Here is a 72,089-nt window from a genome sequence, read left to right as displayed (position 1 = left end):
CCCTTGCACTTGGATCTGCTGTGAAATCCGAAGTGTTTCCAGCGGGGAGGTTGGGAGAGCTTGACCTCATAAGTCAGGATAAGTATAAATATAAAATATCAATTTTACTTGAAACATTACATATTTTTCATATCCTGACTCATGATCTTTTGCTTATAGAATCCTTCAGATTGGTGGTGGGTCAGGCCACTTCCTGGATTCATCAGCTGTCCTTAGATACGTCCTGTATCCCCCCCATGGGAACTGCGTAACGGCATTTCCGTAATCCTATTCTTCCAACTTCTGTTATAACTCGGGGGGACCACTTTCTTGTCTTACTTCAATCTCAGACAAGTTGAATAATGTTGATTCATGTGGCTTCAGATATACTAGTATCTTCTTATTACTAGATATCTATAACAACCCATAGATTATGATAAGATCTTTATCATAAATGAGTTGCGACCCCTTCATGTACAGGTAAGATCTTTACCCGTACAGGGTCTTTAATCACTCATGCTAGTCTGTCCTAGACTGTGAGCATGGACTTTCAAACTAATACTTTTCCTTAATAAAAGTTATCAACAAGTCAACGTGATAAAGGGTGATATTTTCCAACTCAGCGCCTTTGTGGAACCGTTAGTTGCTGTGCTACAACGAGAGGCCCAAATTGGTGAATGCCTGAGATGTCTTCGGTGGCTATGTCTCGGAGAGTGTAGTGGTTGGCAAATGCAGTATCCGACTTCCAAAAGCAGCCCTCCATAATTGCTGATATAGAGCAATTTCCGTGCAGAGCTAATGTTGACGCTAGTGCTCTGACTTCGTGCGGGTTGGAAGCTCAAGGAGGTTCTAGTCCTGCTGCTTTATAGGCTCTCAATATGACGGCTCTCATCCAGAACGATATTGTCGTTCTTGAGACTTCTGCTGATGTCTCTGTAGATAATGGGATGAACAGGTGCTTGAATTTTCGTCTCCTTGTTTTAGTCTTTGAAGATATATCTTCAGGGCTCTGACCGGACACAAGGATAGGTCCTCCATATCCTCTAGTCCGAGGATTGTGGATAGCGCTGGTACGTGGAACTGTCTATCTGGTTGACCAGGTAGTTGGTTCTTGGCAATAAAGTCCCATCTAAGTCCTAGATGAACTGCAGCATGTTGCCCCACGTCGAATCTAGTTCGACCAAAGTCCAGTGCATGTATCTCTGATATTCAAGCTGCGTGGCTAGCGCAAGCAGGAACAGAGTCTTCTGTGTTAGCAGCTCGAAGGTAGTCTGATCTAGAGGTTCGTAGGCATCACTTTTGAGATGACGTAGAATTACGTTCAGGCCGGAGCTCTGAATTTCTTTTGCTGGTCCTCCAGTTTAAAAGATCGCAGCAGAGCAAGTAATTCTGGTACTTTTGTCAACTTGATGCCTGTATTCATGGTGATCACTGAAGTCTCAAACTTCAGCCACTTGTCATCATACAGGTTCTGAGTGGATCTGCGTAATGCAGCTAAGGTTACTGCCTTGGCTGCCCTGGATGGAACACTGGGTTCCAGTGGACTTGCTTGGTGTCGCGGATGTATGAGTAGGTTCGGCCAATCTGGTAACTTGATTGTTGGACTTCCGTGATCTTCTGTTAGGTCTAGGAACCATACTCGCTGGCAAGTATGTACCAAAGTCAGTTGTAGCGTTTGCGTCCGTTTGATCTTGAACAGTACTTTCGGTAGTAATATCAGTGGTGGAAACGCGTGAGCGTTTAGTCCTTCCCATGATATGTTCAGTGCATCTGTTGCCCAGGCTTGAGGATCTGGAACTGGTGAGACAAGCGTCTGTAGTTGTTTGTTGAACCTTGTAACAAACAAGTCTGTGCATGGGGATCCTATTTCCCTTATGATGAGCGAAATGCTTCTGGATGGAGCATCCATTCCGTAGGTGACGGGTGCAGTGGTCGGAAGAGAGCGTCTGCAAGCACGTTCCTGGCTCCGGGTATGTGACTGGAATGTGAGCTGTAGTAGGCTTGGTGATCTTGTAGATCCTTGCCGATTTATGGAGAATGCCACTGTAGAGTTGTCCATGTGGACCATCAGCATTCTGTTCATCAGCGAGATCGACCATAGTTGTAAGGCGATGATCACAGCTTTCATCTCCAGCAGATTGATGTGAAGATGCTGCTCTGCTTTGGACCACTTCCTTGATGCAACTTGATTGTTGAGATGTGCACCCCCACCTTGTATCGATGCGTCTACGTAGAGATGTGTGTCGAAGGCCGGCTCTTGTAAATAGGTCCCTCCGCAGACGTTCGACCTGTGGGTCCAACAAAGTAGGTACCTCTTGAGATTGTCTGGCAGCAAGATAGGGTCGATGCTGTCCAGATGTTTTGTCAGGAACCGTTGCAGCGGCCTTAGTTGTAACCTTCCTGTGCGAAGTCAAGTCCTGCGCCCGAGGTTAGTAGAGCCGGTAGACATTGCCATGTTAGTAGTGTTAACGGAGAGATGACTGCTTGTGGAATCATGGCTTGTATCTTGATCCAATGATCTTCTGGGACCACAATTCGATTCTGTGTTGTGTTAATTCTTATTCCCAGCAATTGAAAATCTTGTTTTGTTTCTAACTCCAACTTCATCAGGTTCACTAGCCATCCTAGTTGCGTAAGCAACTTAATTGTGAAGTTCAGCTGCTGTCTGAGTTGATTGGCCTTTGAAGAACCTGTATGCCGTCGTCCAGATAACCCGGCACTCGCGTGAGACCTCGATGCTGTAGATAGGTGGCGATAAGCTTGGTTATAATCATAGAGCCGACGATATTCCAAACGGTAGGACGTTCCATTGGAAGTGCTAACCTCTGATTGCAGTGATGATACTTCATTCTTCCCCTTATATACTCAGGCGATCTGTGTTGATCAGCATACATCGAAGCATTGTCTATTTATAGCAAGGCTGGCTCCAATGTAGCATCGCAGGGGACAGGTACTCATACCGACTTTTATCAGTGACAACTTCCAAAATAAACATCGTTTAAAGTGCTGTCAAGGCTAGACATGTATTAGATTCCCATGATGATAACAGGCCGTAGTTGTATTCTGTTTCCAAGGCTGCCGATGAAGTATTACTCCGTACCACAGGTTTGTTTACAAGTCAGTAAACTTGCTGGTGCCTGTTCTGTTAGTGGGAGGCGTTGTCTGACGTGGGCCAATCAGCTTCCAAGCATGACGTCACCGATGTTGTAGCAAGTTGGCCTCCATAAAATCTGATGCAATTAGTTGGTTGAGTAAAAGCGTCGTAATTCTACCCATATAAAACCTCTTGAATAAGGGTTGCTCCAAGTGTAAATTCTTGTTCAGTGATATAAATCACGTTATTCCCATTGTGGATAATATAAGCCAGCATGACGAAGGAGGCTGTCGAGGCGGTATGTCGGTATGGATCTTGAAGAAATACCGATGTTGAATCTAGTTGATAGGATATAAAATCCTGATCCCAACGCTGAGTGACGAGTGTTAATAATATCATCTGTACGTCTGTTCAAGGATTCTTGAAGGCGCTGTTAACCTTAAGCCCTTTACAAAGGTCACCTTGAGGTTATCCAGTACTTGAGATATCGGCTTCATAGGTGATATCATATTGGAGTCAAAGTCATCAGCGTATATGCAGTACGTCTCTGTTGGGTTGGAGTGACTGAGTGAACGACAATATCCGCAGGCCATCTGCTACCCGGTATAAGACCTCAGCATCCGTATAGATGAAGGGATTCCTTTCATCAAGTAGGTTGTCGTCCAAAACTGAACCTATACAGGTATAGGGTTTGTGCAGGTTGTAGAGTTGTGCAGGCTGTAAACTGTAGAGATCGCACATGTTGTAGATGTTTTTGTTGAGTTATAAACTCTGACAAAACCATCCGTTTTATTCAGCCGTATGGTAATAGAGTCGACGTCAACATCCTGCCTGTTGATCTAAGGGTTCGTTAACCCTAGGGTTCGCGAACCCTGTAGATGTCTGCATTACTGATATCTGCCTGTAGATCTGAGAGTTCGCGAACCTTGTAGATGTCTGCGTTACTGATATCTGCTGTTTGATCTGAGGGTTCGGGAATCCTAAGGTTCACAATCCTTGGAGATGTCTACATTACTGGTAGCTGCTCGTTGATCTGAGGGTTCGTGAACCTTGAAGATGTCTGCATTGCTGATATCTGCCCCTCTTCTCTAAACTTCCTTTCGCGAACCTTCTTTTTGCAAACTCTGCCTTCTCAAACCTCTATCTGTAGATTCCTCCCTTTGCAAATGTTTATCTTGAGAGTCCTCTCTTCGTGAACCTCTATCTCTGGATACATCTCTTCGCGAACCTGTGATGTGAGCTTTCTCTTTGCGAACCTCTGTCTCGTGATGAGTGACTTCGCGAATCTCTGTGAGAGATATGAGATCTCGATCTAGAGCGGCTTGGTGTAGGAGATGGATCCTTAGGTGTTCTCGAACGTTGAAGGTTCGTAGATGTTGAAGTGTGAGTAGGCTTCTCATGTCTTCTATCCTCCTCCAAGATGACAGAGTTGTCCGACTGTGGAGACCTTCACAAAGGTATACGTTCACCAACGTAGTCTTGAGACGTAGTTCTAAGAGGGTTAGGTTAAGCCCGCGACATTATCAGCAGGTGAGAGCTTCCGTCGAGCCTTAGCCTCTTCCTCGAACCTACGTTCCATCATGGCCATCATCTGGTTGCTGAATTGCCTCATAAATTAACCCGGATCAAAGTTCTCGTTGATTGAAGCTGCTGCGTTTAAGATGAAGCGTTCGGCACGCTGATGAGTTGTGTGATGCCCTCGACTTCACTCCGTTTAGAAGTTGGTGGTAGTTAGTCAAACAGCTGGCCTGCTGTGGCAGTTGCAGGAGGCGCATTACTAGTAGTCGTGGAAGAAATTTATACAAACCTGTAGAGGTTATGAACTTACTTTGAAGAAAGATGTCCTCCTTGGCGTAGGTACATATAAGCATTAAAATGTCCATTTTAAATCCCAGTATTATGACAGTTGTAACTATATTTTAATAAAATATTTACAAAACAAAATACTCGCTTTTGTCTTGTGTAGAGACCACCCCTTTACAGGGCCCCACCGGACCAACATTACAGCCAAGAGCAGGTAACTATCTTTAATAAAATATTTACCTCGTTTGTCTTGTGAGACCTCACTTTTCATGCTGAACGGTAACTCTCAGACACCTCGAATGAGGAGGAGGGGAATGAGGGGCCCCCCTTCTTAGGAGGACTTTCTTCAAAGAATTCATAACCTCTACAGGTTTGTATAATTTTTTCAGAAGAAGTCCTCCTTGGGGTACATATAAGCATATGACAGACTCCCCAAAGATATTTGAGACGGAGTGGCATTCTGTCTGGCAACAACTAAACCCGTGGTGGAGTGAAATCTACAACCGATACGGAAATAGAAAACACCGAGCCACCTGACCGCTGATGTCAATCAGACGGGGCGGAACTAGAGAGCCCAAGCTTATATGTCAATTGGCTCAATATCAATGACATAAAACCCCGCCCCCAACCATTACAATGGAAGGAATGTATGGGGACATGTCGAAACAACTCCCAACCCTAATATAGCCCCAGCCAGACAATCGTGGCGAGAGGTATAAGGGTAGGGAAAGCGTAAAAAATTTAAACGCTACAAAGCCAATAACCCAGGAGTCGAGCTAATAAGTACTGCAAACTAATGCTCGAATGCAGCCCCTGTTTGAAGAGGGCTTGCCGGACCTCGATAAAACCCAGAGAAATTATTAGCCTCGCTAAAACTTTCTGAGGAAATCGAACGAGTACAAACGCCATGCATTGTAATGAAAGTGAAAACACCCCACCAAACACTCGGCGTGAGGAGGGTAAGTGTAGGCCACCATCCCACAAAGCTGATCAACACAGACTCCCAAATACCGGCGGCTCGGAAGAGGGAAAACTGTAAGCGCACAAAAATCCCCTGAATAGCTTAAAAGCGTAGCCAACATATGTTGGCTCACCATTACACTAACCTGGTCACGTGACATGCGCGCTCCGAAGAGAGGCATACCAAACAGTGCCCCGTGGGGGTTCGCGACCCAATTCGGCCGCAAGACGGGTTAATAGCATATGACTGGTTAAAGCGCTCAAAACGGACCCCCCCTCTTGAAGGGGACGTAAGGGACGATGTACACCCAAACCCGACCCAACCCGAAAGGATGGTAAGGCTAATAATGATGTAGTGATATGAAATATATCGACATTGAACACAGAACCGATACCAATGACCAGTTACTAACTTGGTCAGGGTGGCAGGTCACTCTCCACTGGAGAGAACCGAAAGATCGAACCGAGCACGATCCTTAGAATGCGTGTCAAGTTGGTAATGGCGAATGAAGGCGCTCTGCTGGCTCCAAAGAGCTACAGAACCGATCTCTTCATTGAGCAGTGCCGCTGTGTATTGTCAACAAAGCCGCATCTGCCCTACCCAGTCTGCCTTCAACCCCTCGGGGAGGTAAACCGTATCATTGTAACCATACAATTACGGAAACAAGCCAACGAGATAAAGTGCGCTTTGTTAGCAGACTCCCCAGTCTTCCCGCCACCAAACAGCACACATGGGTACCCGTGACGGATCCCTTTGTTCGCTCGTTCGCGACAGGCACGGGTGAGCAATCGAAAGATTGGTCCCCGGCGCGGAAGGCTGGGTAGTGGAAGTGCGATATGAGCAGTCACGTGGAAAGCAATATCGCGACTGAGAGTGGTAGGTATCCGGAGTCGAATACGGACATGATCAGTATAAAATACTGTCAGTGTCGGGTCAGTGGGAATCGCATGGATGTACCCGACCCTTCTACCAGAGTTCACCACAACAAGTAAAGTCGCCTTCCACGCCAACAAGTGAAGTGAGAGAGACGATATACTTGAAAAATTAGGGCCAGACAGCCAATTGTGAATAAGTGGCAATTTTAAGGTGGGCTGGTCGCCGACGAGGCGGTCGAACCCTGTTCATGCCAGCTACGACGCTGATGTAATGAGAGGATGCTGCCTAGGCAGAGCACCATCGAACGAGGTGTGAAACGTGGAAATAGCCATGGAGTACCCGCAATGGTGGAGGTCATAAGGCTCTCAACCAAAACGAGGTTATAGTAACTCCAATATCCGAACTAAGTCCGCAGAATAGGGATTATGAAATCCCCCTATCTGCACACCAGCCCACTTCACCTATCAACACACTGAACGGGTGTCAATCCCAGGCAGAATTGTGTCTGCAACGGTTGCAGGAATTCCGCAGTGTTATACCTGACAGAGGCCAAGCCACCCAGTGAATCCGGAGGATTCGGGTGTGGCTCCGCAGAGTGAGAATGTCTGGTCAAGAGGTAATTCAAATCCGGCGCGCGGATCGAACACCAACCTGACTGCTGTCAATTCCAGCACATTGATGTGCAGGTTGTGACTTCGCCTCAAGAGGCTGCAGGTCACCCAGAACATCGCCTCTAACCCGGTAGGGATGTATCTGGCTGGACTGAGAGCCGCACGGTGTCTCCAGGGTGGGGACCCTCGGAGAGACGCCTGACGCCTGTCCATCTGACTGCGTGGAGGTTGACAATTCCGCCCAGTTTCAGAATCTGATCGCGGAGGTCCCCAGACTCAACAGTTATCTGAAACCACGATGAGTCAGTCGCCTATGCACGGGTGACAACACCGCACTGCGATCTGGCTATCTGAGCTGTAATAAACCTCAATTTGGTGAACACCCTTGGCACCGTGAATGTAGCCTAAGGAGAGCACACACGAAACTGGTAGCACGTCCGCCAAACAAGAAACCGAAGGTAAATCTTGAAATCAGGGTGCAATGGAACAAGGAGGTACGCGACTCGAGGTCGATTGACGTCGCCAATCCCCTGTCTCGGCAGATGAGATCACCGAAGGCTGCAAGTCTCCATCTTGAAGGACAGTACCTCTATAAACTTGTTCACTCTCAGATGAGAATGGGTCTGAACATTCCGCTCGTAATGGCAACTATGAAATAAGTGGAGTCAAACCCCACATATTCCTGACCATTGGAAACCACCACACTGGTTGCCTAGCCCAGCAAAGACTGGATCTGGGCACGGAGTATTGTCGCTGCCTCCCGGAAGCCGACACAGGAGTGTGTCGCTCCGCGTGTTTGCGCAGAATATAGTAACCCCAGCAGTCGGCAACTTAACGCTTGCCGATGCCTGGGCACCTGAGGAAGTAACGAAGCTCAACAGACTTCCGTATTCCTCGAAACTGTCCCGGCGATATGCCCATAACCGCCCTCATCATTTGACTGGCACAGCTACAATGCAGTCCCTAGCCAGATGAGAGTTGTTCCCCGCCAGATGCCACCCAGAGTCGCCGACGAAAAAAAAATTCCATCGGGCTCTCTCCCCTTTCCACCAGCCCCTCAGCAGCTGAGAGATGCGCCCGAGTGGAGCATACAGCTTGAGCTGTGAAGGGGAAAGAACGGTAGACTTAAGGGAGAGTGTGAGGCCTTGTCCCGATGCCGTGCTGGAAGCAGGCTTCTCCGGGAGGCTTAACTCCAACGGTTCGGGTAGTCGACATGGACAACACCTGAGGCAACACAGCCGCGATTCTATCTCGCACTTGCCCTCAGGGACTAACCTACTTAGTGGTAAGTTCAAAGTAGCTTAAATGAGCGAAGCTCAAATCGACTTGTCCATTGTACGAGCCTGAACCCCCGATTCCGAGGCACACGCTTCTCAACAATCAAGGTTTCACAAGCACTCAGACAGACCCTCGAGCTGCGCGAGGTGACAGTCACACCCGCACACTCGATGGCATCTAGGTCAATACGTCGATAGACATCAGGCCGAGACCTGAACTACCGCCCGAGACCTGAACTACCGGAGTCGGAATCTGCGCCTACCAGTGCCGGCCTGGGTCGGCGCTTACCCACGGGTTCAGAGAATCCGCAGAGCCGAAGCTCAGCTGTTCTAGACCGAACCCCGATCCCGAGACATCGTAGGAGTTGCCTGATAAATCAGGTTTCCCCAAGTACTCTCAAAAGCGCGACTGAGCATTATAGTCAAACATAGCCTATAGCGCTATATAAATACCCATACATACACATGTATGTACGTCAGTGCTCGGGTCAGCGTTTCGAAGTTCAAACCCGATCCCCAACACATGGGAGTGGCCTGACAATGCAGGGCTCCCCTGGTGTAAGTGCACGGGTAGACCTCGGCGCGTCGAGGTGATCGGCAGCTCGTCACACTCAACGGCCTCTTGGCCAGGGCATCGATAGACATCAGGCCGAGACCTGAGCTAACAGCGCCGGGGATCTGCTCCGTACGGGGCGAAGCCCAGGTCGGTGCTAGTCTGATCTGCAGTCCCGAGACACAAGGGAGTAGCCTGGCAATGCAGGTTGCCCCTGGTAGACACAGGTAGACCTAGGGCGCCGAGGTGATCGGCAGCTCAGTGGAACCCAGACCGGGGCGCCGAGAGGAACCTGCCGATATACAGGTTTCCCGGGCAACCCCGACTGACCACGTGGCGCCGAGGTGTCCCCGAGCTGGTCGGCGCCTAGGCGACCGCCAGTCAGGGCACCAGGGCAAAACCTGCAGGGCGAAACCTGCATCGCCGGCGCCAGGCGCCGGGGACGAACCTGAGCCCGAAGCTAGGTCGCCACAAGGTGCCGAAGGCGCCGAGTGTCCCGAGCTGGTCTGCGCCTAAGGCGACCGCCAGTCAGGGCACCAGGCGAAGACAGGGCAAAACCTGCATCGCCCGGCCAGGCGCCGTGGCGAACCTGAGCCCGAAGCTAGGTGCGCCACAAGGTGCCGAAGGCACACCATCACCTGAGCGAAGCCAGGATCAAGCTGCCTGGGAGGGCTGGCGTTCTCCGAGCCAGAGCTCGGGCGCGTAACCCCCCAGATGCGTCCGATCCACCCCGGCGACAGGCGTGCTGAGCTCCCTTGCGAACCCAGACAGCACCGTGGTCAATCGGTAGGGAATTTCACCACAGGCGACACCTGGTGAACTTACCTTCGAGATCAACACTTTATGAGGCCGAAGGCTCCTTACGGGCCCAGACATCGCCGCGCTATCAATCATCGAATTGACATTATGTTGAAGAATATGTTGCTGCAATAGGTCGGTGCTAGTCCGATCTGCAGTCCCGAACACAAGGGAGTAGCCTGGCAATGCAGGTTGCCCCTGGTGGACACAGGTAGACCTAGGAGCCGAGGGTGATCGGCAGCTCAGTGGAACCCAGACCGGGCGCGAGAGGAACCTGCCGATATACAGGTTTCCGGGCAACCCCGACTGACCACGGCGCCGAGGTGTCCCCTCGAGCTGGTCGGCCTAAGGCGACCGCCAGTCAGGGCACCAGGGCAAAACCTGCAGGGCGAAACCTGCATCGCTGGCGCAGGCGCCCGTGAAAGCGAACCTGAGCCGAAGCTAGGTCGCCACAAGGTGCGAAGAGCGCCCGAGGTGTCCCCGAGCTGGTCTGCGCCCTAGGCGACCGCCAGTCAGGGCACCAGGCGAAGACAGGGCAAAACCTGCATCGCCGGGCGCCGAGGCCTCGTGACGAACCTGAGCCCGAAGCTAGGTCGCCACAAGGTGCGAAGGCACACCATCACCTGAGCGGCCAGGATCAAGCTGCCTGGGAGGAGGCGTTCTCCGAGCCAGAGCTCGGGCGCAGCCAACCCCCAGATGCGTCCGATCCACCCTCGACGACAGGCGCTGCTGAGCTCATTTGCGGAACCCAGACAGCACCGTGTCAATCAGGCGGAATTTCACCACAGAAGACACCTGGTGAACTTACCATCGAGATCAACAGGTTGCGAGAGCCGAGCTCCTTCACGGAGCCGGACATCGCAGCTATCAATCATCGAATTGACATTATGTTGAAGAATATGTTGCTGCAATAGTGAAGCAAATTGAGTCATATTTAAGTCAGCAACATTGTTTGCGGGGCAAGCGATAAAGGGATTTCCTTAGAAACCTTTTATCAAATATTATCCTGGTAGATTAGTGAAAACATAAAATCTGCGTGTCGGAAAGAATGCGCATGAGGCGCAGAAACCCAGACAAAAACACAACCTCGGCCTATGAGCCACGTTGTGTGTAAACGTATGAAATATGTATCATAATACAACATAATGTAACAGGAATATTGACGCAAGGGCGTTTATTATGAGCATCCTTGATCGCCGTGGAGCGTCCTCGGCTAAACACCGGAGGCACACTTTATAACCATCCTGTGGCGGTAGTGTGCATGGCACAACGCACAGGGCTTAAACTGCAACAAACAGAACCACGCCAGTGTTACTAGCAGGAACTGTGAAGCAGCAAACACATAAACACAAGTAATAGCAAGAATAATCCACGACGGGCGATATATAAATGCTACAAGCTACAGCCATTTAAATACTAAACATACAATGCAAAGCAGAAAAAGGCTAGCCACCCCTGCGTGTACTAGTGATAGAGTAAAGTTGGTGATACTGAAACGAACACTATCAAATTACTCAACAACGACTTACCACAAATTCGCTGAAAAGAAAGAGAATTTAGGCAAGCCTACCATATAATATGCAAACATAATATATGAACTCCCTACTACAAGCTACCAAGAACATATAGCAAGGAAACCACAATCGCTGGGTCCGCCATTTTGCCTGCCACATGGCTGGAAAACAGAGAACCCACGGCAAAGTTACAACAAAGATGAATGAAAATATCCACATATGGCGCCCATCTAACGCCCGCATGCGTAGAAAGGAACCATACATACAGATTGAGACTCTTTTACACTCATCCTATCGGTAGGAGAGCAAACTTCGAAGCGAACACCACGCACGCGTCTATTCAACAGAGCGACAGCATGAAAAGTGAGGTCATGAGGTAGACGGCGAGAGTTACCTGCTCTTGGCTGTGTTGGTCCGGTGGGGCCCTGTAGGGGTGGTCTCACAAGACAAAGCGAAGTTTTTGTTTTGTAAATATTTTATTAAAAATATAGTTACAACTGTCGTAGGATTTAAAATGGACATTTTAATGCTTATAAGTACCCCAAGGAGGACTTCTTCTGAAAAAGAATGTAGATTTGATAAATCAACATAATAAGTACAGCATAAGCTGGAAGAACATGGTTTGATGCACGAAGGGCATTGGGGGTGAGGATCAGCCACGGATAACCTGTGCCTGCAAACACTGCAAGATTTCATGAAATGTACACAAATACAAAAAATGTTTAAAATTTTACTTTTTTACATATAAAACAAAGTAATTATAGCCAAATCCATACACAGCAGCGTAATTTTTTAAGAATAGGATCTAAATTAAAAGGATATAATGCATTATCACGGGGACTCCAGTGCTTTCGCCCAACCATCCGCTTTGGGCGAAAGGAGCGAGTGACAAGTAAGGCTAGTCACATGACTGTTTCACGCATGAAAGGGGAGGTAACTTCGTGGGTGAGTGTATTTTCCGTCCGCCGGGGAACTTCAAAGGGATTCAAGTGTTCCACTACTATTAGCAAGGGGAAAGGGGAGATAAGCAAAAGATCATGAGTCAGGATAAGAAAAAATTAACTGCATATATAATACTTGTCCTATCTCACATTTGAAAGAGATTGACATTTTAGAGAGGTCACATGACCAGAGAAGGTAAGCTGCACATGCTCCATGGGTAGTTAGAGTGGTGACATTGACAAGGGGAGGTAGTGATAACTGCTGGGTGAAATCTTCTAAAACTTGTAACATTCTATGGGTTCCATGCATGTTTCCTTTCAGGATCCATAGAAGGTGAGGTGAAATTTAACCAAACCTGAAGAGGTTTTCAATTCTTGAAGAGAGTCGTCCTTGGGGTACATATTATGCATTTTCCGGCTGAAAAATGTCCTGTGACAGTTGTATCAATGTTTTTGAATAAAAAGATTGAACAATAAATAAACTCTTTATTTATTATACAGTCCCTGCCCTCAAAGAGTTACCTCCCCCTTAGCATGCGCTTCAACTGGGTAGGCTCCTAGACCCGTATCATCATTCCTTCTGCTGAATATATCAGTGAACAGAATTGCTGCGGGAGGCCCTACCCAGGGCGATTCTCTTGAAGAATTGAAAACCTCTTCAGGTTTGGTTAATTCTTCTTCATAGAGATCGGTCCTTGGGGTACATATTATGCATAAACACAGAATCCCAAAGACCGGAGGCCAGGAGGAGGGAATTCTGTCCAAGCACACACAAATATAGCGATCGTATCATGGAAAAAAAATTGAACAGACGCCATAACACTCACCTGTCACTTGACCCAGTTTCGCTTCTGCGAGAGGCATGCTGGGAGGGAACTGACAGGGAGGAATTGTACTCAAAGACGACCTCCATTTAGCATAATGAGACAACGCATAGTGTGAATGTCAATAAAGCCCCACCCACGAAGTGTCTATTAGTGAGCAAACACCGTGGGGAATGCAATACCGCTCACAATCGACAAATAACTCCTAAGAGAATCGAAGGGGGTACATGTTCTCTGAGTGAGCTCACAGTAGCAGACATGTCAATAATACAAATATTGTACAGTAAGCGTCAAAACAGACCAATAAAACCAAGACTCACTCGGTCAGGGTGGCAGGACACTGTCCACTGGAGAGAACAGTAATGGCTAAAGCTCGCATCGATTACGGGAATGCGTGTCGAGCTGATAATGCCAGATATAACGCGTGCTGGCCGGCTCCAAATAGCGGCAGAGCAGATCTCTTCAATGGGGAGTGCCGATGCAAAAGCTTTGATGCAGCTACTGCCCTGACCGAAAGTGAGCCTTCAACCCCTCAGGGGAGGCTTGCCCTTAGCCTGATAAGCAGCACAAATATACGAAACTAGCCAGCGACAAAGTCTGCTTGCTCGCTGGCACACCAGCCTTCCCGCCACCGTAACAAAGAGAACAGCTGGGTACCCGTGACGGATTCCCTGCGTTCGTTTGATATAGACTTTGAGCGTCTTCACGGACATCCAACGGGTGAGTGCTCAGAGGGAGTGGTCCCCGATGTGGAAGGCTGGGTAAGAGTAGCAAGAGTTCGATAGGAGCTGTCACATGGAAAGCGGATCGACCTTCTCTCGGGTCGGGTAAGTATCTGGGAGGCGAATACTGACACGCGATCCGTGGTGAAACACAGTCAGCGCGGGGTCGGACGACATAGCATGTAAATCGCCCGACCCTACGTCCAGATGTTACCGCCACCAAAAAACACAGCTTTCCAAGCTAACAACTGAATGGAAATAGCCATAGGTGTGAGAAAGTTGGACCGACAGCCAATCGAACACAATTGACAAATCCCAAGGTGGACTGGTTCGCCTGAGCGCAGGTCGAATCCGTTTCCGCCAGCAAGAAAGCTGCTGTATGAGAGGGTGCTGCCCCAGAAGAGCACCATCGACAGGGGTGTGAAAAGTGGAAATAGCGGTGGAGTAGCCACGCGAATGGTCGAAGCCGCCAGGCCTTCTTCCAAAACGAGCTTGCAAAACTCCAATACTGGACTAAATCCGCTAGAAAAGGGATCTGCAATGCCCCTATCTGAACACCAGTGCGCATAGCGGGACCACTCTATCCTCGTGACTGAGCGTTTGTCTAATCCCTTCGAAGCCAGAATTGTGTCTGCAACTGCTGCAGGAATTCCAGCGTGCCTCGAGGTTAGACCTGACAGAGGCCAAGCCACCCACTGAATCCGTGGATTTGGGTGGGGCCTCCGTTCTGAGTGAGAATGTCGGTCGTAAAGGTAATAGAACAGGAGGCTGACCCAGAAACCTGAGAATTACCGAAACCAGCTCTGTGACGCCAAAGCGGTGCCAGTAGCACAAGTAGCGAGCTGGCTGGGTGAACAGCTGTGAAAGGACACGGGGAATGAGTGATAACGGGCGGAACGCCCAGAGCACTTTGCCCGTCCAATCCAGCAGGAAGGCGTCGGCAGCCAACGCCCTGGGTCCGGTATCCGAGAGCAGAACATCGGGTGTCTGATGCGCCCCGCCCGGACGCAAACAGATCCACCTGGAACGACCCGCATACAACTGGGAGATTACTCTGAAAATCTGCCTGTTGAGCATCCACTCGCAAGGGGCCAGGATCCGCCAGAGAGCGCATCTGCTCGCGCCACGTTCTCCAGCCCCGGGAGATAAACAGGGAGTACCTGACAGTCGCGACTGATCGCACCAGAGGAGAAAGTCCCACTCGAGGAGGAGCTGGGGACACCGTGCCTCCCTGCTTCAGGATGTACGACATGGCCGCCTGGTTGTCCAACTGAAGACGGACTACCTGGCCACGGACATGCTCTCTGAAGCGCGAATACCAACCGCGACAGCTCTCAGTTCCAACACGCTGATGTGAAGGTGGGCTTTGGCTTCGACCAGAGTCCGGATGCCGACAGACTGCCCAGAACACCCCCAGCCCGAGGAGGGCGATCGGTCTGAACTGTGAGAGCTGGCGCCGGGATTTCCAAGGGGATCCCCCTGGTGAGATTCCCGACATTTGTCCACCACTGAAGGTGAGGTGTCAACCACTCGACTGTGAGACTGCGCTCCCAGATCCTCCGTGTGAGTCCACAGCCGAGCCAAAGCTTGCTGTATAGGGCCGCATCCTCAGCAGCTGGCGCCGCCACACTACAGAGATCGTCGCCGCCATATGGCCCAGTAGACGGAGCCAAGTCCGTGCTGGTGCCTGGGGCTGGGAGAGGAATGAAGATACCATCTCCCGAACTCTGGTGATCCGGTCGGGCGACAAAGGAAACGAGTTCCTTGTTCGCTTGGAATCGCTCCAAGAAAAACCAAGTCCTGGGTGGGTACCAGGTCGGATTTCTTGAGGTTGATGATCCACCCCAGTCGAGTTAGAATGTCTATCACTGTGTGAGTAGCATCTTGACTTCGCTGGCTGAGTTAGTGCTCCGAGCAACCAGTCGCTCTAGGTAAGGGTAACAACGCCTTCCTTGCGAACGAGCTAGGGTAGCTGGGACTAACATGAGCTTGGTGAACACCCTTGGGGCAGTCGATATGCCGAGGGGAGCACCCTGAATTGGTAACACATCCCGTCATTAAAGAAGAGAACCAAGGTACTGCTTGAACGATGGATGTATTGGTACATGCAGATACGATCCTTTAGGGTCGATTGACGTGAGCCAATCGCCGGGCTGAACAAAGGAGATCACCGAAGCGCAGTGTCTCCATCTTGAAGGATGGTACTTCTAGCATGCGATTCAACCCCCTTGAGGTTGAGAATGGGACGAAACCCGCCCGTCTTTCTTCGGGACAAGGAAGTACGTGGAGTAAAATCCCGCCTGTTCCTCTCCTGGTGGAATGCGCCGATTGCGGACTTGTCCAGCAGAGCCTGAACTGCGTCGTGCAATATGTCCGCCCTGGCTTGACATGACGGCACCGGAGTGCGACGTGATGCCGGTGAAGTCGGGGCGGACCTCGCCTCCCACAGTGGTAATGGCCTATGCTGACCGTGGCCAGCACCTGCGTTGTTGGTAGCCTTCTCCCATTCCGCAGGAATAGAGAGAGGCGGCCTCCCACTAGGGATATGGGGTAGGAGCTGCGTCGCGGACCCTAGTAGCGGAGCTGACTGGGTGTGACACACGGCTTGAGCGGCAGCCTGATGGGTTAACGGGAGGTCGGGCAGACCTCCCTAAAGGCTGGCTGGGAGCTGGTCGACTGCTCCTTGCCCCTACCCTTGGCGGACCTGCTCCTCTGCCTACCCCTACCAAGCGCCGGCCAGCCGGCAGACTCGGCGTAGGCTGCAAGCCCGGCGGAGGAAGGTGGAACGGAGCGCTGGGCGAGACACCCCGCTGGTGCTCCAACAAGGCCTTAGAATTCTTGAAGGAGGTAGCTGCAGCAGCAGCCTCCCGTATGACCTGCTGGGCCCCTGGAAAGAGGGTCGCCCCAGACGGAAAGGGAGGGCCAGCAAGGTCTGCTGCGCCGCTGCCGAAAGTACCTAGACGCCGACAGCCACAGCTTGCGCGATCCCCATGACTGCGCACATCACCGCCGACGCTGCAGACCGCAAAAGAGTCGCGCTACAGGTGTGCCTGAACTTCCGAGCTGACGGAGCAGCACGATTACGCGCTAAACGCCGCCAGCATGCCCCTCCGCCTCCAGGGCCGACCTCTGAATCGAGGGAGAGGTAGGCCTCGTGGACCACCACCGCACCTGCTGCGCCATCGCTGTTCCGGTAGACCTCCTCGTAGGTCCGGGTACGCGTGCCGCAGGGCTTCCGCGCAGGGCAAAAGGTGGAGTGAGGCACCCTTGCCGAGCAGCCGGAGCTGCTCCGAGGAAGCCGAAGCTCCCCCAGGGCGCACGGAAGTGAACACGCACTCGCCAACGATGGGAACTACAAACAGGAGTCCTCCCCAAGTTGAAGCGCCGCATCGAGATCCGCAAGTCCGGAACGGACTTCGGGCACCAGACAAGAGGGGATCAACCACGCCTGAGACCATGGGGGTACGAAGGCAAAATGCGAGCTGCGCGTCTGCGCAGGGTTGCCGAGGGCAAACGCCTGCGCCAGGCAAGCGGAACTCAGCCGAGTCCACGCAACCCCACAGGCACCGCTGGCTTGGGTAGGCCCTCAGCAATTCTTTGCCGGACCTCCCGCAGAGTCGGCAAAACGGAAGCCTCCGCTATGCTCCTCAACCTCCCCTAAGCTCCATTGCCTCGGCGCTCGGTGCCCGAAGTCAGAGGCTGGGTCTCCTCCGAAAGAGGACCCTAACCCCGACCCGGTGGGCTGCCTAACGCTAGGAAGCACAGAAAGGGAAGAGCAGACAGACTGCTCCATCGCCGCAGCCAGCAGGCGTGCATGGACCCTCGTCGAGGCGACGCTGGAGGCAGACCAGGCAGAACTGGTGCCTCCGCTCCCATGGGGGCGGAGGCGCAGGGACCGGAACACCAGGAATACTCAACGGTCCCTGCGCCTAACTCCGAGAGGGGACTGGGAGCACCTCCTCCTCCGGGCAGCCGAAGGTCCGGACCCGAAGCCAGAGGCAACGGGTCAACAGACGCCTCAAGGCTGAGGGATCGAGCCGAGCCCGGCGATCCCACCCTGACTCTCCGCCGTCCGAGTGATGGCGAGGAACTCCTGCCGGAGACCTCCAACTGACTCACAAACGAGGGACTTCACAGAGTCCATATGCTGCTGAAACAAGGTTTCCATTATAGACATGTCAAAGCCACCAGTACTGGCGGAGAGGGGGTTTGGCCACGGATTTTTTTCCCTTTTTTGGACGGGCTTTTTAGCCTTAGACAGGGGACTCTAAGCGCCAGTTCCCCAACCGCCACACGATCTCCCGTAGAAGAGCCGTATCCGCCGCCCTCTCTTTGGGCCTGGGGGAAAACCCAAGACATATTGGACAAGATTCCGCGATCGTGGTCCCGCCTTCTCGAGACAGGCAACGATTGCTCATGCCTGTCGGCCCGTGGAATACTTTTTGTCCGCAGACCTAACAGGATGAAAAGGCCTGAAAGCAAACACGCAAGCATGTAGCTAACGGGCGCCAGCAGCATATAAACACGAGGAAAACATTGAAAAATACGCGGAAGGTTACCACGGAAAGTAATAGTTGGTTTTAATAATGCAATACATTACGACCACATGGCACGCTTAAACTTCCCGCCATGGCAGAGCAACACGCGGCGGAAACCACGGAAAGTTCGCGTATTAGAATTAATACAAAGTCACAATTATGAAACAACCAACTGTAAATCTTTACTGTTCCTTTTCATAAGCAAATAAAGACCATACATACAGGTGGTGTTTGAGACATATTCAATTTCTGGTTCGTCAGAAAGTTCAGCTGCGTCCGGCTCATGAAGTATTCAACATACGTCTGTTCATGGCAGTGACAGCAGAAGGAATGATGATACGGGTCTAGGAGCCTACCCAGTTGGTGCGCATGCGCTAAGGGAGGTAACTCCGTGAGGCAGGGACCGTATAATAAATAAAAGAGTTTATTTATTGTTCAATCTTTTTATTCAAAAAACATTGATACAACTGTCACAGGACATTTTTCAGCCGGAAAATGCATAATATGTACCCCAAGGACGATCTCTATGAAGAAGAATGGGTTTTACGTCAAGAATATTTTCGGCCATATGACAACGCGTGCATGTGTGTGCAAGCACTGAGACTGAAGCTTATAGTGCTAGCCCACTGGATTATACCGCGAGTAAGCATCACTTTATACTGATTTTTCAGTCCTTGTTGTACCCATTAATGCTGAGCCAGGCAGGGACCAACAAGTACCATATTTTAACGCTGTATGACGCGTCGGGGATCGAACTCCACGCGACCTAGGTGGATTTAACCACTACACCATGAGAAGGGATAGATGCAAAGTGTAACAATGGATGAAAAATCTGAAGCACTGAAAATTAATTAAGATTATAACATCATTTGATTTTTGAGCTGTTGAGTTGTGTATATGAGGATGAATATCAAGGGTAATATATAACATATTCACATACCTCTACTTCCTCCTCTGTAAATTGTGACTTCCTGACAAATCCAGAAAACTTGATGGAGATGACCCCTATCCTCCCTGTACTCTCCTGTCGGGCTCCAGGAACTTCACCAGGACGCATTGGGAACCAGATCACAATAATGGACACCAGTTTCAACAAAGCAGCCATAAAGGTCAAATCATTTTCATAAAACACAGGAATCTATATATCCCAATATGCAAGCATTAGTATTAGTTGGCGACCTGTCTCAAGGGTTATACATGACTAAACATATGCACCAAGGGAACAGTTACTGGCATGCCTTTTGATCTGTTTATCTACAATAGAATGGCTGACATCTTAACTGCGAGCATAACAATATTACTGTATTCGCTTTTGTAATTTGTTTGGCATTTCCAAGTGGGGTATATTCTTACTTTGACTGTCAGAAGTGTATATGAGAAAAATATGGCCTGTTCATTTAATTAGCAAGAAGTCTTGTAATGTAATGTAAGTTGATACGTGTATCTGTGAGATACTATAGGGAGGATTGTTTTAAACTGATTTTAGCAATATTCCAGCAACATTACTTGTGGCCAGGGTGGGTGGGGAGAGAGAGGTGCAGGATAACCAGAAATGGTCTCTACACACTGTACCCATATGGGGAATCAAACCCGGTCCTTGGCATGATGAGGGAATGATTTAACCACTAGGCTACACAGTAAGGAAGGAGAAACTATACATACCTGGCCTGTAGGGTACCAGCTGACAGGGACGTCCATTTCATCACTGAAACAACCAGCATACATCTAACACAGTCTGTATCACAGGCTTTACATGCTATCACAGACTGATGGAATGTACACAGTATCACAAAACATACACAGAGTCACTGAACATGGTTGAAAGTAAAGACAATGTCTCACTTCTTTCTGGGCCCTTAATACAATAGTTTAAGACATATAACACCAAAGATGCTGAATTTGCCACCGTTTATTAACAACATTTTTGTGAACTTTATAACTTTGCCAATGTTACTTTGAAAAACCTTACTCTTAAATATAACTTCAAATCCTAGAAATATTAAGGAACACCATACCAGTCATCATCAAACATGAAGAAGGCCACAGGGTTGTCAGGCTTTCCTCCAATACCTACATTTCTGAAACAGCAAACATATCTGACATGATGTCAAGAAGCAGCAGGCAGTATACTCCACTACTACATCAGATGGTGACAATAGTCATATACCGGTTACACCTCTCCACACACACTGACATCAGGATATACTACGGCTGTCTAGCATGCTGGTGACGTCAATAATGACAAACAATCCACCCCCCATCCCCCAACACACACCCATTATGACTTTGTGTCAATTTGCTGTAGATTCCCACTCTCCAGTCTTCTAGCCAAATGACATCAGTGTACAAATACTCTATTCTGGACCAGACAATCCAGTGATTGATATTTGAGCATCAGTTGGGATCCCAGGACATGCAATCAACCAAGGTTACTGAGTCTGGCTAGCAACCAACAAGCATAGGTTGTTGTGATGAATATTCTAACCAGGAAATCCAAACAACTTGCCCAAATCCCAATGATGTATCAAAATCCAATTGACTAGCGTTTCACTGACTGAAGCAACACAGAATCGACCCACCTGACTTGTACACTAAAGTTGTATTCAAGTTCATGCCATGTGTCATACAAGCTGAACCTTTCAATCTGCTCCTCCAGTTTAAACTCCTTGCTGGAAGATACAAACACACGCATGTTCACAGCAGTCCACTGTACATTTTCCACCTTCAATGTAGTTTACCCCTTCACTGTACAGTTTACCCCTTCACTGTACAGCTTACCCCTTCACTGTACAGCTTACACCTTCAATGTACAGTTTACCCCTTTTAATGTACAGCTTACACCTTCAATGTAGTTTACCCCTTCACTGTACAGTTTACCCCTTCAATGTACAGCTTACACATTCAATATACAGCTTACACCTTCAATGTAGTTTACCCCTCCAATGTACAGTTTACCCCTTCACTGTACAGTTTACCCCTTCACTGTACAGCTTACCCCTTCACTGTACAGCTTACACCTTCAATGTACAGTTTACCCCTTTTAATGTACAGCTTACACCTTCAATGTAGTTTACCCCTTCACTGTACAGTTTACCCCTTCAATGTACAGCTTACACATTCAATATACAGCTTACACCTTCAATGTAGTTTACCCCTCCAATGTACAGTTTACCCCTTCACTGTACAGTTTACCCCTTAAATGTACAACTTACCTCTCTCTGAACACAAACACTAAGCCTCTCCTTGGCCCACGACCACCAGGCGTTATCTGACAAGATATAAACAAAGCCATGGAAACATTAGCCACCATCACCTAATGGAAGAGGGACCAAATTTGTATTTCCTAAAATTGACTTTTAAAATCCTCTGTTTTATAACTACAAATATTCGAAACCGCCAAATGCCATCAATAACTTCAACAAGAAGACAACAGCTATACAGGGAAGCCACTACTACATGACCAAGGATTCAACTATATTCATAAAAGTCAGGATTTACAGTTCATAAAGCGTTTCCAGATATTCCAAACAAAAGTTCTATTGTACATTTCTCACACACATTAAACAGCTATGAGCACAGGTTTTCCATCCAGTGTCAATCTCTGGTTACCTTCATTCTGAGCTTGGTGAGTTGAACGTTTTCTGGGGCCTTGAAGAACAAGTTCACTTTTGTCTTGCCATCTGCAGACAGGTAGGCTGTAGAAAGAACAACAGACATAGGGTAACTCAGCGATTTATCAAATGAGATTACATGATTTCACTCAAAGGTAGCTGGGCACCTATTCAACCCTGTAAGACTGATTATAATGAGGACCACAGAAGGTGAATCACAGGGCTACAAAGCATGTCCAGAAAGCCAATCTTACGCTGTGGTGCATTGCCTGATGGCTTCAAGGTGACATTCTCAGCACTAGAGGTGTCGTCCATCTGTCCCCCGTCACTTCCACACACAGTGAACTGTAGGGAGCTCTCTGAAACACACAACCAGCATGGGTTAGCAACTATGAGGGTAAATTGTAGTCAAGAATAACAGTCGGATAAATATCACCAGAGTCTGCAGTGTGTAAACCAGAACACAATATCTGCAATATCTCTTGTCTTGGAGATATCTGTATCATGAGCATTGGCCCACAGAATTTAGATACAGTCTGGATAGCTGCCTCTTACAATAGAACACAATCAAACAAGTCACGGAATCTGAGCTGAAGAAATGTATTCTGCCTGTGTTATCATCATAAAAATTCACAGGCATGCAATTAATTCATTATACAACTTGTTTAAAATCATCTTGTTTGAATAGCCAGAGTTTGGATGGATGACACCTCAGTCCAGCCACACTACCCACCTAATCTCTCCCAGCAGGAATTCCTGGCCTCAATCATTTTTAGCAGCAGCCCTGAACACGGCAGGGTCAGCTCAGGATTTCCTGAAAACAAACAACATGTACATAATGCTTAGGTAAACATGCAGCTGTTACAGGATATGAGCAGGAACAGTGAGTGAGCTGCGTAGCTCTATTTCCATCATTGTGAGAGCTGCATGTGGTTAGAAAGTCCATTGTAAACAGCCAATTCTGAGAATGTATTGACACACCATGTGAAGAATGGAGGCAGAAACAAAATACTGTCTCTAAATTGACAGGATACCTACAGCGTATCAAGAGCAATCATATAGATCTGTTATTTCACCCATCAGTTACGACCACTGACAACATGATCACTGATTCAGCCCAGATTCTGAAGTGATTATCTGAATGTACAAGAGACAACACCATTTCAATAGCTTACAGCACCATCATACAGCATGCAAGGATCCTTAGAACTAAATAATGTGGTTCCATGAACCCTATCCCCGTCAAGTCAAGGCCAAATGCAGCACTCACTATAGAAGTGTTTGAGAGTCTTCAGCAGGCCTGCCACATTGCCCCTGGCCAGGTTGAGCCCCAGCAGGAGGTGCAGTCCCTCGGGTATAATCTCATCTCCTTTACTGAAACAAAACAATGTGAAAACAGATATTCCCCAACACATGTATATATCTCTATATCTAATATCAATCAACATATTCAACAGGTATAAATATATGTAGTCATATCATGGAAAGGCAAAATGAGCCAAGGTCCATATGGCCATAACTTCCACAGAATAATCCTATTCATTTCCATATAGACCCGTGAAGATCTGGGTTAGAATTGATCTTCAGTAACCCATGCTTGTCGTAAGAGGCCACTAACGGGATCTGGTGGTCAGGCTCGCTGACTTGGTTGACACATGTCATCGTATCCCAATTACGTAGATTAATGCTCATGCTGTTGATCACTGGATTGTCTGGTCCAGACTCGATTATTTACAGAACGCTGCCATATAGCTAGAATATTGATGAGTGCGGCGTAAAACTAACCTCACTCACTAACTCATCTCCATATATTTCAGAATTTAATTGACAGTGCCTATAACAGCATAGAGAGAGGTCAGGAGAACATCTGCAGTTAAAGTGAAGACGTCAGCTCCTAAAGTGAAGACGTGGGCTAGTACCTTGCCAGCTCCGTGATGAATGTCTCCATCTCCTGCATCACATGTTTGCTGAGGAACTGGGGGGCGGTCAGTGCTGGCCAAACTGAGGGACAGCGGTGGCATGTGTTCCAGGGCCTTCCTACAAGCAGAGCCACACACGTCACGGCCTCTCTTTCATCATTACCACAAAACACATTCTCCACATGCAACAAAACATTGGATTCTACCATACAAGTCTAACAATTAAGAAGTAAAACTCTGCTGAAAACAACATTTATATGTGAATGAGTCTTGAAGTTACTGTCTGATAAAATCTGACAAAGGCATATTGAAGCTGATAGATCTCTGAATAAGGTAGCATGTGATTACGATAACATCAGTATAGTGCGTAGCAAAAATCTCAACGCTGAACTGTTACCCAGTTTTGAGCATCTCAACATTGACCTCAACATCTCAACTGATATCTCCTCAAATCTTACACACCAAACAGCTCAAAAGCAGAACCAAAGTCTGTCTTTACAAGACCTTGTTACTTAAATAATTTATCATATAGATACAGAAAAGAATAGTGTATAGTCAACTGTTAACTGGCAAGTCAAGGGAGAGACAAAAGTAATGATGTAGTTAGCTACACTTAGTGTAAGACATTCCTACCTTGTATGTTGCAGGACCAGCAGGCGGAGCTGCGGAGACTGAGGGACGGCGGCAGTCACTGTTGATGCCAGGATCTGTAGATACCACATCGCCGTGGCATCCATCACAGTTACACCTGGTTCTCGGACAACTCTGACATTAAACACAGTCTTGTGAGACGGCAATATGTATCACAGCAATACAAGTACAACGAAACCTTGTTTATCCACACAGGTCCCAGCGAAACTATCTGGGTTAACAAATCATTTGAGGATATTCACATAGGTACAGAGTTATGCCCCTTGACACAAATGATGCATAATTCTGGGTTAACAAATCATTTGAGGATATTCACATAGGTACAGAGTTATGCCCCTTGACACAAATGATGCAAAGACAATGGGTTTGCATAATTCTGTGTTGAACAAGTCAGTGTTAATTTTAAGACTTATGGCAGATTATAATCCTGTTATTGAACAATTTATACTCAACAGTAAAACAGGTATCTTTTGGAGAGTATGGTTACCTGTATCCAACTGTCTTGATGCCATGTATTCTTGTATCACAGCCGTCACTGTGGCATCTCTTGATGTTAATCTGAATGACTAGAAACCAAAATGAACATCTCTTACAATGATATTATACAAGCAAATCAACAATTACTATAACTAATTTTGATTAAGTTGGAAGAAAATAGTTTCATGTAACATATACTTACTGGGATAGAAGACCTTGGCATTTTTCAGAAGCACAACATCTCCAGTAAAATGACTGAAACAAATACATGAAGAATCATTACTCCTGAGCAGATATCAGTTTTTCTTTAAAAGAGGTTCAGCTTCACAACAAGAAAAAAATACTGAGGTAAGTGAGGCAGGAGACCGACACATTGACGAATGTCCACCTGTCATTCCCGGGTGGACATCGGTCTGAACAGCACACATGCGATGAGGGTCTAAAACCTGTACGTGCCAGATTCCGAATGAGGATCCTGTCTGCTTGAAAGAGGCTTCAAATGTACGTCAGTGTGTGTGATGGTACAAGGTCCGAAACGTCCCGGTGGACAAGTCAACCCAGCTAATTAGCCCAGCTAGTATAAAGCTTCACACAAGAATATTCTGTAACTGAAAGTATGAACTGCATGATCCGATCTGTCAGGAACACAACATGGTTCAGGAACACGGAACCTGACCACTTGATTCACTCTGTCAGGAACACAACATGGTTCAGGAACACGGAACCTGACCACTTGATTCACTCTGTCAGGAACACAACATGGTTCAGGAACACGGAACCTGACCACTTGATTCACTCTGTCAGGAACACAACATGGTTCAGGAACACGGTTCCGACCACTTGATTCACCCTGTCAGGAACACCACTTGATTCACTCTGTCAGGAACACAACATGGTTCAGGAACACGGAACCTGACCACTTGATTCACTCTGTCAGGAACACAACATGGTTCAGGAACACGGAACCTGACCACTTGATTCACTCAAGCAGCATGTTCCACAAGCATAGGTTCCTCGAGACCAATTGTAACACAGACTCCATATTGGGGGAAAACATCAAAGCAATTAAAGTCAGTTGTAAGGAGAAGTACTTCTGTGTCGAGCCTAAAACAACAGGCTCCTTTGTTACCCTGCCAGTATTATCTTTAACAACAGGTTCCTTTGTTACCCTGCCAGTACTATCTTTAACAACAGGCTCCTTTGTTACCCCATAGTGTTATCTTTAACAATAGGTTCCTTTGTTACCCTGCCAGTACTATCTTTAACAACAGGCTCCTTTGTTACCCTGCCAGTACTATCTTTAACAACAGGCTCCTTTGTTACCCTGCCAGTACTATCTTTAACAACAGGCTCCTTTGTTACCCTGCCAGTATTATCTTTAACAATAGGCTCCTTTAACAACAGTTCCTTTGTTACCCTGTCAGTACTATCTTTAACAACAGCTTCCTTTGTTATCCTGCCAGTACTATCTTTAACAATAGGCTCCTTTGTTACCCTGCCAGTACTATCTTTAACAACAGGCCCCTTTGTTACCCTGCCAGTACTATCTTTAACAATAGGGCTCCTTTGTTACCCTGCCAGTACTATCTTTAACAACAGGTTCCTTTGTTACCCTGCCAGTACTATCTTTAACAACAGGCTCCTTTGTTACCCTGCCAGTATTATCTTTAACAATAGGCTCCTTTGTTACCCTGCCAGTACTATCTTTAACAATAGGCTCCTTTGTTACCCTGCCAGTACTATCTTTAACAACAGGCTCCTTTGTTACCCCATAGTGTTATCTTTAACAACAGGCTCCTTTGTTACCCTGCCAGTACTATCTTTAACAATAGGCTCCTTTGTTACCCTGCCAGTACTATCTTTAACAATAGGCTCCTTTGTTACCCTGCCAGTACTATCTTTAACAACAGGCTCCTTTGTTACCCTGCCAGTACTATCTTTAACAACAGGCTCCTTTGTTACCCTGCCAGTACTATCTTTAACAACAGGTTCCTTTGTTATCCTGCCAGTATTATCTTTAACAACAGGCTCCTTTGTTACCCTGTCAGTACTATCTTTAACAACAGGTACTCCTTTGTTACCCAGCCAGTACTATCTTTAACAATAGGCTCTATGTTACACTGTCAGTACTATCTTTAACAATAGGCTCTATGTTACAGTGTCAGTACTATCTTTAACAATAGGCTCTATGTTACACTGTCAGTACTATCTTTAACAACAGGTTCCTTTGTTACCCTGCCAGTACTATCTTTAACAATAGGCTCTATGTTACACTGTCAGTACTATCTTTAACAATAGGCTCTATGTTACAGTGTCAGTACTATCTTTAACAATAGGCTCTATGTTACACTGTCAGTACTATCTTTAACAACAGGCTCCTTTGTTACCCTGCCAGTACTATCTTTAACAATAGGCTCCTATGTTACCCTGCCAGTACTATCTTTAACAACAGGCTCCTTTGTTATCCTGCCAGTACTATCTTTTAACAACAGGCTCCTTTTGTTACCCTGCCAGTACTATCTTTAACAATAGGCTCCTTTGTTACCCTGCCAGTACTATCTTTAACAACAGGCTCTTTTGTTACCCTGCCAGTACTATCTTTAACAACAGGTTCCTTTGTTACCCTGCCAGTACTATCTTTAACAACAGGCTCCTTTGTTACCCTGCCAGTACTATCTTTAACAATAGGCTCCTTTGTTACCCTGCCAGTACTATCTTTAACAACAGGTTCCTTTGTTATCCTGCCAGTACTATCTTTAACAACAGGCTCCTTTGTTACCCTGCCAGTACTATCTTTAACAATAGGCTCTTTGTTACCCTGCCAGTACTATCTTTAACAACAGGCTCTTTGTTACCCTGCCAGTACTATCTTTAACAACAGGCTCCTTTGTTACCCTGCCAGTACTATCTTTAACAATAGGCTCCTTTGTTACCCTGCCAGTACTATCTTTAACAACAGGCTCCTTTGTTACCCTGCCAGTACTATCTTTAACAACAGGCTCCTTTGTTACCCTGCCAGTACTATCTTTAACAATAGGCTCTATGTTACACTGTCAGTACTATCTTTAACAATAGGCTCTATGTTACACTGTCAGTACTATCTTTAACAATAGGCTCTATGTTACACTGTCAGTACTATCTTTAACAATAGGCTCTATGTTACACTGTCAGTACTATCTTTAAGAACAGGCTCATTTGTTACCCTGCCAGTGTTATCTTTATTACCAGTGTGCACATGACCATTACAAGAATCTTAGTAAAATCTCAATATTTTTTATATTTGTATACTTATCCTGCACTACTTACTTCCTGCACTTAGTGCTTACGACTCGAAGCGTGGTCTTGGCTAAACATCAGCCACGACGACTGATGTTGAAAGCGTAGGCTGTGATCACTTCCTGGTTTAACTAATCCTGCACTACTTACTTCCTGCACATTTATCGGACAGGCAGGATGGAGGGCTTGTCATCTGTGGGGATCACCTCGCCAAAGGTAAACAAAGACAGCTCGGTCAATGTTATCGGTGGTGGCGGAAAACTGTCGTCGCGACCTAGATCGGGACAGTGGCGATCAGGCAGTGTAGTAATCACGCATATAAGACACAGAGTCTTAAATGGAATATACCAGACGATTTTTAAAGCGTTATTAGCTTTAGGGAAATGTAGTAAAAAGCAGTGACTCGGGTTAACCCAAGCGTTACTCCTTAACTGACACACCCAGTTGTTCTCCTGGAGCAACTCTTTTCCCATACGTCGTCGGCATGCTTCATGGGAAGAAAAAGCATGGACCTGAGTCTATCCAAGTGTTACTCCTTAACTGACATACCCAGTTGTTTTGCTCAAAACAACTCATTCCCCACATGACATCCTCATACGACATCGTCCTGCTTCATTGCGATCAACAATGTAGGATGTGACATCCTTCAGGGATTGTTGAGGTGCTTGTCTGGCACCAATGGTCCGAAGCGTTAGACACATATGGTGTGGACACTGATTGGCGAAGACTGTGTCCGACTTCTAGAAACACTCTTACATTATCAATGCGACTGTAGTTACAGTGAAGCGCCATAGTAGACGCGAGTGTGCGAAGTACTGGGGGCTGGCGTAGATGTAGGGGAAACCAGACCATCGGCATTATACGCATGAATGAAGGAAGTCCGTATCCACAAAACACTCAGGGTTTTGCTTACATGCCTCTGACAGCTTGAGTTCGCTTAATGTACAAACTGAGTACACCAGCTGAACACAAAAGGAACACAGGAACGTCTTCATGCAAGACAAGACCGGAGGACACGTATTTTGCGTGTAGCTCCCCCAGGAAAGGCTTAAGCCATCTGCTGCCCAGGCTGACCATCCGGAGACAGATACACATAAACTGGTATCTCTTTGTGTAGCATTCAGTCTGTGAAAGCGACTCTGTCAGATCCCGATATAGCGTCCGCTAAGATGTACCTGCACCAAGAAATATGCTGAGTTCTCAGACAGACATGGGTGTTGGCTATTACTGGAGAACAGACAGGACTTCTGGAAACAGTAACCCGGTCAAACTCTTGTTAAACCACACAACAATTAGGTTGCCCAGGAGACAAAGCCCAGTGGCGGATAGCGAGGAACACTGCCTAGAGCTCCAAACTGTTGATTGATCTCATGACCAAAACCCTGAGATTATCAGATATAGTCGGGCCTCAATTCTGCATGGAGGCTCCGACCTAAACAAAGTAGTTGGAACTTCGCTCAGTCAAGGGGAGCGCAGCTATGACATCTATGGGCGAGTCCACTACAAGAAAAACATACTGAGGTAAGTGAGGCAGGAGACCGACATGTTGACGAATGTCTGCCTGTCATTCCCGGGTGGACATCGGTCTGAACAGCACACATGGGATGAGGGTCTAAAACCATCCGGATTCCGGATTCCGAATGAGGATGCTGTCTGCTTGAAGAGGCTTCAAATGTACGTCAGTGTGTGTGATGGTACAAGGTCCGAAACGTCCCGGTGGACAAGTCAACCCAGCTAATTAGCCCAGCTAGTATAAAGATGTATGGTGAAAATCGGCTGCTTGCCGTATGCAAATTACACCATATGGCAGAGAGCACACGTGAAATCACCAAATTATCACTGTTGCTGCATTATGATATGAGTTAATAACCATGGAGCTGTTGAAGTAAAAGCGCAGGTACTACCGGTCGAAAGTAAACCTCGGAACCAGGCACATCGTTGAGGCAGAGCTATGAGGAGCCGGAACACATGTTTCCAGATGTCGTGACGTATGGACCCCCAAGAAATAACCAATTACGTCAGAAACGCAGTAGTCACCAATGTACGGGTGTTTGGATAATACAAGAGCCTCTGGAAGAGGGAGTGTCCAGTCGTGTGGATCTTGAGCTTCATTTGCCCCTGCTTCCGTCACCCTTGAAGGGGACGCAGCTACGTTCATATCCTCCCTTGTCGATATGAGACTTGTCACCACGTCTCCAACCACGGATCGGAGCCTGATTCCAAGCCTGCCTAACAGTGTGGTGCCGAGGCAAGAGTTGGTACTGGATTCATGTGATGAGGGATGTTGGACTTGCTGGAAGGCCGTCAACGCTATCTCCCTCTGAGGAAAGTCGCACACTGTTCGATAGACGTCCTTGAACTCGTTATTAAATATGGAAGTTAAGGACTGGGGTTGGCCAGATAGATCCCAATGAAACTTTGAATCCCAACCGGAAAAGGGGAGAGAAAGCCTAGACCTCAAATAACACATGCATTGGCAAGATCTGCCCGTAAGTGTTCGCCAAGGACAGTGAGGACCATCCACTACCAAGCCATCATAGAAGAGAGGTGGCGCCATACAGCTGGTAGCCATACATACAGCTAGATCTAGGAGAGGCACCATACAGCTGGTAGCGTCGTACCGGCGCTAGATCTAGTAGAGGCGCTATACAGCTGGTTGTGCCGTACAGGTGCTGCATCTGGTAGAAAAGTGAGTATGGTGGTATAGGCGTTGGATCTCAAAGAGGTGCCGTACATCTGGTAGTGCTGTACAGGTGCTATATCTGGTAGAAAAACTGGACAAGCTGGAGTGAGTAGGCCATTTTATAGGCCCATTACAGGCTTATATCTAATAGACCTATGATCAGGTAGACCATACATTTGCTGTAGGGTATGTCGACGGAGAAGCTGACACCAACTGCTGAACGCCGAGGTTGTAGTCGATGTGGTAGATGCGCCGTACAGGCGCTGCAGTCCCTGCTAACTATGTCAAGTGTGGAATTGATGTCGAAACATGTGTGGAATTGATGTCAAAACATCCAGTGACTGCTGAGCGGCGCGCGCATGGATCTTAGGCCTCCGAGTTATGGCGCCTGCCATGGAAACTCTGAAAACAGCAACATGGAGAGCCACGGGGAAAAACACAGCAAAGTGCAATTCAAACAGTATGAATGAAGGCACTTATGAGATACCCCGCCTTACAAACTATACAGCCTGTGCTGTATAGAAACTGCAACATAGTAGAAACCCCAGCAAACAACAAATCACACGGGGAAACAGCATAATTGAGAACAAACGTGTCACAAATACTGACAAAAACTGGAGACCAGAATTAAGGCTTAATATACGATAATAGTATAACAAATAAGCATGAGCCAAGAACAAGCCACTACAAATACATCGAATGAATGGCGAAGGGCGAAGTGACCGATAATAGTGATGAAAACTATCGTGTTTAACACAAACACCATCACTACAACAGTACTACAACAAAGAAACAGAAGGGTAATACCTACACCCTCTGAAAAACAAAGGAAAAACATCCAAAAGTCAGTTTATTATCAATAAACACAATTCACAGGATACAAATCAGTCGATCTGGCAAACCACACGTCTTGCGAGGCGTGCGAAAAGCAATAATCTGAGGTGGCTGACGTCACCTTCCGGTGATGCGTGCGCAGACAGATGTTTACCCGAGCCCAGGAAGGGTTCACAGCCTATGCTTTCAACATCAATCGTCTGGCACAGCCACGTTTTGAGTTGTAAGCAATAAGTGCAGGAAGTAAGTAGTGCAGGATTAGTTAAAAATTTGGAAAATTTCACATAAACATCAAAAGGAGTGATGTTTATATTTTTTGTGTATGTCTTTTGTAATATCATTATATTGTATTCAGGATAGGTTGATCATGTGTTTGTGAGCATAATGATCAAGGGAGTGCAAGCTGAACTCCTGTACGTTTGCAGACAACCTAGCACAGTTGAGAGCTGTCACTGATGGTAGCAATAACACAGAGACCTCTGTGAATCAACCATCACTGTGTGGAGCGTGCACCATGCAGGAAGTGGAGTGTCCTACCTAGCAATGCGGACCTCCTTGAGTTCCCGCAGAGCTCTGGGACTCCTGCCTGCTGACACCATCACCAGCTCCGGCATGTAGCTTTGATCGGATGAGGCCACAGACACTGACAGCTGCTTGATGACCACATTGTTCCTCATCCGCAACCTGTGAAGTAACAAGGTATATCTCAACACACAACAATCAACCCACGTGATGATGAAGACAGACACCTATACAACAGGCAAATCAAACCAAACTTGCTATAACACCAATACTATTGCTTCTACAGCAGTGAAGCCAGATATCCAAAGAGATGCTTAGCTCTCCACTAATTGATGTCACTATCGGGAAATTATGAAAATGGGTAGAGTGACAGACATTGGCTTTTGGCTGGTCACATGGGAAGCCAGTGCACATGCGCAGTGGTGGGGTGTGTTCAGGTGAGATGTTTTTACTGTTCTTGAGGAACAGAATGTTTCCACTGTATCTCGGGTTAATCAGAATTAAGAAAAAAGTGACAGAAATGCACCTGATCCAGTGGTACCCTTAAGAAAAAGTGACAGAAATGAGTCTCCGTCTGACTGCCAGAAACTGTATGGATCACCATTAGTTAATCTGAAACATGAAGCATAATGCACAATAGTGGTGATAAATGAAGGAAAGGAATCCAAGCATTTTGTGAAGACCTACCTGTAGGCATCAGAGGGCCTTGAAGAAGACATTACTGTAGGCATCAGAGGGCCTTGAAGAAGACATTACTGTAGGGATCAGAGGGCCTTGAAGAATACATTACTGTAGGCATCAGAGGGCCTTGAAGAAGACATTACATTACTGTAGGGATCAGGAGGGGCCTTGAAGAAGACATTACTGTAGGGCATCAGAGGGCCTTGAAGAAGACATTACTGTAGGCATCAGAGGGCCTTGAAGAAGACATTACTGTAGGTATCAGAGGCTTTGTGAAGACCTACCCATAGGCTTTACATCTGTTTGTGGAGACCTATCCGTAGGTATCAGAGTACCTTCAGAGCCTACATGAAGGCATCCGAGAAGTTCATGAAGACCTACCTGTAGGCATCAGAGGCTTTGTGAAGACCTACCTGTAGGCATCAGAGGGCCTTGAAGAAGACATTACTGTAGGCATCACAGGGCCTTGAAGAAGACATTACTGTAGGCATCAGACGGCCTTGAAGAAGACATTACTGTAGGTATCAGAGGCTTTGTGAAGACCTACCCAGAGGCTTTACATCTGTTTGTGGAGACCTATCTGTAGGTATCAGAGTACCTTCAGAGCCTACATGAAGGCATCCGAGAAGTTCATGAAGACCTACCTGTAGGCATCCGAGGAGTTTGTGGAGACCTCCATGGCACTGAAGCACTTGGTGATGGGTTTGAGTTCTTCTCCTTCTGCAAGCTCCTGCTCCTCATTCTCCATCTTGGCTGCAGACAGACAGCAGTAAGGTCATGAAGTATTATCCAGCCTCATGTAAGGATGTCGAGTTTTGATTGGGTCACGTGACTCTGATAAAATACCATGTACACCTGTCACGATCCACGAGCAGGGAGTACAAAAGTCATATTATCCCGCCACGCCTCGGTGACCACGCGAAGTGAGAAAAGCGTGCATCGCCAAGCCTTTAGTAACGTGCACTGCATTGAGGTCACTCGATCAGCTGTTGTCAACATGGCAGCAAGGAAACGTTTTACCACAAAAACTGAGAAAGAAATTGAAGCAAAACGTTATGCGTATTGTTTTTGATTTAGTAAAAACATTCGGCTAGATAAATGCGTTATCACATTGTGTGACACGATGTGATAACTTATAGTAGTAGTAATGTTGTCATACATATGCTCATCAAGTGTAATGCCATACTAATGAAAGCTATCTACATGAAGCGTAAACCATCAGTAACAATACAATCATGGAAAACAGAGAATGATTCTCACCAGCATCCTTCAGTGATGTGAAGGTCGACTTTAGAACTGACATGCGCATGTTGCTGGTGTTGTTGAAGCCGTTGAGATGAGGGAATGGCAGGGAGGATGTTTCTGCACGGTTCCGCAGCAGGTACTGTAATACCACAATCAATTAACTAATTCATCTACAATCAAGGTCAGTCATCTCAACTCTTTATTGATAAACAAATGTCACATTCAGCTACACTTCCAAGAACCAAGAACCATCTGTATCCACCATGGCTTCAATGTGTACATATCGCATATAGGGAGTAAGAGAAAGTTTCCATTAATACTTAAGAATTGTTGACAAACAGTTACCCCAACCATTAGTTTCTGAAACTTCAGAGAGGACTTTATGCTGCTTCTAACACCATTGCAATCCTTGCAACATTACCACATCTTGTCTTCCAAAGGCCAAGCTTCCAAGTTCCAATATGCTGAGTTAACACTATTCCAGCACCCAAATCTCAACTTCCATGAGAGGTTACTGACTCTACTTGTACCAGCATGATGAGCACCCTAAACCAGTGTTTGACACTGTCCACTACTGGACCGTGCTCCAAAGGGCACCTCACATAAAACATTGACTGGCCAAGTTGGACCTCAAGACACAATGGTGCTGACCTAAAAAAGGTTTAAACTGGTATTACTTCATCCTTATTCTAAAAGGTCAATATTTAGCCGAAAATGGCAGTAATAAGAGACAAGTTACAGCTGGTTAACTTCAGCATGTTCAGAGATTGCATTAGTCTGCAATTCAACTTTGTTTGGAGTTTGGTTGTGTTAAACTTTTCAACTATCCAGGACAGAGTGTACACCATGTCCATGTGATCCCTTCTTGTGTTACAGAAACTTGATCATGTAACAAGTAATTAAAGTAGAGTGAAAACCCATTCAAGAATAACCAGTGTACCACACAGGGTTGTTTAGGCTGCTGGGTTTGCTTAGAGTTGAGAGTCATCTACCACTGACAGAAGTTAGATTACAAACTTACATTACTTTGTTGGTCCAAAAATAACAAGATATTAATGAATTTCACTAATCCTTTAACAAAAACTAAATTGGGATAAGTGCTAGTGTCAACCGTTGCCCTAACCATGCCAAATCTTCAACTATTTACAGTTAGTTTTCAAGCCTGTACATATAGTGTGTATGTGCATACCTTGAGGATCTTCTCTCCATGGCGACTCATGGGGTTCTTGTCTCCTGCATACACATCCACAAACCCTGCACACAGACAGATGTCACCATGGTTACAGGGACAGAGAAGGGAAACACTGAAGCCATCACACTCTGCAGGTGATAACTATCACAAGATAGTAGATCAGAGAAATGAACATGTATCTTTCCTTACTTTTAAATATCTGAACATTATTTTCCACAAAAACTTGACAAATATACATACTGGGCTTGCTATGAGTTCAAAATGTCCATCTGAATCAGTTTGATGGGGAGACATGCAGACCATCAAAACAATGTATATGTGCTGAGTTTAATCATGCACCTACACTTTTGTTTATCATTTCAGATTTTCTTCTTCGGATGGTAGTTAGTCTAGTCAAATGAAATAAAATATAATGTACAAGTATAAAACAGAGTCAAGTAGAAAAGAAGCAGTTTGAATCAATCTGTGTATCTACATGTCTAACCTGCTGTGAGAGAGCAGGCTTGGAGCATCCGGATGTTCTTCCCTAACTCTCCCATGACGTTGCCGGAAGAGAAGGTGGACAGGGCATCCATCATGGTTGACACTTCGGCAACACCACTGCCATCCGTGTCAAATTGCTGGAACGCCTGACCAGAAAGAACACTTCATCAGTACCACAACATTACAGTTGGCATCAGCACTTTCTTGGTACAACATCCAGGGGTCAGGAAGGAACACTCTCAATCAGAACAATACTGGGGATTGCAGGCAAACACTCCATCAAATACCATTTGTGTCATGGATCACAAGAACACTTTATCAATACAATAAAGCACCGGTTGGGGACAGGGAGGAACACTTCTTCAACAGTACAACAACAGCTGGGTTGGGAGGTCAGGGAGGAACACTTCATTAGTACAACAGCGGGGTTGGGAGGTCAGGGAGGAACACTTCATTAGTACAACAGCGGGGTTGGGAGGTCAGGGAGGAACACTTCATTAGTACAACAGCAGGGTTGGGAGGTCAGGGAGGAACACTTCATTAGTACAACAGCAGCGGGGTTGAGAGGTCAGGGAGGAACACTTCATCAGTACATTACAGGAGGAACACTTCATTAGGCACAACAGCACAGCACTTCATTAGTACAAGCAGGGGGTCAGGGAGGAACACTTCATTAGGGAGGTCAGGAGGAACACTTCATTGGTATAACAGCAGGGTTGGGAGGGTCAGGAGAACAGGAGGAACACTTGCATTGAGAGGAACACTTCAAAGTTGCAGGGTTGGGAGGTCAGGAGGAACAGCAGGGGGTTGGGAGGTCAGGGAGGAATACTTCATTGGTACAACAGTTACAGGGTTGGGAGGTCAGGGAGGAACACTTCATTAGTACACAACAGCCTGGTCATGGGGAGGTCAGGGAGGAGGAACACTTCATCAGTACAACAGCAGGGTTGGGAGGTCAGGGAGGAACACTTCATCAGTACAACAGCAGGGTTGGGAGGTCAGGGAGGAACACTTCATCAGTACAACAGTAGGAGGGTTGGGAGGTCAGGGAGGAACACTTCATTGGTACAACAGTTGCAGGGTTGGGAGGTCAGGAGAGGAACACTTGATCAGTACAACAGGGTTGGGGGTTGAGAGGTCAGGGGGAGGAACACTTGATCAGTACAACAGCGGGGTTGGGAGGTCAGGGGGTAGGAACACTTCATTGGGAGGTCAGGAGGAACACAACAGGGTTGGGAGGTTAGGGAGGAGGTCAGGGAGGAACACTTGATCAGTACAACAGTAGGGGTTGGGAGGTCAGGGAGGAACACTTGATCAGTACAACAGTGGGGTTGGGAGGTCAGGGAGGAACACTTCATTGGTACAACAGAAGGGTTGGGAGGACAGGGAGGAACACTTCATCATTACAGCAGTGGGGTTGGGAGGAACACTTCATCAGTACAACAGTTGCAGGGTTAAGAGAGATAATGTACTTTGTGTTCAATTGAAACTCCAATGCCTATTTTTCAGTCCAAACCTCATGCAAAAGAGTTACACAGAAATCACATCAAATCGTTTACAAAAAGTGTTGAACACGACTCATAGCTTACCTTCACAACCTCATTTCTGGACACTCCTTTTGCCATCAGCATGTCACAAAACTGGCTCAGTGTGACATTCTCCTGCAAACAGCACAATAACTGGTATCAAAACTAATCATCTTAAAAATACCAACACAAAATGTATTTCTCTGTGTTCTGACGAATTAGCAGGGAACATGGTCCACTTATTGTGGAAATGTGTTCTCAATCTATCAAAAGGATTTCTCAAATTAGGTTATATCAAAACAGGATTACAGGGTGCTTCTGCCAACTTGGAGATGGCCAATACCAACTACCGGTACTACTGACATTCAGCTAACCGTGTGCTCAGTTCATGACCCACCTCCATTCTGTCCTGCCTCTCTCGGAGCCACCGGATGATGTGGCCATGGTACTGGTGGATCACATTGTCAGGGATCGGGTCCCTGTAACAGGCAGTATGACATCACAGTACACAAACAACAAACACAACCCACTGTGGTACTGGTGGATCACATTGTCAGGGATTGGGTCCCTGTAACAGGCAGTATGACGTCAAAGTACACAAGCAAAACACACACATCCTGGAGGATCACATTGTCAGGGATCGGGTCCCAGTAACAAGCAGTATGACATCACAGTACGCAAGTAAAAACACACACAACCTAGAAGATCACATACTCAGGGATCGGGGCCCTGTAACAGGTAGTATGACATCACAGTACACAAGCAAAAACAAACACAACCCACTGGGGTACTGGAGCATCACATTGTCAGGGATCGAGTCCTCATAACAGGTAGTATGACATCACAGTACACAAGCAAAAACAAACACAACCCACTGTGGTACTGGTGGATCACATTGTCAGGGATTGGGTCCCTGTAACAGGCAGTATGACATCACAGTACACAAACAACAAACACAACCCACTGTGTTACTGGAGGATCACATTATCAGGGATTGAGTCCTCATAACAGGTAGTATGACATCACAGTACACAAGCAAAAACACACAACCCATCATACACGCCAAGGTGAAGTGACAAGGTATGATGCCACGTTCAAGATTAATTAATTATTTTTCTGGAGGTAAACAATATTTTTTCTAGAAACATCAGATGCACATCTTGAAACTCTACATCATCAACATATTCAACATAATTACTCTAATCAGGGCATTAAGTATGTCAACACATTCAATGTAAGACAAATAGACATTATACACGCACACACACACACATGCATGCACACACACACACATGCATGCACGCACGCAAGCACACACACACACTAACACAAATAATATAATAAGCAGTTCCCTTCCCAATAGGTAGCCAGCATATTTCTCAGCTTACTTTATTTTTGATGCAACTGATCGTAGTAGCCCTGGTTCATTGAAGAGAGCGTGGAGGTCTGTGAGTGAGGGACCATCTTTGTCTCCTTCAAACAAACAAATACATGTTGTTGACAAGAAGTAATTTATTCACATGTTTTCACAGCGTACAATATGCTCAAATAACTTCCTTCTTCAAAATGTTGAATGTTTCCAACTTAATAAACAGACGGCATGTGGCTTTTATCAGCACATCAAATATGAAACATATCTCACTGAGTCACTTGATCACACAAGGCACAAGGACAAACATCAAGTTCATAAGGTACATATTTTATTTGACAAGGATAGGCTAGTTGTTCTGATTATAGCCTAGAAACCATGGTGTTTGTGTTTAATACTGTTCTCAGCAATATTCCTGCTTTATGACGTAATCATGTAACTCAAGCCTGAAACAAGAAGTCCAGCATTTGATATTACAAGCCATGTTCCCTGTCGTCGGGGTATGATGACACACCCTCACACAAGTCACCCAGTCTAAGTAAACTTAGGCTCAGTATTATTCGTTACACTGCTATACTGAGTCTAACAAAACCTTATGGAAGGTCGCGTCAGCTAACCTTTGAGCGACCTATGACCGTCCAATCAAACGCGAGACGACCGAACGGATTTAACCAATTAGACAACAGCTACTATTTAGGGACTAACAAAATGGATTTTCTCTTCCCCGGTCACCAACACTGATCTCACAACAAATGAAAACCCGCATAAAACACAGATATATGACCTGCAGAATATACACTTTTGGGTTTCTGTTGACATGGCTATCATTAGCTAATATTTCCGCAAGCTGACATCCTTGAATACTGACAAAACGCTATTTTCTGTGACTGTTTAGTCACTGTTGTGGCGTGCTTTATGTGCATCGCTCGGAAGCGATCGTACGGAAAATAGCATTCGGAATCGTTCGGGTACAAAACCTTTTCGAGGTAAAAGTTCAAAAGGTATGTGGAAATGTCAGCTTTCGCGATTTGGTAAGCTGTGTTCTGATTGGTCAATTGAAAAGGTTAGCTGACGCGACCTTCCATAAGGTTTTGTTAGACTCAGTATAGCCGTGTAACGAATAATACTGAGCCTAAGTTTACTTTGACTGCCAAGTCACCGACCATCCAAACCTTCAAGATGCGCCTACAAGCGTCCTGTCTACAGGTATTCATGTTGCGTCTTTATGTTCGGAGTTTCTTTATACATTTTTCCTTATATATAAGAACTCAACACAAGTACTCAGTGTTCACCCGATGAAGGGACAAGAGGCAGCCTGGAAAGGTCATTACAACTACAAACACGTGAAAAGATTTTCCACAAATATTTCTAGCCTTCGCTTTCTTTCAAGTTCTAAATGCCAATCAAAGACTCTCAGTTGATCATGTTGATACAATGATAGGTCTGTTATCTGTAATGTTAACACTTGCTCACTCTAACACGCTTGAGTCACCATCCCTTAATCATGTCTAACTCCAATAACCATGGCAACAGGACATCCAGCTGTTCCACTGCACAGACTGCCCAACTAACATATTGATCATGTCTGTAGATAAACATCATTCAACATCATATATCATCTGCTGCTGCCATCATGCCACACACTGCCTACATGGAGACACAATGTTGAAATCAGCCACATCAGTTAATAACTGGTCGTCTTCAACAGAAAAAATTGTATATGAAGATGATGAGTAGATGATGATGAGTAGTGTGTGAGCTTACATAAAAAGTTGACCAGTGAAGGTCCGGGTTTGAATATTGATCTTCAGTAACCCATGCTTGTCGTAAGAGGCGACTAAAGGGATCGGGTGGTCAGGCTCGCTGACTTGGTTGACACATGTCATCGGTTCCCGATTGCGTAAATCGATGCTCATGTTGTTGATCACTGGATTATCTTGTCCAGACTTGATTATTTACAGACCACCGCCATATAGCTGAAATATTGCTGAGTGCGGCGTAAAACTAAACTCACTCACTCACACTCACATAAAAAGTTATACAAACCTGTAGAGGTTATGAATTCTTTGAAGAAAGTCCTCCTTGGGGTACATATAAGCACTAAAATGTCTATTTTAAATCCCACAACAGTTGTAACTATATTTTTCAATAAAATATTTACAAAACAAAAAAATTGATTTGTCTTGAGAGACCACCCCTACAGGGCCCCACTGGACCCCCCTACAGCCAAGAGCAGGTAAGTCTCGCCATCTACCTCATACCTCACTTTTCATGCTGAACGTATCAGACAGAATGAGGGGAGGCGGGTGGCCGTACCCCAAGGAGGACTTTCTTCAAAGAATTCATAACCTCTACAGGTTTGTATAATTCTTTTTCATCAGAAGTCCTCCTTGGGGTACATATAAGCATATGACAGACTCCCAAAGATATGTGAGACGGGAGTGGCATTCTGTCTGGCAACAACTAAACCCGGGGTGGAGTGAAATCTACAACTGATACGGAAATAGAAAAAACACAGTTACCGAGCCACCTGACCGCTGATGTCAATCAGGCAGGGACGTGGCTAGGGCTGGAAATAGAGAGCCCAAGCTTATACGTCAATTGGCTCAAATCAATGACATAAAACCCCACCCCCAACCATTACAATGGAAAGGAATGTATGGGGAGATGCCGAAACAACTCCCAACCTTAATAGCCCGAACCAGAGAAGCGTGGCGAGAGGTATAAGGGTAGGGAAAGCGTAAAAAATGCTCAAAGGCCAATAACCCAGGAGTTGAGCTAATAAGTACTGCAAACTAATGCTCGAATGCACCCCTCCTGTTTGGAAGAGGGCTTGCCGGGACCTCGATAAAACCCAGAGAAATTATTAGCTTCGCTAAAAACTTTCTGAGAAAAACGAATGAGTACAAATGCCATGTATTGTACGAGTGAAAAGCAGGATAAAACACCCCCACCAAACGCTCTCGGTAAGTGTAAACCACAATCATCAAAAGTGCTGATTAACACAGGCTCCCAATTACCGAAGTCTCAGGAAGAGGGAAAAACCTGTTGGCGTACAAAAATCCCCTGAATAGCAAAAAGCGTAGCCGAACATTACACTAACCTGGTCACGTGACATGCGGCTCAAAGAGAGGCATACCAAACAGTGACCCGTAGGGGGTTCGTACCCAATTCCGTCGCAAGACGGGTTAATAGCATATGACTGGTTAAAGCATTCAAAATCGGCCCGCCCTCTCTTGCCTTTAAGTAAGGGATGTATGTACACCCAAACCCGACCCAACCCGAAAGGGTGGTAAGGCTTACACGATGTATTGGTATGAACCATATCGACATTGAACACAGAACTGATACCAATGACCAGTTACTAACTTGGTCAGGGTGGCAGGACACTCTCCACTGGAGAGTACCGAAAGACCGAACCGAGCACGATCCTTAGAATTCGTGTCAAGACGGTAATAGGGGGAAGGTAAACCTTAGCATTGTAACCGAACAATTATGGAAACAAGCCAACGAGATAATGTCCGCTTGCTAGCAGACTCCCCAGTCTCCCCGCCACCAAACCGAACACATGGGTACCCGTACAGATCCCTTTCGTTCGTTACAGTCACTCCAACGGGTGAGCAATCAGGCTATCGAAGGCTGGGTAAGGGGTGGAAGTTCGATATGAGCAGTCACGTGTAAAGCAATATCGAACTGAGAGTGGTAGGTATCCGGGAGGCAAATACGGACATGATCAGTACAAATACTGTCAGTGTCGGGTCAGTGGGTATTGCATGGATGTACCTGACCCTTCCACCAGAACTCACCACCACAAGTAAAGCCGTCAAGTGAAGTGAGAGAGACGATATACTTGAAAAGTACCGACGCCGGGGACCTGTGCCGTACCGGGGCCAAAGCCCGCGCCGGTGCTAGTCCCCAAGGTTCAGAGAGTCCGAACCCCGGCCCGAGACACATGGGTGTAGCCTGGCAATGCAGGGTTCCCCTGGTGAACATGGGTAGACCTTGGAGTGTCGAGGTGATCGGCAGCTCGGTAGCTCTGTCACACTCAACAGCCTCCTGGCCTGGGCGTCGATAGACATCAGGCTAAGACCTGAGGTACCGACGTCGGAGATCTGCGCCGTAACGGGGCCAAAGCCCGGGTCGATGCTAGTCCCCAGGTTCAGAGCGTCCCCGGAGCCGGAGCTCGGGTCGGGACCTCCCCCAAATGATGCGCCGGTGTAATCTCTACCCGTAGACCGGGTACCAATCTCCTCTCGGAGTCTGGAAACCACGTCTGAGATAAGAGCGTGCACCGACGATCTCCGCTGCTGCTATAAGTAAGAAATCCATCGTTAATGTAGCAACATTGTTTGTGGGGGAGTAGGCGGGGGGGGACGATAAAGGGATTTCCTTTGGAACCTTTCATCAAAAATTATCCCCCCCCTGAAGCAGATTAGTGAAAAACATAAAATCTGCGTGCCTGAAAGAATGCGTGTGAGGCGCAGAAACCCAGGCAAAAAACACAACCTCGGCCACTATGAGCCACGTTGTGTGTAAACGTATGAAATGTGCATATGTGTAACATAACACAACATAATGTAACAGGAATATTGACGCAAGGGCTCTTATTATGAACATCCTTGCTCGTCGTGAGCATCCTCGGCTAACCACCGGAGGCACACCTTATGACCATCCTGTGGCGGTAGTGTGCACAGCACAACACACAGGGCTTAAACTGCAACAAACAGAACCACGCCAGTGTTACAAGCAGGAACTGTGAAGCAGCAAACATATAAACACAAGTAAATAGCAATAAATAAAACGCACAGGCGATATTTAAATGCTACAAGCAACAGCCATTTAAATACTAAACATACAATGCAAAGCAGAAAAAAGGCTAGCCGCACCTGCGTGTACATACTAGTGAGTAAAGTTGAGTGACACGAAACAAACACTCTTATTTATCAAAATTACTCAACAACGACTTACCACAAATTCGCTGAAAACTGAGAGAATTTAGGCAAGCCTACCATATAATATGCAAACATAATATATGAACTCGCTATTACAAGCTACCAAGAACATGTAGCAAGGAAACCACGATCGCGCAGTCCGCCATTTTGCCTGCCACAAGGCTGGAAAACAGAGAACCCACGGCAAAGTTACAACAAAGGATGAATGAGAATATCAACATATGAAGTCCATCTAACGCCCGTGCGTAAAGAAAGGAACCATACATACAGATTGAGACTCTTTTACACTCATCGTATCGGTAGGAGAGTAAACTCGAAACGAACACCACGCACGTCAATTCAACAGAATGACAGCATGAAATGTGAGGTACGAGGTAGACAGCGAGAGTTACCTGCTCTTGGCTGTAGGGGGGTCCGGTGGGGCCCTGTAGGGGTGGTCTCACAAGTTTTTTGTTTTGTAAATATTTTATTGAAAAATATAGTTATAACAGTCGTGGGATTTGAAATGGACATTTTAATGCATATATGTACCCCAAGGAGGACTTCTTCTGAAAAAGAATTCTTATTATAGAAAACTTGAAGATAGGGGATAAGAAGAATTTGGCATAAGCTAACATTGGGCATATTGTTATTATGACTGTACTTACTAGTAATAACATAGTTTTCTGATAAAAGATTATAAATCAAGAATTAATTGACTGGTAAGGCCAGACCAATTTTATTCTTGTTTTACGGAATATTGTCCTCAGAAAACCTAAAGGCAGGAGGGAAAAAAAAAAAAAATAAAATCACCAGTCAAAGTAATATTCCTTCTAAATACTCAAAGTATGTTACTTTTGGCAATTTATGAAAATTATATGGGGCAAAAAACAATCTACAAACAAAATTTCTTGTAAGGTTTACATTTTTGGCCAAGAAAAACATTAGGATTTTATTTTTTGAGTGGGGAAAATTAACTTCTTTTTTCTTATTCTTGAAAAAACATGACAAGCAATAAAATGGACAAGCAATAAAATTGGTCTGGCCTAAAATTGATAAATTGCATAAAATATGTAACAGGTGAATGTTCAGTCATACATGACCAACAATAATGGATTCATGAAAGCGACTAATTGTAATAAACATAACAACGTACATATTTGACATGATGTTGTCTGTAAAGTTCAGTAAATGTGTATGGGACATGGTATGTTAATATGTTTCATCACCAGTAAACACAGGTATAACATTCACCATGTCCAAGTTCATAGTAGGTGCTATATTCAGAATTTACTGAATACAATTTGTGTAGTAATTTGTATACATATCATCACCATAACATACTACATAGAATGCATATATACACTGTCCTATGTTCTTATAACAAGTAACAAGACAATGCAGTCTTCAAAATTAAACTTGAATGTCATAGGGTATTGGTCATATTTTACTATCGCAGCTAGTACCCATTAAGATCAGGATCAGATCTTTTCGATATTAAGATTATCATGATGATGTGTACCAAATGTGATCCTACTACAGTGAAATCCTCTTCAGTTATCATGAACATAATACTCATATGAGCATGTTCAGGGTGAATTTAACCAAAATCAACACGGCCAAAGGCTATCAACATGGTCAAGAATATTGACCAAACATGATGTCCCTGGGTGGGATTCAATAAATACAACATAATCTACAGTAGAACAGTTGAACTGTTTGGAGATTGATATGATGGTTGTTATGTTGTTAAGCACCAAGAACATCTGCACGAAAACACATTAAGTGAAGCAAGTGAAATAATAGTGTAATATACCTTCACAGTGACCTTGACTTTACTAAATGGCTTCTCATAATGTTAACCCACCAAGAACATAGATGACATGTGTGTAGTTTTATTGACCTAATCTTGTGATATATCAATTGAAGTGATTGAAATAGTGCACAGTACATATTGAAAAAATCCTATGTGCCCTTGCAACTAAACAACTAAAATTATAAAAATAATACTCACTATGATTCATTTTATGGAAATTGTGATATATTTGACGAGCTTAGATGATTCAAAACCTTTTGCACCCCATCAAACTGTTTATTGGAGGCACTCTCAATCTCTCAGTTTATAATAATCGTGGAATGTTCGAATGCCAGTGTCTATAACAGGAAATACCATTTGGGATGATAACATAGTTTGTGGGTGACTTTATTGGTCCAGGACAAATGAAGCAGAACTTTTATTGCAGTCATCATAGTGTTCAGTAAATCTTGCTCTTAAATTTTATAGGTTTACATGATGTTTACTGATTTATTACACATTACATTGAAATGACATAATTTTTGTGATGTTTTAAGTTTAAGTGGATCATGAAAAGGTATGGGCACACTTTCTTTTCACACACCTAAATTATACGTCTGGTGCCCAACTGCACCCTTAAAAAGACTGGATATCGATGCCTGTATGTGGTAATATTTTCTGATTTTTACCTTGACCTTTGACATGACTAATCAAGGTGTAACATACATTCTCTGGGGCTGTAAACATGATACAGGAGACATATTTGATATGCATGATAATCATAAGCTATGCCTAGGCCCAGGGTATTTACTAGGGCTGCAGTGAATCCACTATGAGAAGAACATGACACACATATCAGGAATATTGGGTAACAAACAGAAACCCTAGTATTTACCTGAACAGAAAGGAGACATAATACACTGTATGATGTCAGGAACAACTATACGAGTTAACGCAGTCTGAACACAAGACAATTCCCTTTATGTACCAGCAGAGGAAGGTTAATAATTGTTAATATTACTGGATGTTAAGAACATGAAAGAAACTATACTCACCAGTTTCTGCTTCACTGTCAGAATAGCCATCATCGACCTATAAATAGATAAACACGAGAGTCGGAAACACTGAGCCTGGTCAAACACGTTCGTATAAGTAAATTCTAAGTATTTTAAAGAAATTTGAATGCCTAATCATCATGAAAATAAAAGTCTTTGTGTTCAAACTGTAAAAAAGGATTACCATGTGCCGTCACAAATTACTTTTGTGGCTTGATTGTCTGGGGCATTTCTCTTTTGCATGTCAAGAAAAAAGGAATCAACTGCAAGAAACTTAGAAAGCTACTGCACTCTCATCAAACTGAAACTTATTTCAGTGCCATATTTCTCTTTGTGGAAAACATGAAATGTCAGGATTTACAACTTATTTAGAATAAAATATCACAATATATCAGAAGTTACTCATTGTCAAGGTAAGTATCTATAATATACTAGGGGTGACTATTGAGGGGGAAACAACTATTGTGATAGCAATAGTCTATTGCAACATACTATTGCGACAAACTATTGCAATACTATTGCAATAGTTTTCTTCCTCTGCTTGAATTGTCTCATGTGAAGTCATTTCCTAAATACATGTGTAGTTCATATGAAATAAAAATAAGCTGAAGTAGTTTAAATCTCTTTAAATAACTGACAAGACACTTGAAACCCAGATCAAGTTTCTTTAAGAGGTAACAGGGGTGGAAAACTATAAATCAAAGTAAACGAATCTGGTACCGTACATCCTGTATTTTGCGCTGAGCATTTATCCACGAAAGTCAATTACTAAACTATTGATAGTCACACATACTATCGATAGCTTTTTGTTTCTAAAATCGCTTAATTGCTATCGGAGACTCAACAACCGCAATCCATCGATAGTTAGATGCATCGTTACAACCCTATAACATACAAATCAAAACATTATCAGTTGTATGAATGAGCGTGTTCAATAGTCAGTATACAGCAAATATGTGGGCATATTACTTTTGCAGCAATGAAATCCTGTTCCTATTCTCAAAATGCAACGACCAATACGTTTTTCAGGAAACTAAATTGCATACAATACAACGATACCCTGGTTGTCCTCCATGTTTGGTGATAAAAACCAACACCTGTTTACTTGTTATTCACTTGACACACAGTTATAATGAATGTATTACAGGCATAATCACTGGTAACACCACTCAGATTACCTGCCAAAGGTTCCCATTAGGCATTTCCCGTGTCTGTTGTGATTACTCAACTCCATAAATGCAGGTCTGATGTGGTGAATGTATTACATGTTACATAATGCGCACACTGAAGCACTACAAGATAGGAATCATCAGTTGGGTTACAAATAACTATAATCAAAGGATGAATTATCAATATGCAGATTGATTAATCATTATTATCTTGCACAGTAGATTTGACAAAAGTATGTGTTCTGTATGTAGGTTTACTAAAGTAATTGGAACACGTTCATAATTTGGCTTAGAGTTATTCATGTTTATCACAAACACACTTATAATGAACAGACAGCTAATCTGTTTGCTTTGTTTTGTTATTAGGGTGTCTGTTATGACCCTAATATACAGTATTCTGCTAAAAGGTTTAGATCGTTGTTAAACTGATCGTTGTTAAACGGTGGACATCATGAAAATATCGTCTTTGAGAGGCATTTTAGAAGTTGTATAGGTGAAGCAGACTATCCATAGAACTTAGTTTTCCTTCATCCACAAAAATAGTAGTAATTTGTGCTATCTCAGTTGACCAACACAGACACAGACAGACAGACAGACAGACACATACACACACACACACAGAGTTAAGAAATGATGACAAGTTATTTTACAATATTCGATTGTCACAAAGACATGTGACATAGAACATGTTTCTTTGTACAGCTTAAGATGAATAGGGTGTTGTTCTTTTCTGTGGATATTGACAGATATATTCCATGAACAAAGTAACTGGTGGATATTAGATTATAGGACAAAAGTCCTTGGTAAAAATGTAGCAGTAAAAAAGTCCTTTTTACTGATTTCGTTATTTATTTGACATCACACATTTAAAAAATAAACATGAATAAATCCCATATAATGACAGATTAAATTTTTTAATTTTTTGTACCTAGGCAAATTTAGGACTTTTTGACTGGAATGCCGGATATTATACATACATTTTTGTCAGTTGTAATTTACAATACTTACACTTTGTTTTCATTGATTTGTTTAACCACTGAACAGAAACATTCTCCTTCATTTACACCATCATTAGGTAGTTCTTTGATGCGAGACAAACTATACTAAATTGATGTTTTCCAAGCCTTTTCATTGTTGGAATGTATGTATAAAATATGATTTACAACCAATGCGGAAAATTACTGAATATTATGGGATTTTATTAATTATGAAAGTCAACAGACACATATGAATTAATATTGATAAGCTATGTTCAGGTATAATCATATGGGTTTTTTCACATGTCTAAATAGTGTAATCACAAACAACCAAGCAAGTGACTTATCAATATCCTTTGTCAAGCATCTTACCAATGCACCACACAAAGATGCCAACATTTCCCTTTAAATGCCAAGCATAAAATGGGTGTCATCTTTGTTGATCAATGTGGATGATGTCCCCTTATACTCTCAAATGTGTTTACAGTTGTCGTAGCATAAATCGCAAACCAGTCACAGCAACAACCAGTCAAATCAAATTGTTAGTGATCAGGTTGTTGAAGTAGATGTTTTATTTTGTGCTGTGGACATTTTCCCCTACTCCACTATGAACTGTTATAATGAGAGGACTACACCAAACAAAAATTCTGACAAGAAAGCAGTTTCATGGTAACATGATAGGGTGCTTGCTATTTAGGTTAAGTCATTTACCATGCTTAGCTTTGAGCTGACAAAGTGACTTCGATCATCCACACAACACTAAATGCAATCCAAAAAGTGTGCCCAATAAAGTGCACTGTCTCCCAAATTTCATTTGAAACAGGCTTCAGACTATGAGAAGCATTTCCAAAATCACAGGATCTTAAGCCTTTACATATGTAGAATTGTCAAGAAACAGTAAACCATAGTATGTCCCTGCCAATCAAATGCATCGTTTATGTAATACCAAGCCATGGACATATATGTCCTTGGTTGCACTGTCACTGTAATCATGATGATATTCACATTTCTGATGGTCAAATTGTTGGTGTGAAAAATGTAAAATGAGTCCTTATATCAACTGGCATAATATTTTATCTAATTAACCTTTGGCTTACAAATAAACATATTTAAATGTTATTCCAGTCAGACACTGCAGATCTATATTTTGTAATGTAACTTTTCCGGAACTTCCTCGTCAGAACAAGCAACTCGCAGTTACCTTACTGTATGTAGACTACTGTATACAAATAAGCGTGTAAATTGTCAAACCTCTTTGTTGTCAACACGTACTTCATCTTCGCTGTCACTACTGGCAGTATTGCCCATTTCGTGGATCAAACTTCAACAAAATGTAACTTTTTCATTTGTTTTATGATAAAAGCTTGCAATATCGTTTCTGGAAAACGAGTTGGATTTATGAATCTCCACCAACAAAGATGTATTAACGGGAGACAACTCTGAATACTCTATGCGTTGGCTGCCCATGAAGGAAATACGATTTTGTTAAACATGACCCCGGGTCTACCTTTGTCGTAACAGTGATGAGTGGGTTTATTTTTACGCCACACTCAGCAATATTCCAGGTATATAGCGGCGGCTCTTATTGAATGTAATTTATATTTAATGCAATGAAATAACAGGTTTTCATCTGTCCTTTTTCATAACGTCCATTTCAGAAAAAGCACAGGGCGAAGACACGCGAAGGTTGCATATGATATTTCAGTGTAAGCCAATACTCACGGATGCTGTACTCGGTAACCAGACGGCCTAGGTTGAAAACCTAATGAAAAACAGTGGACGTAACAGATAGGTTCATGCATACTGTATTACACATCCTAAAGTAAATAGTCCAGCAATCGTTACTATCAATACTTACTTATGCCTGTTACCTTCGTGTTCTTATTTTATATTCGTATATGACACAAGTATTGTTTTGTACTCATGATCAGCTGCATTGTCCATCATTATTCTTTGGTTAATTATTTCAATAACACTTAAGACATACATGATTGTACCAAGTTGATTTTGTACAAGCAGACTTGACATATCTAAAAAATTTGATGTAGTTTTTCTACTTTCCATTTGGTTAAAATATCGAAATAACAGTCAAACACAGCCGAGAAACAAGAAGAAAATCGACACAAATTGTCATTAAATTGTAAAATGAAACTCCCTAAGACACGCGAGCCTAAAAAATCAGTATTATAACAGCCATACAGTATAAGTATCGTTATTGATCGATCGTCACATCAAGGTACTGTGTCAACACTTGTCTCCTGGCGTTCCCACTAACAGTCAGCAATCACTGGCTATATATCGAATGACAAACTATCTATCGAATGACAAACTATCTATCGAATTGTCATCGAAGGTAACAATTCGGTTTCAAACATTCAACAACTGATGCAAAGTGAAATCAATAAAAAGTATATATATCACTAATGAAATATACTTTACAGTGAATTTATTAATTTATCTGCGGCATTCGGTTTTTAGTTCGACAGAGAGGACAATAGTACGGGCGGTGTGTTAGTGAGTGTGTGATCTGTTAGAAGTGCAATTAGTCATTGTCTGATTTCTGTGACTGAAAGTCGGTACTAAAGGGAGGTAATGTGGTTCATTTTGATTGGCTTTTCATGATAGTTGACGACGAGCGCTTCAATGAAATATCAGCAACAAATATATTGTTTTCTTATCGTGTTTCTGTTACACATTCATAAGTGTTTTAGTTTCACCCTCCAACATACACTGTCGTGACCGTTCTTTCTACAACCCGTGAAGATCCGAGCTAGAATTGTTCTTCAGTAACCCATTATAAATAATAATAATAATGGACATTTGTTTGCTGCGCTACAATCCACAATAGTGTATACAAAGTGCATGCTCAAAGCGAGAGGAGAGAGAGAGAGAGAGAGAGAGAGAGATCAAGCATATACAGAAAGAAAAGGTAAGTCTTAAGTCGTGATTTGAAAGCTGTCAGAGAATCAGAGTCTTTGATGTGGACTGGCAATGAATCTATAGTCTTGGGGCTGCATGAAAGAACGATCGTTTACCAAAGTCGGAAAGTTGGTACATTATGTAGGAGCTGGTTCTGAGATCGAAGAGTTCTGGCTGGTGTGTATACAGTGATCAAGTCTGTGAGGTAGGATGTGGCTTGGTTGTGAGGCTTTGGTAGAGCTAATGACATTCTTTGAGAACTGGAGTAATGTGACATGATTTTGGCCGTATTCTGTATGTTCTGCAGTTTTTTAAGCTGAACCTGTTAAGACCTACAAGCAGTCCGTTGCAATAACCTAGTCCGGAGGAAATTAGACATCTGACTAGAACCTTCCCACTTTCTTTTGTGATGTACTTCCGGATGTTCCAAATCCTGCGCAAATGGAAATAGCAGGTTTGACAAAGTCTGTCGATATGTACATCCATGGCGAGATCCGACTCTAGCCATACGCCAAGATCCTTCATCATCAAAGGAGAAAAGGCAACCTGTAAGGAACCTATTGTTATACTATCACTTTGTGATAATCTTCTTCAATTGTTGTGATCTGCCAATAGGTAATACATTGTACTCTGCTAGTTTTATCATCATTCAGTTTAAAACTCTACTTGTCATCCATGTTTTTATCTTGGCTGTGCAGTTTTCAATGTTCTTGAAAGTAGCTGCTGCTGTATCTGGTGTAAAGGTATTCTACAGTTGGGTATCGTCAGCATCAGAGTAGTGGGGAGGTATGGAAGGATATCATGATGACAGAAAGTTGATTCATATATACAGGAGGAAGAGGGACAGGTCCCATAACGGAGCCTTTGAGGGACACCACACGATATAATGGACTTCTTGGAGATTATCAGCCAACTAACACCGTCTGGCTTCTGTCTGTCAGGTAAGAGGAACGCCTTGACAGAGCAGTACCACCTATTCCAACGTGAGGGTTCCAGAGTATGTAGCAGCTTCTTATGATCGACTGTATCGAATGCTGCACTTAAGTCCAAAAGTACCAATTATAGCCATATTTCCACTATCCACGGATACATCTAAGATCATTGACCAGTCTCAGCAGTAAGGTTTCAGGGAATGATGCTGTCGGTATGCAGATTGAAAAGAGTCCAATATGTTGTTGATTGACAGATGTCTCTCATCAGCCGTTTTATGGCGGCTCTCTCTCAATCAACTAACTTGGACAGGAAGGAGAGGTTAGAAACTGGCCTGTAGCTTTTCATGACATTTGAATCCAGTTTCTCGTTCTTGATGAAAGGCTTTCAACAATAGCATCTTTCAACAATTTTGGAAATGCCCTTGACGACAAGCTTTTATTGATGATATCAGTGATGGTCGGTAGTAATATGTCGAGATGCTCCACTACAAGCTGACCTGGGACTGGATCACTCTCGACATGTAGTAACGTTAGGCTGTCTTGATCAGAGCACGAACTTCAGATACTGTAAAGGGTTGGAAGTCAACCAGTAGAGTTCCTTTAAACGCGGCATTTCCTCCTGGTGCATGACCTGTTGGGAGCCTTTGGAGAAGAGTATTCCGGATATCTTTGATTTTAGAATCAAAGAAAGTATTGAATTGTTCAACTAGTTCCAGAAGCAGTAGCTGATGTCGGCAAGATTACCTCAGTTTTCCCACCCATGAGAGTTCAAGAATTTCTGAAGATGACGTGGGTTTGTTAGCAAGATCAACAATCTGTTGTCTGCAGTATGCGCGTTTGCTTTCTTGAATGGGTTTACGACACTTTACCCCTCACAGACGATATTTGTCAATCTCGAGTTTTGACTTACGCCACGCTCGTTCCACCTGGCGTTACTTTCTGTGTTGCCTGGTGTATATCGCTGTTGTACCATGGACATCCTGGGGCTTTGAATGAAAGTTCTAGTTTTGAGAGGGCATGATAGTCTAGAATATGAAGAAGCGTGTGCCATTATACTGGTTTGTCCAAGTCCTCAATGTATCAAACACAGGCTGTAGGAGAAGATCCGAAGCAGCAATCTCACTGAACTTTTGCCTTGTCAATCTTTTCAGATTACGACATGATCTGGTGTTGGAATTGTGTGGTTGACTCTGACAGTTAAGTACAAGCACTACCACTGACTGGTCAGACAAAAGTCTCCGTCCACTACCGTTACACTTTGTACAATACCGTTAATCATCTTGTCGTGTAACCAGTGTACTAACCACCCAGTCCAGGGCATGTCCCGATCTATGTGTTGCAACTTTAAACATGCTGCTTCAAGGATTGTGAGTCCAAACCAAGGACTAAGGCCGAAAGTTGATTATTTTCCGAACTTCCGGTTTGTTACACTGAGGTGCTACATCGGCAGATGTGTTTTACAACAGTATTAACTTGCCGGTCAACCGCAATTAACACCGAACATCGTAATCTGAAAATTCAGACTATTCTGACTTTCAACCGTTTTGGAAACCAGTATCATGCCCTCTCAAAACAGAACGGATAATTATTTGGCAACGCCTGAACAAACACGAAAACACCGGCTCGGATGTCGTCGTCGGCTCGAAAGCAAACTTTGCCGAACGCTGAATGATACCCAACAAGCTGTCATCTTCGAAATGTGAACTTCATGGTGAAGGCTTGGTGATGCTGCCGACATCGGCCTGCTTCTGGTTTAACGGCTGGTACGATTCTGAAGGTATCCCTTCTCCCAGGCTGGCTGAATGCCGTTTACTGGTTAAACCACGAACGACCAACATTACTTTATGTCGAGCAGTGAATGTCGCTATTACTCACGAATCATCAATGAATTTGATGCGTCAGGCATTTGTGAAGACTTCTTGTTAACCTTTCATCAGAACGAGCTGAATTCAAACGTGTAATACGGATTTCTACTCCTTCCTGTCAGAACCCGATTTCGAGAACATAAAGCGTGTCTGTTGTCGGCAACATATTGGGCTGCTTTTCAATCTGCCATTGGCATCACTGAGCGCGCGCTGCTGATCGTGATGTTGTCGTGAAGTATGGCTTACGCTGAACGCGCTTCCCATCCTTCCGTACCACTTTTCGATACCTTTTGCACCGGGCTGCGGCGGCGGCCACCAGGCTGAAAACTTCGCGGCTGGCTGTGGTTGTTTGGTGAGGGCGCAGGCTTTGGTGATGACAGGCAATTTTGGTACGTTATCGCGAAAGTGACTGGTACTGGCGCAATGCAGGTTCCTCACGGTACCTTTCTCTACGGTGAAAGTCTTTGGCGTCGGATCTTTGTCAGGCTATCCCGGTCACGAGAAAGCGCGGTTACGGTCGGTGTTCTCGAACCAGGCAACGCGACGGCTTTCTTGTGGGCCCAGCAGGCTCGTGAAACCCGACGACGCCTGTATGATCGAAATAAACCGACAAATTACTGATGACTGACGCCAGTCATCGGCACTTTGAGGATTCTGCGCGGTAATCTAACAGCAATGTACGCATCGGCCGGAGACAGATCTCGAGACACCAGACTCGACTGACGACTCATTGCTAAATGCGGCCAGGCTGCTCGAACTTTCTGATTCTCTGACGACTTTCAGGCATCGCGACTTTCTGGCCGCGCTGCACCCGGGCTTTCTGCTACTATATACTATACTATACTATGCTCCCTGCAATTAATTCGCTGAAAGAACGATACTGACTGGTGCTGTTTGCGATATACTGTTGCTGATATTTACAAGGTCGCGTGAAAGCCAATCAAAATGACGAACCACTGGAATCACCGGGTACTTTCGCCTTGTCACCTGCGATAAACCGGTAACGCGAATAGCAAAATTCGCTGTATGTACTTTTTGTTGATTTCCTTGCATCGATTGAATGTTTGGTGATTTTCGTGATTCGGTGAATGTCGACTGAACAGTTTGTCGTTCGTATGTAACCATTGATTGCTGACCAGTGAGCACTCCGGAAGACGAACGTCGATCAACAACGACTGCTTACTGTATGGCTGTTATTCGATTTTTCGCGTGTCTTAGGAGTTTCATTTTACAGTTGTGTTGATTTGTTGTCGATTTTCTTCTTGTTCTTTGACTGTTATTTCGACTGATAAATGAAGTGAAAACACATCGAAACGCGGGCTATGGTCTTGCTTGTACCAAAGGCTCGGCATTTTGATCATGTTGTGTCTTGAATGTTATTGAAGCGGTAACCAGCGGACAATACGGCTAGCTACGAATATAAAATAAGAACGCAGGTGTGATAGTATTGATTATGGACTATTGCTGGGATGTTAATAATGCAGGTTAATACTCGCGGTTTTCGGCTGAGCCAACGAAACGGCTGCATTAACCAGTACACCGTCGTAACCGCGACTTTGCTTTCGCGTGATGGCTTTTCTGTGAACGTTGTCTTCTGTTATTTCGTGCATTAAACTGAAATTACGTTCGGCAAACCCGCCTGGAATGACGGCATTAGCCCGCTTCATCGCTGTTACGGTAATTCATGTTTGGGGCCGAAGTTGTCTTCGACAATACCGATAACAATATTTTCGAAAACGATGTTACTGGCTTTTATCGTAAAACAAATGAAGAGACCCATTTTGATTGGAAGTTTGATCGCAATAATGAACGTACTACGATGACGGCGAACACGTGTTTTAACGGGTTTGTTACGCTTGACTTATTTGCGGTGGTCTTACGTACATTGGTGGCTTTGCGGTTACTTGTTCTGACGAGGAGGGTCCGGAAAGTTCGTTACAATATAGTCTTACGTCTGTTTTCAGGTAACGACTGAAATGTATGTTTGTTGTAAGATGAAATATTACGGCGGTTGATGCATGACGGTACGACCATCGAAATATGATATGTCATGATTACGGTAACGATACGACAACGACATTACATGAAGCATTGGCGGTATATGGCATAAACAGGTATAATAACGAGGGCTTAGATCCTGTGTTGATAAACTGTTCAACAATTTGAACATTCACTGCGCTTTACGGATTGCGTTGTGTTACATTGAAGTCGCACCGATAAATAATGATGACGGCTTCGTAACGAAGCGCTTGAGCTGCTTCTTATTAGAATTTTGTTTGGTGTGTCGTATGGCAGTTCATGAGTGGTGGGGAAAATAAAATGAACGTCAACTTCGGCAATACGATCACTTCTTTGTTGACTGTTGTGCTGTGACTGTTTGCGACGTTAACTATCCCGGAAGTATGAGGACATCGTATCCATTCGGCTGGGGTGACGCGTTATGCTGACTGTTGTTCTTGTGCATTGTTGCGGGCGAGACTGACAAGTCGCGCTTGTTTGTGTTATATTTGAACGTGTGAGCAACAACTTATCGTATTATTAAACGTGATATGACCGATTAATAAGGTATTAACATATTCGTGATTTTTCGCGTTGGTGAAATCGCTGACGTACATTCCAACGAGGCTTGGAAAACGCTCAATTTGACTCTGGTTGTCTGCATCGAATGGTGTGAAATGATTGGCTGAATCGATGAACGAACGAAATTGTTCAGTCGAAGTCTGGAGATTTTGGCGCGGGCTAAGGTAAAGAAATTGTCTTGTCATTATATGAGTTTATTCATGTTTATTATTGTGATGTCGAAATAATGGCGAATCGGTTTTACGTTACGCCGGAACTTTTCCACAGCAATCTGGCTGTCCGCCGATTCACTTTGTTCATGGTGTATCGCGAAGCGCCTGTTCGTCTTGAAAAGCAACGAAGGCATGTTCTGATATAACTTTATTGTTGTCGGCGCGGTAACGGAAATAACTTTGATAAATCATTTTCTTAACTCTGGCGCGATTGATGGCTGTTGGCTGTTGTCGCGATGCGTGCGTCGCGATGATGTATTACCGATAGTTGATCGGCTGAATGGCACAAATTACTGACGTGCCTCTCAAACGTTGATGATCCTGGACACAGCTTACCGATCGGGACTGGCGATCTATTGCACAGCGATACTGTATGATGGTCTGGCTGGTGCCCACAATAACGAGTAGATGGTAGCAACTCTTCGTTCGATATACAAAGACGATGTTTGAATGAGCATGGATAACTTTCCCAAACGAAATTGACGTTTCCCAATTTCCGCAGTAGGCACGATCTTGCGTGATATCCTTTGATGGTTATTTGTATTATCTTTAACTGGTTAACTTCGGTAATAACGGCGTGGCGTACGTTCGCCATCGAGACTACGTTCTATGGATGTCACAACGGTGATACACGATGACTGATGAATATTATTAACGGTACGACATCGGTAATGGAGCAGAGATTTGCGGCGAGTATGGATCTTCGACGATTTTTTAGAAGCAATAGATATTATTGAGCGTAATCAATATGAACTTTAGATGAACAATGCGGTACCGAATTGGGCCGGATTTTTAATGATCTGGAATTTCTTGGAGATTTAAAATTGCGATAGTTTAATATTAGCGGCTCACTGACCAGTCGCCCAATATATTATGAACTATGACAATGATGTGATATTTTATTCACAAATATCGAGCATTTCACTCCCTGAAAATATGGCGCTGAAATAGTTTCGGTTGATGATGCGGTAACTTTCTGAGTTTCTTCTTGACGTGCAAAAGGCTGGTGTATCGAGCAAAAGCGAAGACTGATGACATGTGTCAGCACGGTTTGGTACAAAAGCTTTATTTTCATGATATTCTTTAAAATACTTGGAATTTACTTATGCGATGTTTGACTTCAGACTCGATGTTTCCGTTCTATTTATGAATTAGATGATGAAGCTATTCTGACGGTGAGCGAAACTGTTGATGCTGATTTCTTTCGTATTAACAACATCGGTAATATTAACGATTATTAACTTCCTATTTATCTTGTGTTCGAACTGGATATGATTCCTGACGTCGTGATATTCTGATAATAATCTTTATTCGAATGGCAAATACCAGGGTTTTGTTCGTTACCAATATTCCCTGATGTCATGTTCTTCTCATGGTCGGCTGACCTAATGCCACAGACTGGGCTGTAACTATGATGTCGTGCGGCAATCCGTGTCTCCTGTATCATGTTTACGGCCAGTAATGTTACTAACGATTGGTCCCGTAAAATCGAGAAATATTACGCATACGGTGTCGATCGATGCTGGGGTACGGTTGAACGCCAATTTTCATGATCGCTGACTTTTGAAAACCTGATAATTTCGATAACGTCGACAATGACCAAATCGGTAGGCTATGAATTTATGACCTTTTCGTCTGGACAACCGCAGGCTTATGTTATCATCCCAAATGTTTTCCTGATTATGTTGCTGACGTTCGACATTCAACGTTGACAAACTGAAGTTGATAAACGGTTTGGTGAGATGGAACACGGTGGCTGAATCCCGAAAGTATATCGCAATTTCATAAAATGAATCATCAGTGATATTATACATATTTTAGTTGTTTGATTACTGAGCAGGATTTTTTTCGGTATGTACTTTGTGCGCTAATCGCTTCGGTATATCTGAATTGGGTCGATAATTACGCACGCTCATCATCTATTCTTCGGTGGTGCTGACCGTTAATGATCAGGTATATTCGCTTCTTCGCTGCGTGTTTTAGACGAATGTTCTTTAATAACGGCAACGGCTCATCGCATCAATCTCCAGGCGATTCGACTACTGAACCATGTTGTGACTGACAGTCCACCGAGACATCATGTTGATCGGTATTCTTGATGTTGACAACTGCTGGCGATGTTGACCTGATTGAAACCGCCCTGAACTCTGGACTGTCATGTTTAACTGAAGGATTTCACTGGCAATGGGGCTCGCATTTATTTTATCATCATGATGTCTTTGTAATAGAACTTATCATGTTTCGAAATGGAGACTTTATTGTCCTTCATCGAGTTGGAGTTCTTTAACTGTTCCTTGAGTCACGTGTAACAAAATCCAAACATATTAAAACGCAATTATCATATGGCCTTTGGTTATGAAAAAAGCGTATAGGCTGAAACGGCTTTTGTAACGAATATGCCAACGAACGAACAGGCTGCCACGGTGTCGTAAAGCAGACATTGATTTAGTCTGTGACGCTGTTGCTAATGTTGAAATTCGGCGCTGGCGCTAATTTAACACAATAGAACATTCGGGCGCGGCATTGATGAAAATGAACAGTAGTATATAATGCATTATTTTGTCGTAACATATGGCTTCGGCATACTGGTAACAAGCGTTAGTGGCAATACGCGGCCGCTTCCAACTCGCGGCGAACCTGCTAGCGCGTATACCGGTCTGAAGTAGTGACTCGATTGCGGCGTTCGTAAATTATTTTGTTTATGGACCAATTTGCATTTTAACGATTTATTTGTTGAAACGGCTGTCGAGGCTAATTGTGTTTTACGTTGCGTGTGATGCTATGCCCTCAGCGGTAACATGTGACATCATCTGAAGTCTGGGGCTGGTAATCAGTGTGGTGCTAATCTATGCTATTGACATGTGTTGACATATCAACGAGTCGGTGTCTCACCGCCAACAATGCGACAGCCAGTACCAATAGTCTTTCTGCTGTATGGTGAACATACATGGTAAAATATGACCAATACTGTAACATTCAAGTTGTACTGTGACAAACCTTATATAACTTATGTTATGATGATGATAACTATTGTATTCGGCAAATTCTTTAATATAACGCCTATAGTGGACGTAATTCGGATATTCCTGCCTGTCGTTTACTGGTGATGGCTATATTAACAATATTATGCGATATTATTATTGTTGCGGTAAAAGGAACATAAAGGCGCCAACGCGAAGGTTGGATGGTGGGTGACTTGGCGGTCAAGTAGAAATTTGGGCTCGGTATTTATTGCGTTTACACCTTTGTACGGGTCTGGCAAAGACCTTATGGAAGGTGGCGTCGGCTTGCCTTTCAATTGACCAGTAATCAGGGCCAAACGCCGTCGCGGCTGACATTTCCACGTACTTTTGCACCTGAAGGTTTTGTACCCGGCGATTCCGGTGCTTGTTTTCGTGCGATGGCTTCGACGTGCATAAAAGCTTAGCATACGACGGTGACTGACGGTCACGAAATGGCGTTTTGTCGGTATTCGGATGTCGGCTTTAGCGAGTAATGGCTAATGTTAGCCATGTCGGCAGAGCCCAAAGGGGTGTATATTCTGCGGTCGCCTTGTCTGTGTTTTATCGCGGGGTTTTCATTTGTGAGATCGGTGTTGACGGAGAAATCCACTTTTTGTTGAGGTTCCTAAATGGTAACATTTGTCTGGTGGTTAAATCCGTTCGTTAGATACCGGCGTTTGATTTGGACGGTCATGGGTGCATCAAGGTTGTAGCTGGCGACCTTCCTGGATTTTGTTGAGCTCGGTATAGCAGTGAATAATACCTGAGCCCTAAGTTTACTGAACTGGGTGACTTGTGTGAGGGTGTCATCATACCCTAACGACGGGAACATGGCTTGTATTATCAAATGCTGGAACTTCTTGTTTCGGGCTTGAGTTACATGATTGCGTCATAGAAGCAGGAACTATTGAGAACGGTATTAAACACAAACACCATGGTTTCCTGGGCTATAATCCAGAACAACTAGCTATCCTTGTCCAAATAAAATGGCCTTATGAACTTGATGTTTGTCCTTGTGCCTTGTGTGATCAAATTTGACTCAGTGAGATATGTTTTTAAGCGTGTTAACGGTAAAACCACATGCCGTCTGTTTGGTAAGTTGGAAACATTCAACGAGAGGAAGTTATTTGAGCATATTGCGGCTGGCGAAACGTGAATAGAATTGCTAGCGATAAACAACGTATTTGTTTGTTTGAAGGACAAGAGATGATTCCTCACTCGCGACCTCGGCTCTCTTCAATGAACCAGGACTTACTACGATCGGTTGCATCGAAATAAAAGTGGCTGAGAAGCTATTAACGGCCTAATGAGGAAAACTTCTTTAACCCGCCGGTATATTGATGGCGTCGTCGCAATGCGTAATGATATTGCTGACAATGCGTACCACGTAATGTTATTCATAATGGCATGTACTGACTCATTGAATGTCGTTGTTATACCAGCGATATGGGCCAGACTGTCGATAATGAAGTTTCGTGCGTATCTGATGTTCTAGAAAAGCAAACAGCAATTGTCACGCTATCTTCACCTGGCGTCGGAGATTTGTTATTGAACGCTAATGATAATACCATTGTGAAGGACTCAATCATCTCCAGTTGATGTTGATTGACGACAACACTGCTGATGTCATACCTATTGAGGACAATCAATGATCACCGGTATCTGATGGTATGTTGTTTTAACGTACCCTGGCGATGTCGTATATGTGATCATATTGCCACAATGGAACGATGAACTGACGATATTTATGATATTCATCACCACCTGTTACAGTAATCCCCTGATCCTCAATTCGGTGGGTTGATTTGTTTTAACTGACCTAACGATAATCTTTTACCGTCAATTAATGATCTTCTAGACGTATTGTGTTTTTGCTAGCGTACTGTGATAAAATACTGCTGTTACTGAGACCCGATCATTTAATGTGATCCTCAGAATAATGATATTAACCTTGTACTGGCGTCATGCTATGACCCGGTTAATCGGTACAATAATGATCACCGGTACCACAGTGGTTATTGTTTGTTTATTATAATGACAATACTGATTTTGAGGACCGATCCCTGTTTTCAACACCATGACATCATCGATTATTTCGACAGGACGAATCGAAGCGCGATTCGACAGTGCCGAGCTTTCCTATCCCTGACGCGATAGCAACTTAATTTGAAAATCGCACGACAGATTGAGCACATTTCCACGTAGTGGACCGTGATTTACTAATGCGTCGGTACAGGCTTTGTGTTGGCTATTTACAGACGATTGATTTTGACCGCCGGTTATTGTTTAACGGAGTGTCGCAGAACCGATTTTAACGACATGCTGACTGTTTCTCCGGGTTGTGGCTTATGGTCAGATGTTCAACGCTTTTGTGGCGTTTGATGTGTGTTCTGGTAACTGGTTTAATGGCATTGAGTTTCAATTGAGCATGGCGATATCTCTTAACCTGCGGTGACGGCTTGTTAACCTTGTTATTACTGAAAGTCGTTTGTACCAATGAAGTGTTCACCTGTTCCGAACGTACCGACGGTATAAACTTAATCCGCTTTCAGCAATGTCGACTTTCCAACAACATATTAATATTGTTGTGCGATCGATGTTCCTCCCAACCTAAACTGACCTCCGCTGTTATTGATCAATCTCCCAATAAATAAATACTCTGACTGACCGCGACTGTTTGACGTTCTCCACGACGCCAACCCGCTTTTGATCAGCTATGATGACCGCCTATTCCTGTTGTACCAGTGGAAGGTGTTCTCTGACCTCCGTTCCAACCGCTGATTGTACTGATCAGCGATGTTCGCGACCTCGACAACGCTGATCAGTGATTCCTCGAACCTTTCAACCCGATTGTTTGATCGGTGTTCTCCCGCAAACAACCGCTGTTGGTGTTCCTGCTGTTTTACCAATGAAGTGTTCCTCCCTGACCTCCCAACCCTGCAGCTGTTGTACCAATGAAGTGTTCCTCCGGACCTCCGAACTGACCTCCCAGCTGCTGTTGTACCAATGAAGTGTTCCTCCTGACCTCCCAACCCTGCTGTTGTACTAATGAAGTGTTCCTCCTGACCTCCCAACCCTGCTGTTGTACTGATGAAGTGTTCCTCCTGACCTCCCAACCTGCAGCTGTTGTACCAATGAAGTGTTCCTCCCTCGGGACCTCCCAACCCAGCTGTTGTACCAATGAAGTGTTCCTCCTGACCTCCCAACCCCTGCTGTTGTACTAATGAAGTGTTCCTCCTGACCTCCCAACCCTGCGCTGTTGTACTGTTCCTCCTGACCTCCCAACCCTGCTGTTGTACTAATGAAGTGTTCCTCCTGACCTCCCAACCCTGCTGTTGTACCTAATGAAGTGTTCCTCCTGACCTCCCAACCCTGCTGTTTTACTGATGAAGTGTTCCTCCTGACCTGACCTCCCAACCCGCTGTTGTACTAATGAAGTGTTCCTCCCTGACCTCCCAACCCTGCTGTTGTACTGATGAAGTGTTCCTCCCTGACCTCCCAACCCTGCTGTTGTACCAATGAAGTGTTCCTCCCTGACCTCCCAACCCTGCTGTTGTACTGATGAAGTGTTCCTCCCTGACCTCCAACCCTGCTGTTGTACCAATGAAGTGTTCCTCCCTGACCTCCCAACCCTGCTGTTGTACTATGGGATATCCCTGACCACCAATGAAACCTCCGTGTTTTACCAATGAAGTGCTCCTGACCTGCTGTTGTACAAATGAAGTGTTCCTCCCTGACCTCCCAACCCTGCTGTTGTACCAATGAAGTGTTCCTCCCTGACCTCCCAACCCTGCTGTTGTACTAATGAAGTGTTCCTCCCTGACCTCCCAACCCTGCAACTGTTTTACCAATGAAGTGTTCCTCCCTGACCTCCCAACCCTGCTGGTTGTACTAATGAAGTGTTCCTCCCTGACCTCCCAACCCTGCTGTTGTACCAATGAAGTGTTCCTCCCTGACCTCCCAACCCCGCTGTTGTACTAATGAAGTGTTCCTCCCTGACCTCCCAACCCTGCTGTTGTTACCAATGAAGTGTTCCTCCCTGACCTCCCAACCCTGCTGTTGTAATGATGAAGTGTTCCTCCCTAACCTCCCAACCCCGCTGTTATACCAATGAAGTGTTCCTCCCTGACCTCCCAACCCCGCTGTTGTTGTACTGTTGAAGCGTTCCTCCCTGTCCCCCCAACGGTGCTTTAGTGTTCTTGTGATCCATGACACAAATGGTTTTGATGGAGTGTTTGCCTGCAATCCCCAGTATTGTTCTGATTGAGAGTGTTCCTTCCTGACCCCTGGATGTTGTACCAAGAAAGTGCTGATGCCAACTGTAATGTTGTGGTACTGATGAAGTGTTCTTTCTGGTCAGGCGTTCCAGCAATTTGACACGGATGGCAGTGGTGTTGCCGAAGTGTCAACCATGATGGATGCCCTGTCCACCTTCTCTTCCGGCAACGTCATGGGAGAGTTAGGGAAGAACATCCGGATGCTCCAAGCCTGCTCTCTCACAGCAGGTTAGACATGTAGATACACAGATTGATTCAAACTGCTTCTTTTCTACTTGACTCTGTTTTATACTTGTATATTATATTTTATTTCATTTGACTAGACTAACTACCATCTGAAGAAGAAAATCTGAAATGATAAACAAAAGTGTAGGTGCATGATTAAACTCAGCACATATACATTGTTTTGATGGTCTGCATGTCTCCCCATCAAACTGATTCAGATGGACATTTTGAACTCATAGCAAGCCCAGTATGTATATTTGTCAAGTTTTTGTGGAAAATAATGTTCAGATATTTGAAAGTAAGGAAAGATACATGTTCATTTCTCTGATCTACTATCTTGTGATAGTTATCACCTGAAGAAAGTTACCAGAGTGTGATGGCTTCAGTGTTTCCCTTCTCTGTCCCTGTAACCATGGTGACATCTGTCTGTGTGCAGGGTTTGTGGATGTGTATGCAGGAGACAAGAACCCCATGAGTCGCCATGGAGAGAAGATCCTCAAGGTATGCACATACACACTATATGTACAGGCTTCAAAACTAACTGTTAATAGCTGAAGATTTGGCATGGTTAGGGCAACGGTTGACACTAGCACTTATCCCAATTTAGTTTTTGTTAAAGGATTAGTGAAATTCATTAATATCTTGTTATTTTTGGACCAACAAAGTAATGTAAGTTTGTAATCTAACTTCTGTCAGTGGTAGATGACTCTCAACTCTAAGCAAACCCAGCAGCCTAAACAACCCTGTGTGGTACACTGGTTATTCTTGAATGGGTTTTCACTCTACTTTAATTACTTGTTACATGATCAAGTTTCTGTAACACAAGAAGGGATCACATGGACATGGTGTACACTCTGTCCTGGATAGTTGAAAAGTTTAACACAACCAAACTCCAAACAAAGTTGAATTGCAGACTAATGCAATCTCTGAACATGCTGAAGTTAACCAGCTGTAACTTGTCTCTTATTACTGCCATTTTCGGCTAAATATTGACCTTTTAGAATAAGGATGAAGTAATACCAGTTTAAACCTTTTTTAGGTCAGCACCATTGTGTCTTGAGGTCCAACGTGGCCAGTCAATGTTTTATGTGAGGTGCCCTTTGGAGCACGGTCCAGTAGTGGACAGTGTCAAACACTGGTTTAGGGTGCTCATCATGCTGGTACAAGTAGAGTCAGTAACCTCTCATGGAAGTTGAGATTTGGGTGCTGGAATAGTGTTAACTCAGCATGTTGGAACTTGGAAGCTTGGCCTTTGGAAGACAAGATGTGGTAATGTTGCAAGGATTGCAATGGTGTTAGAAGCAGCATAAAGTCCTCTCTGAAGTTTCAGAAACTAATGGTTGGGGTAACTGTTTGTCAACAATTCTTAAGTATTAATGGAAACTTTCTCTTACTCCTATATGCGATATGTACACATTGAAGCCATGGTGGATACAGATGGTTCTTGGTTCTTGGAAGTGTAGCTGAATGTGACATTTGTTTATCAATAAAGAGTTATGAGATGACTGACCTTGATTGTAGATGAATTAGTTAATTGATTGTGGTATTACAGTACCTGCTGCTTGAACCGTGCAGAAACATCCTCCCTGCCATTCCCTCATCTCAGCGGCTTCAACAACACCAGCAACATCGCATGTCAGTTCTAAAGTCGACCTTCACATCACTGAAGGATGCTGGTGAGAATCATTCTCTGTTTTCCATGATTGTATTGTTACTGATGGTTTTGCGCTTCATGTAGATAGCTTTCATTAGTATGGCATTACACTTGATGCGAGCATATGTATGACAACATTACTACTACTATAAGTTATCACATCGTGTCACACAATGTGATAACGCATTTATCTAGCCGAATGTTTTACTAAATCAAAAACAATAATCGCATAACGTTTTGCTTCAATTTCTTTCTCAGTTTTTGTGGTAAAAGCGTTTCTTTGCTGCCATGTTGACAACAGCTGATCAAGTGACCTCAATGCAGTGCGTTACTAAAGGCTTGGCGATGCGGCTTTTCTCACCAGCGTGGTCACCGAGTGGCGGGATAATATGACTTTTGTACTCCCTGCTTTCGTGGATGCGTGACAGGTGTACATGGTATTTTATCAGAGTCATTGAACCAATCAAAACTTCGACATCCTTACATGAGGCTGGATAATACTTCATGACCTTACTGCTGTCTGTCTGCAGCCAAGATGGAGAATGAGGAGCAGGAGCTTGCAGAAGGAGAAGAACTCAAACCCATCACCAAGTGCTTCAGTGCCATGGAGGTCTCCACAAACTCCTCGGATGCCTACAGGTAGGTCTTCATGAACTTCTCGGATGCCTTCATGTAGGCTCTGAAGGTACTCTGATACCTACAGATAGGTCTCCACAAACAGATGTAAAGCCTCTGGGTAGGTCTTCACAAAGCCTCTGATACCTACAGTAATGTCTTCTTCAAGGCCGTCTGATGCCTACAGTAATGTCTTCTTCAAGGCCCTGTGATGCCTACAGTAATGTCTTCTTCAAGGCCCTCTGATGCCTACAGGTAGGTCTTCACAAAGCCTCTGATGCCTACAGGTAGGTCTTCATGAACTTCTCGGATGCCTTCATGTAGGCTCTGAAGGTACTCTGATACCTACGGATAGGTCTCCACAAACAGATGTAAAGCCTATGGGTAGGTCTTCTTCAAGGCCTTCTGATACCTGTAATGTCCTACAAGTAATTGCCTACAGTAATTCTTCAAAGCCTCTGATACCTACAGTAATGTCTTCTTCAAGGCCCTCTGATGCCTACAGTAATGTCTTCTTCAAGGCCCTCTGATGCCTACAGTAATGTCTTCTTCAAGGCCCTCTGATCCCTACAGTAATGTCTTCTTCAAGGCCCTCTGATGCCTACAGTAATGTATTCTTCAAGGCCCTCTGATCCCTACAGTAATGTCTTCTTCAAGGCCCTCTGATGCCTACAGTAATGTCTTCTTCAAGGCCCTCTGATGCCTACAGGTAGGTGTCTACAAAGCCTCTGATGCCTACAGTAATGTCTTCTTCACAGGCTTCTTCAAGGCCCTCTGATCCCTACAGTAATGTCTTCTTCAAGGCCCTCTGATGCCTACAGGTAGGTCTCTACAAAGCCTCTGATGCCTACAGTAATGTCTTCTTCAAGGCCCTCTGATGCCTACAGTAATGTCTTCTTCAAGGCCCTCTGATCCCTACAGTAATGTCTTCTTCAAGGCCCTCTGATGCCTACAGGTAGGTCTCTACAAAGCCTCTGATGCCTACAGTAATGTCTTCTTCAAGGCCCTCTGATCCCTACAGTAATGTCTTCACAAAGCCTCTGATGCCTACAGTAATGTCTTCACAAAGCCTCTGATCCCTACAGTAATGTCTTCTTCAAGGCCCTCTGATGCCTACAGTAATGCCTTCACAAAGCCTCTGATGCCTACAGTAATGTCTTCTTCAAGGCCCTCTGATGCCTACAGGTAGGTCTCTACAAAGCCTCTGATGCCTACAGTAATGTCTTCTTCAAGGCCCTCTGATGCCTACAGGTAGGTCTTCACAAAATGCTTGGATTCCTTTCCTTCATTTATCACCACTATTGTGCATTATGCTTCATGTTTCAGATTAACTAATGGTGATCCATACAGTTTCTGGCAGTCAGACGGAGCTGCGAGGACCCACTGGATCAGGTGCATTTCTGTCACTTTTTTCTTAATTCTGATTAACCCGAGATACAGTGGAAACATTCTGTTCCTCAAGAACAGTAAAAACATCTCACCTGAACACACCCCACCACTGCGCATGTGCACTGGCTTCCCATGTGACCAGCCAAAAGCCAATGTCTGTCACTCTACCCATTTTCATAATTTCCCGATAGTGACATCAATTAGTGGAGAGCTAAGCATCTCTTTGGATATCTGGCTTCACTGCTGTAGAAGCAATAGTATTGGTGTTATAGCAAGTTTGGTTTGATTTGCCTGTTGTATAGGTGTCTGTCTTCATCATCACGTGGGTTGATTGTTGTGTGTTGAGATATACCTTGTTACTTCACAGGTTGCGGATGAGGAACAATGTGGTCATCAAGCAGCTGTCAGTGTCTGTGGCCTCATCCGATCAAAGCTACATGCCGGAGCTGGTGATGGTGTCAGCAGGCAGGAGTCCCAGAGCTCTGCGGGAACTCAAGGAGGTCCGCATTGCTAGGTAGGACACTCCACTTCCTGCATGGTGCACGCTCCACACAGTGATGGTTGATTCACAGAGGTCTCTGTGTTATTGCTACCATCAGTGACAGCTCTCAACTGTGCTAGGTTGTCTGCAAACGTACAGGAGTTCAGCTTGCACTCCCTTGATCATTATGCTCACAAACACATGATCAACCTATCCTGAATACAATATAATGATATTACAAAAGACATACACAAAAAATATAAACATCACTCCTTTTGATGTTTATGTGAAATTTTCCAAATTTTTAACTAATCCTGCACTACTTACTTCCTGCACTTATTGCTTACAACTCAAAACGTGGCTGTGCCAGACGATTGATGTTGAAAGCATAGGCTGTGAACCCTTCCTGGGCTCGGGTAAACATCTGTCTGCGCACGCATCACCGGAAGGTGACGTCAGCCACCTCAGATTATTGCTTTTCGCACACCTCGCAAGACGTGTGGTTTGCCAGATCGACTGATTTGTATCCTGTGAATTGTGTTTATTGATAATAAACTGACTTGTGGATGTTTTCCTTTGTTTTTCAGAGGGTGTAGGTATTACCCTTCTGTTTCTTTTTTGTAGTGATGGTGTTTGTGTTAAACACGATAGTTTTCATCACTATTATCGGTCACTTCGCCATTCATTCGATGTATTTGTAGTGGCTTGTTCTTGGCTCATGCTTATTTGTTATACTATTATCGTATATTAAGCCTTAATTCTGGTCTCCAGTTTTTGTCAGTATTTGTGACACGTTTGTTCTCAATTATGCTGTTTCCCCGTGTGTTGTTTGCTGGGGGTTTCTACTATGTTGCAGTTTCTATACAGCACAGGCTGTATAGTTTGTAAGGCGGTGTATCTCATAAGTGCCTTCATTCATACTGTTTGAATTGCACTTTGCTGTGTTTTTCCCGGTGGCTCTCCATGTTGCTGTTTTCAGAGTTTCCATGGCAGGCGTCATACTCCGGAGGCCTAAGATCCATGCGCCGCACGCTCAGCAGTCACTGGATGTTTCGACATCAATTCCACACATGTTTCGACATCAATTCCACACTTGACATAGTTAGCAGGGACTGCAGCGCCTGTACGGCACGGCGCATCTACCACATCGACTACAACCTCGGCGTTCAGCAGTTGGTGTCAGCTTCTCCGTCGACATACCCTACAGCAAATGTATGGTCTACCTGATCATAGGTCTACCAGATATAGCGCCTGTACGGCGCCTATAAAATGGCGCCTACTCACTCCAGCGCTTGTCCAGTTTTTCTACCAGATATAGCACCTGTACAGCACTACCAGATGTACGGCACCTCTTTGAGATCCAACGCCTATACCACCATACTCACTTTTCTACCAGATGCAGCACCTGTACGGCACAACCAGCTGTATAGCGCCTCTACTAGATCTAGCGCCGGTACGACGCTACCAGCTGTATGGTGCCTCTCCTAGATCTAGCGCCTGTATGGCGCTACCAGCTGTATGGCGTCACCTCTCTTCTATGATGGCTTGGTAGTGGATGGTCCTCACTGTCCTTGGCGAACACTTACGGGCAGATCTTGCCAATGCATGTGTTATTTGAGGTCTAGGCTTTCTCTCCCCTTTTCCGGTTGGGATTCAAAGTTTCATTGGGATCTATCTGGCCAACCCCAGTCCTTAACTTCCATATTTAATAACGAGTTCAAGGACGTCTATCGAACAGTGTGCGACTTTCCTCAGAGGGAGATAGCGTTGGCGGCCTTCCAGCAAGTCCAACATCCCTCATCACATGAATCCAGTACCAACTCTTGCCTCGGCACCACACTGTTAGGCAGGCTTGGAATCAGGCTCCGATCCGTGGTTGGAGGCGTGGTGACAAGTCTCATATCGACAAGGGAGGATATGAGCGTAGCTCGTCCCCTTCAAGGGTGGCGGAAGCAGGGGCAAATGAAGCTCAAGATCCACCGCGACTGGACACTCCCTCTTCCAGAGGCTCTTGTATTATCAAACACCCGTACATTGGTGACTACTGCGTTTCTGGCGTAATTGGTTATTTCTTGGGGGGTCCATACGTCCACGACATCTGGAAACATGTGTTCCGGCTCCTCATAGCTCTGCCTCAACGATGTGCCTGGTTCGAGGTTTACTTTTCGACCGGGTAGTACCTGCGCTTTTACTTCAACAGCTCCATGGTTATTAACTCATATCATAATGCAGCAACAGTGATAATTTGGTGATTTCACGTGTGCTCTCTGCCATATGGTGTAATTTGCATACGGCAAGCAGCCGATTTTCACCATACATCTTTATACTAGCTGGGCTAATTAGCTGGGTTGACTTGTCCACCGGGACGTTTCGGACCTTGTACCATCACACACACTGACGTACATTTGAAGCCTCTTCAAGCAGACAGCATCCTCATTCGGAATCCGGAATCCGGATGGTTTTAGACCCTCATCCCATGTGTGCTGTTCAGACCGATGTCCACCCGGGAATGACAGGCAGACATTCGTCAACATGTCGGTCTCCTGCCTCACTTACCTCAGTATGTTTTTCTTGTAGTGGACTCGCCCATAGATGTCATAGCTGCGCTCCCTTGACTGAGCGAGTTCCAAACTACCTATGTTTATGTCGGCGCCTCCATGCAGAATTGAGGCGCCCCCGACTATATCTGATAATCTCAGGGTTTTGGTCATGAGATCAATCAGCAGTTTGGAGCTCTAGGCAGTGTTCCTCGCTATCCGTCACTGGGCGCTTTGTCTCCTGGGCAACCCAATTGTTGTGTGGTTTAACAAGAGTTTGACCGGGTTACTGTTTCCAGAAGTCCTGTCTGTTCTCCAGTAATAGCCAACACCCATGTCTGTCTGAGAACTCAGCATATTTCTTGGTGCAGGTACATCTTAGCGGACGCTATATCGGGATCTGACAGAGTCGCTTTCACAGACTGAATGCTACACAAAGAGATACCAGTTTATGTGTATCTGTCTCCGGATGGTCAGCCTGGGCAGCAGATGGCTTAAGCCTTTCCTGGGGGAG

The 72,089-nt window shown here is 44.8% G+C and overlaps 1 protein-coding gene across 1 annotated transcript; it reads right to left on the bottom strand.

The window, feature by feature from the left end:
* Window positions 1-19,496: 19,496 nt before the first annotated feature.
* Window positions 19,497-50,285, bottom strand: LOC124264598 (zinc finger ZZ-type and EF-hand domain-containing protein 1-like). The gene is made up of 25 exons (XM_046699346.1): window positions 50,160-50,285; window positions 46,742-46,778; window positions 38,980-39,064; window positions 37,989-38,070; window positions 37,655-37,726; window positions 36,067-36,211; window positions 35,580-35,644; window positions 34,406-34,529; window positions 33,790-33,898; window positions 33,023-33,076; window positions 32,480-32,626; window positions 25,999-26,079; window positions 25,352-25,404; window positions 25,160-25,238; window positions 24,655-24,786; window positions 24,022-24,171; window positions 23,373-23,476; window positions 22,836-22,916; window positions 22,357-22,461; window positions 22,101-22,186; window positions 21,704-21,759; window positions 21,071-21,160; window positions 20,507-20,569; window positions 20,154-20,196; window positions 19,497-19,532 (listed from the first exon to the last, which is right to left on the bottom strand). Exons 1-25 carry the CDS (start codon window positions 50,193-50,195, stop codon window positions 19,497-19,499), a joined length of 2,115 nt encoding a protein of 704 aa, XP_046555302.1. The 5' UTR covers window positions 50,196-50,285.
* Between the last annotated feature and the right edge of the window lie 21,804 nt (window positions 50,286-72,089).

The sequence above is a fragment of the Haliotis rubra genome, unplaced genomic scaffold, assembly GCF_003918875.1.
Source record: "Haliotis rubra isolate DU_JTF1 unplaced genomic scaffold, ASM391887v1 Scf931, whole genome shotgun sequence".
Taxonomy (NCBI): domain Eukaryota; kingdom Metazoa; phylum Mollusca; class Gastropoda; order Lepetellida; family Haliotidae; genus Haliotis; species Haliotis rubra.
The sequence above is the reverse complement of the archived record's forward strand: the minus strand, read 5'-3'. Positions and strand labels throughout refer to the sequence as shown.

Excerpts from the sequence above, each read along its gene's own strand:
- LOC124264598 (XM_046699346.1), bottom strand. The coding sequence starts at position 50,195 with ATGGGCAATACTGCCAGTAGTGACAGCGAAGATGAA. Across the intron at positions 32,627-33,022 it reads TCAGACGGAGACTCATTTCT|GTTGCGGATGAGGAACAATG; the intron begins GTCACTTTTTCT and ends GTTACTTCACAG. Across the intron at positions 22,187-22,356 it reads ATCAGGCAATGCACCACAGC|CCTACCTGTCTGCAGATGGC; the intron begins GTAAGATTGGCT and ends TTCTTTCTACAG.